This window comes from Aegilops tauschii, chromosome 2, assembly GCF_002575655.3.
Source record: "Aegilops tauschii subsp. strangulata cultivar AL8/78 chromosome 2, Aet v6.0, whole genome shotgun sequence".
Classification (NCBI taxonomy): domain Eukaryota; kingdom Viridiplantae; phylum Streptophyta; class Magnoliopsida; order Poales; family Poaceae; genus Aegilops; species Aegilops tauschii.
In genome coordinates this window covers 14,806,402-14,877,495 of record NC_053036.3, presented here as the reverse complement: position 1 = coordinate 14,877,495, position 71,094 = coordinate 14,806,402, and the positions used below count along the sequence as shown (strand labels likewise).

The following is a 71,094-nucleotide window of genomic DNA, read 5'->3' as shown; positions in this document are numbered from 1 at the left end:
TGGATCACTATTGTACCCCTTGACTAACTCATGGCAAGGCACACTTCAGGTGCGGTACACAACATAGCATATTGTAGAGCCTACGTCTAAAGCATAGGGGACGACCTTCGTCCTTTCTCTTTCTTCTGCCGTGGTCAGGTCTTGAGTCTTACTCAATACTCACACCTTGTAACACAGCCAAGAACTCCTTTGCTGATCTATTTTGAACTCCTTCAAAATCTTGTCATGGTATGTATTCATTTGAAAGTACTATTAAGCGTTTTTGATCCATCCTTATAGATCTTGATGCTCAATGTTCAAGTAGCTTAATCCAGGTTTTCCATTAAAAACACTTTTCAAATAACCCTGGATGCTTTCCAGAAATTCTACATCATTTCTGATCAACAATATGTTAACAACATATACTCATCAAAAATTCTATAGTGCTCCCACTCACTTCTTTGGAAATACAAGTTTCTCATGAACTTTGTATAAACCCAAAATCTTTGATCATCTCATCAAAGCGTTCATTCCAACTCCGAGATGCTTACTCCAATCCTTAGAAGGATTGCTGGTGCTTTGCATACTTGTTAGCATCTTTCAGGATTGACAAAACCTTCTGGTTGTATCACATACAACCTTTCCTCAAGAAAATCGTCGAGGAAACAATGTTTTGACATCCTATCTGCAAGATTTCATAAATAATGCAGTAACTGCTAATATAATTCTAACAGACTCTTAGCATCGCTACGAGTGAAAAAGTCTCATCGCAGTCAACTCCTTGAACTTGCCGGAAAACATCTTAACGACAAGTCGAGCTTTCTTAATGGTGACACTTACCATCATTGTCTGTCTTCCCTTTAAAATCCATCTGTACCCAACAGCCTTACAACCATCAAGTAGTTCTTTCAAAGTCTATACTTTGTTTTCATACATGGATCCTCTCGGATTTTATGGCCTCGAGCCATTCGTCGGAATCCGGGCCCACCATCGCTTCTCCATAGCTCGTAGGTTCATTGTTGTCTAGCAACATGACTTCTAAGACAGGATTACGTACCACTCTGAAGTAGTACGCATCCTTGTCGTCCTATGAGGTTTGGTAGTGACTTGATCTGAAGTTTCATGATCACTATCATAAGCTTCCACTTCCATTGGTGTAGGTGCCACAGGAACAACTTCCTGTGCCCTGCTACACATTAGTTGAAGTGACGGTTCAATGACCTCATCAAGTCTCCACCATCCTCCCACTCAATTCTTTCGAGAGAAACTTTTCCTTAAGAAAGGACCCGTTTCTAGAAACAATCACTTTTGCTTCCAGATCTGAAATAGGAGGTATACCCAACTGTTTTGGGTATTCTATGAAGATGCATTTATCCGCTTTGGGTTCGAGCTTATCAGCCTGAAACTTTTTCACATAAGCGTCGCAGCCCCAAACTTTTAAGAAACGACAGCTTAGGTTTCTCTAAACCATAGTTCATACGGTGTCGTCTCAACGGAATTGCGTGGTGCCCTATTTAAAGTGAATGCGGTTGTCTCTAATGCCTAACCCATAAACGATAGTTGTAATTCGATAAGAGACATCATGGTATGCACCATATCCAATAGGGTGCAGTTATGATGTTCGGACACACCATCACAATATGGTGTTCCAGGCGATATTAGTCGTGAAACAATTTCCACAATTTCTTAATTGTGTGCCAAACTCGTAACTCAGATATTCATCTCTATGATCATATCACAGACATTTTATCCTCTTGTCACGACGATCTTCAACTTCACTCTGAAATTACTTGAACCTTTCAATAATTCAGACTTGTGTCTCATCAAGTAAATCTACTCAAATCATCTGTGAAGTAAGAACATAACGATATCCACTGCGTGCGTCAGCACTCATTGGACTGCACACATCAAATGTATTACTTCCAACAAGTTGCTCTCTTGTTCCAACTTACTGAAAACGAGGCCTTTCAGTCATCTTGCCCATGTGGTATGATTTGCATGTCTCAAGTGATTCAAAATCAAGTGAGTCCAAATGATCCATCTGTATGGACTTTCTTCATGCATATATACTAATAGACATGGTTCGCATGTCTCAATCTTTTCAAAAACGAGTGAGTCCAAAGATCCATCAACATGGAGCTTCTTCATGCGTTTTATACCAATATGACTCAAGTGGCAGTGCCACAAGTATGTGATACTATCATTACTATCTTATATCTTTTGGCATGAACATGTGTATCACTACGATCGAGATTCAATAAACCATTCATTTTAGGTGCAAGACCATTGAAGGTATTATCCAAATAGACAGAGTAACCATTATTCTCCTTTAATGAATAACCGTATTGCGATAAACATAATCCAATCATGTCTATGCTCAACGCAAACACCAAATAATTATTATTCAGGTTTAACCCCAATCTCGATGGTAGAGGGAGCATGCGATGCTTGATCACATCAACCTTGGAAACACTTCCAACACATATCGTCATCTCACCTTTAGCTAGTCTCCGTTTATTCCGCAGCTTTTATTTCAAGTTACTAACACTTAGCAACCGAACCGGTATCTAATACCCTGGTGCTACTAGGAGAACTAGTAAAGTACACATTAATGTAATGTATATCCAATATACTTTTGTCGACCTTGCCAGCCTTCTCATCTACGAAGTATCTAGGGTAGTTCTGCTTCAGTGACCGTTCCCCCATTTCAGAAGCACTTAGTCTCGGGTTTGGGTTCAACCTTGGGTTTCTTCACTAGAGCAGCAACTGATTTGTCGTTTCATGAAGTATCCCTTCTTGCCCTTGCCCTTCTAGAAACTAGTGGTTTTACTAACCATCAACAATTGATGCTCCTTCTTGATTTCTACTTTCGCGGTGTCAAACATCGCGAGTTGCTCAAGGATCATCATGTCTATCCCTGATATGTTATAGTTCATCACGAAGCTCTAATAGCTTGGTGGCAGTGACTATGGAGAACCATCACTATCTCATCTGGAAGATTAACTCCCACTCGATTCAAGTGATTGTAGTACTCAGACAATCTGAGCACATGCTCAACGATTGAGCTTTTCTCCCTTAGTTTGCAGGCTTAAGAAACTTGTCAGAGGTCTCATACCTCTTGACGTGGGCATTAGTCTGAAATCCCAATTTCAGTCTTTGGAACATCTCATATGTTCTGCGACGTTTCAAAACCGTCTTTGGTGCCACAATTTTAAACCGTTAGCATCACACACTGAACTATCACGTAGTCATCAAAACGTGTATGTCAGATGTTTCGTAACATCTACAGACGACGCTCGAGGTTCAGCACACCGAGCGGTGCATTAAGGACATAAGCCATCTGTACAGCAATGAGGACAATCCTCAGTTTACGGACCCAGTCCGCATAATTGCTACTATCAACTTTCAACTAAATTTTCTCTAGGAGCATATCTTAGTAGAACTAAAGCGTAAGCTACGACATTATTTGCAAAGACCTTTTGACTATGTTCATGATAATTAAGTTCATCTGATTATTTAATGAACTCCCACTTAGATAGACATCCCTCTAGTCATCTAAGTGATACATGATCCGAATCGACTAGGCCGTGTCCGATCATCACGTGAGACGGACTAGTCATCATCGGTGAACATCTCCATGTTGATCGTATCTACTATACGACTCATGTTCGACCTTTCGGTCTCTTGTGTTCCGAGGCCATGTCTGTACATGCTAGGCTCGTCAAGTCAACCTAAGTGTTTTGCTTGTGTTCCGAGGCCATGTCTGTACATGCTAGGCTCGTCAACACCCGTTGTATGCGAACGTTAGAATCTATCACACCCGATCATCACGTGGTGCTTCGAAACAACGAACCTTCGCAACGGTGCACAGTTAGGGGGAACACATCTCTTGATATTTTAGTGAGGGATCATCTTATTTATGCTACCGTCGTTCTAAGCAAATAAGATGTAAACATGACAAACATCACATGCAAATCATAAAGTGACATGATATGGCCAATATCATCTTGCGCCTTTTGATCTCCATCTTCGAGGCGCGGCATGATCACCTTCGTCACCGGCATGACACCATGATCTCCATCATCGTGTCTTCATGAAGTTGTCTCGCCAACTATTACTTCTACTACTATGGCTAACAGTTAGCAATAAAGTAAAGTAATTACATGGCGTTTTTCATTGACACGCAGGTCATACAATAAATTAAGACAACTCCTATGGCTCCTGCCGGTTGTCATACTCATCGACATGCAAGTCGTGATTCCTATTACAAGAACATGATCAATCTCATACATCACATATATCATTCATCACATCCTTTTGGCCATATCACATCACATAGCATACCCTGCAAAAACAAGTTAGACGTCCTCTAATTGTTGTTGCATGTTTTACGTGGCTGCTATGGGTTTCTAGCAAGAACGTTTCTTACCTACGCAAAAGCCACAACGGTGATATGCCAATTGCTATTTACCCTTCATAAGGACCCTTTTCATCGAATCCGATCCGACTAAAGTGGGAGAGACAGACACCCGCTAGCCACCTTATGCATCAAGTGCATGTCAGTCGGTGGAACCTGTCACACGTAGGAGTACGTGTAAGGTCGGTCCGGGCCGCTTCATCCCACAATGCCGCCGAATCAAGATAAGACTAGTAACGGTAAGCAAATTGAACAAATTGTCGCCCACAACTACTTTGTGTTCTACTCGTGCATAGAATCTACGCATAAACCTGGCTCATGATGCCACAGTTGGGGAACGTAGCAATAAGTCAAAAATTTCTACGTATCACCAAGATCAATCTATGGAGTCATCTAGCAACGAGAGAGAGGGGAGTGCATCTACATACCCTTGTAGATCACGCGCGGAAGCGTTCAAGAGAACGGGGTTGATGGAGTCGTACTCGTCGTGATCCAAATCACCGATGATCCTAGCGCCGAACGGACGGCACCTCCGCGTTCAACACACGTACGGAGCGGGGACGTCTCCTCCTTCTTGATCCAGCAAGGGGGGAGGAGAAGTTGATGGAGATCCAGCAGCACGACGGCGTGGTGGTGGAAGTAGCGGGATCCCGGCAGGGCTTCGCCAAGCGCAAGCGGGGAGGAAGAGGTGTCACGGGAGGGAGGGAGGCGCCAGGGCTTGGGGTGCTGCTCCCATGCGCCTCCCCACTATATATAGGGGTGGAGGGGGCTGGTTTCTTGCCCTCCAAGTCCATTGGGGCGTTGGCAAAGGTGGGGGGAAGAAATCCCATCATTTCCCTTCCCCACCGATTGTTATCCCCCTTTTTTAGGGATCTTGATCTTATCCCTTCGGGATATGATCTTATTCCTTCTAAGGTGGGATCTTGGTGCGCCTTGACCAGGGGTGTGGGGCCTTGCCCCCACTACCCACCTTCATGTGGGCCCCCCATGCAGGTGGGCCCCACTTCGGAACCTTCTAGAACCTTCCTGGTACAATACCGAAAAATCCCGAACATTTTCCGGTGGCCAAAATAGGACTTCCCATATATAAATCTTTACCTCCGGACCATTCCGGAACTCGTCGTGACGTCCGGGATCTCATCCGGGACTCCGAACAACTTTCGGTTAACCGCATACTAATATCTCTACAACTCTAGCGTCACCGAACCTTAAGTGTGTAGACCCTACGGGTTCGGGAGACATGCAGACATGACCGAGACGACTCTCCGGTCAATAACCAACAGCGGGATCTGGATACCCATGTTGGCTCCCACATATTCCACGATGATCTCATCGGATGAACCACGATGTCGAGGATTCAATCAATCCCGTATACAATTCCCTTTGTCAATCGGTACGTTACTTGCCCGAGATTCATCGTCGGTATCCCAATACCTTGTTCAATCTCGTTACCGGCAAGGCACTTTACTCGTACCGTAACGCATGATCCCGTGGCTAACTCCTTAGTCACATTGAGCTCATTATGATGATGCATTACCGAGTGGGCCCAGAGATACCTCTCCGTCATACGGAGTGACAAATCCCAGTCTCGATTCGTGCCAACCCAACAGACACTTTCGGAGATACCTGTAGTGCACCTTTATAGCCACCCAGTTACGTTGTGACGTTTGGTACACCCAAAGCATTCCTACGGTATCCGGGAGTTGCACAATCTCATGGTCTAAGGAAATGATACTTGACATTAGAAAAGCTCTAGCAAACGAACTACACGATCTTGTGCTATGCTTAGGATTGGGTCTTGTCCATCACTTCATTCTCCTAATGATGTGATCCCGTTATCAATGACATCCAATGTCCATGGTCAGGAAACCATAACCCTCTATTGATCAACGAGCTAGTCAACTAGAGGCTTACTAGGGACATGTTGTGGTCTATGTATTCACACATGTATTACGGTTTCCAGTTAATACAATTATAGCATGAACAACAGACAATTATCATGAACAAGGAAATACAATAATAACCATTTTATTATTGCCTCTAGGGCATATTTCCAACAGGACTCCCTCAGCGGGGTAGCTTCGGGTGTAGCTTCGGCAGGTCGCGTGCAGTGAACTGCGTCTCGTTCCTCTAGCGCTTGTACCCTTGCGTGCAGCGCCTGTAGTTGGGTCAACTCCTTTTTCTTCTTCCTCTCCTGGCGTTTGTAATCGCCTGCGTCGGGAAATCCAGTCTTCCACGAAAGGGAGCCTGGCGTGCCTCGTGTCCGTCCGGGGTGCTCAGGATTCCTGAGGGCCTCTGTGAGCTCGTCGTTCTCTCTGTCCGGAACAAATGTCCCTTGCTGCGCTTTTTCGATATACTCCTGAAGCTTCTCGATGGGTGTGTTCAGCTGCTCGTTGGTCCAAACGCACTTCCCTGTTACAGGGTCCAATTTTCCCCCAACCCCGAAGAACCAACTCCTGCAACGGTCTGGCCAACGTCGCGTCTCTGGTTCGATCCCTTTACCAATGAGGTCATTCTCAGCCTTGTCCCACAACGGCCGGGCTTTTAGGTAGCCACCTGACCCCGTGCGATGGTGATGCTTCTTCTTTGCAGCATTTTTCTTGTTTGTCGCTGACATCTTCGCTGCTCTCTCAGATTTCTTTTTGGTGAAAAATGCGGTCCACTGATCTTTGATCTCCTCAAATCGACCGATGAATTCTGGAGTCTTGTCTTGGTCGACAAACGATGATTTCAGCTCATTTTTCCACCTCCTGAATAGCTCAGCCATCTTGTTAAGAGCATAAGCCTTGATCATTTGCTTTTTAACTGGATTCTCCGGATCCTCCTCTCGCGGGAAGGTGAAATTTTCCTGCAGTGCGGTCCAAAGATCAGCTTTCTGCCTATCGCTGACATAAGACACCTGAGAGTCTTTGTCCTTAGGCTTCAACCATTGCTCGATGCTGATCGGGATCATGTCCCTAACTAGAACCCCGCACTGAGCATTAAATTTTTGCTTGGTCCGGAGGGGTTCAATCGGTTGGCCAGCGCGATCAATTTCGATGATCGTCTACCTTTCATCCGCGCGCAACTTTCTCTTCAGGCCTCGTCTCGTTACCGAAGTGTTGCTAGATCCGGAGGGCTAGAAAAGAAGAAAAAGAAGAGAGTTAATATGTGTACATACCAAAAACAATTAATACATCAATTAGCTATAGTCAGCACATGCTTAATTAATTAATATATATACCTGGCCGGACTCCGTTCGGTCACTGGAGCCGTCATCACGGTGTCCTTCCTCCTCCATTCGGTCACCGGAGCCATCATCACGGTGTCCTTCCTCCTCCATTGTTTGATCATTGTCGTAGCCTGCTTCTTCATCCTGTCTTTCCAGACCATCGGTGCATGTGTCGTTGAGAAACGACAAGACGGCGTCACTTCCATGTGCGATTATCTCCCCCAACACCGCTTCTTTTGCTTCATCTCGGGGGTGCAGATCCATAGTTTCTGCAAATATTTACAACATGGCAATTATTATTCAATCATGACAGATGGATATATTAGTGGCAAACGTAGAACTAGCTAGCTAAGCACAATAAGGAATCATATTAGTGGCCTGGCCTCGACGCTTCTCTAGGGTTTGGGGTGGCCTCGGCAACGCTTCAAGGGTTTAGGGTGGCCTCAACAACGCTTCAAGGGTTCGGGGTGGCCTCGACGACAACGCTCTTTTAACTTGGTAAATTTGGGTGGCCTCAAGAGAGTTTGTCGATCGGGTAGGGGCGTGGCGGGAGGGGGTAGGAGACCGACATCGTTTTTTTCTAGGGTTTGGGTGTCCTCGAGAGTTTTGGTCGAGCGAGAGGGCCGGGGGGGGGGGGGGGGTGCTCCGGACGTCCCCCCTCACTTTAACAAAGAACTACCTTAAAAAAGACTTGCTTCGCCGCGGGTGCTCGATCGGTGCGATGTGGACTCGGTGGAAACACTTCATGAAAATGCGGTGGTGGCCGGGCCGGGCGGTTTCCTTTTCCTTCTTCATTTTTCCTTTGTTTTTTCTTATATGTTTGTTTTCGTTTTCATTCTACATTTTTGTACATATGAAAAAACATAAATTTTCTATACAAAAGTGCACAATTTTTATGAAAAAATTACAACATCTAAATTATCTATACATCTAAATAAATATAACTATACATCTGAAATTTTCCTAATCTTAAAACTAAACTAAACATAAACTAAAATAATCTAAAAACATGAAAAACATCTAGAAATAGCATCTAAAAACATCTAAAAAACATCTAAAAACATGTAAAATCTAATAGCTAGCACGGCGCAGGGGCGGAGGGGCCGGCACTAGCGCCGGCGTCGGCGGGGCAGGGGAGGGGCGCGGGACAGGGGAGGGGCGCGGGAGCAGGCTGGTGCTCACAGGGGGTGGCGGGGCACGGTGGGCGGCGCGTCGGGGCCGGCAGGGGCGGGAGGGTCGACGTTGTCGTCGGGGCAGAGGGCGTCAGCGGCGGCGGCGGCGAGTTGAGCAGCCTAACGGCATCGGTGGCGGCGGCGACGACGACAAGGTGGAGCAGGGGCGTCGGGCGGCGACGGCAAGGAGGAGCAGGGGCGTCGGGGGAAGAAGTGATGGATTTGGTCGAAACTGCTAAGTGTTTTCTTATATACCCAGGGCATTGGCACCGGTTCGTGGCACCAACCGGGACGAATGCGACCTTTAGTCCCGGTTGGTGCCACCAACCGGGACTAAAGGGGGGGCATTGGTCCCGGTTGGTGCCACGAACCGGTACCAATGCACCCCTTTAGTCCCGGTTGGTGCCACCAACCGGGACCAAAGGACTTGCACAGCGGGGTGGTGGTGGGAGTTTAGTCCCACCTCGCTAGTTGAGAGGGGCGCGCAGTGGTTTATAAGCCCCATTGCCGCACCCCTCTCGAGCTCCTCTCCATTGCAAGCTTACGGGCCTAATTGTGACCGCTATGCCTGATGGGCCTACTGGGCCTTCTGCGGGCCTGAATCCTGGCCCATGGATCGGTTTCTAGTCGTATTCAGGCCGTGGTGGCCCAGTAGGTGGCAATTTTTTATTTTTTTCCCAGTTTTTTGTTTTCTTTTTGGCTTTATTTTTTTGTTTTGTTTCTACTTACAACAAAATACTTATTTATTTTATTTTGTTTCTAATTACTTATTTATTTTATTTTATGATAATTCTTTTTGCTATTAAAGTTTCTAACAAAAAAAGTTCTTTATGAAATTTCTTTTTGCTTTTAATGATTTTGAACAGAAAATACTTTGATAATTTTAGTTGCATCAATTTTATATAATTTTAGTTTCATAAATTTTAGAGGTTGCTTATAATGTTTTAAACATAAAATACTTTGATAATTTTAGTTTCATAAATTTTATTTATGTTATTAAAGTTTATTTTATTTTATTTTATTTTGTTTCTACTTATACATTTTATTAAAGTTTATATTTTTTTCAAATTACTTATTTATTTTATTTTATGATAATTCTTTTTGCTATTAAATTTTCATACATTCACTGATTTTTTCACCTATAAGACCCTGAAATTGAAAAGCATTTCAAATGAACTCTGAAAAGGTTAAAAGTTGGCATGCTATCATCATTTCACCCACATAGCATGTGCAAGAAAGTAGAGAGTGTTACGGCAAAAACTGGATGCACTTCATGTACAAAACGGACAATCTCTTTCGAAGTTCAGGGTTCCATACGGAAACTCGTCTGTTATAAAGGGATTTCATTTTTTTGTACTTATTAGAACTCCATAGTTTTCTGTGTTCAAAATGCACCATTCAAAGCCACATCATCAATTTTCAACCCTTTCTGACTTCATTTGTTATTTTTCATGCATTTACTGATTTTTTTCAGCTATAAGACCCTGGAATTAAAAAGCACTACAAATGAACTTTGAAAAGGTTAAAAGTTGGCATGCTATCATCATTTCACCCACATAGCATGTGCAAGAAAGTAGAGAGGGTTACGGCAAAAACTAGATGCACTTCGTGTACAAAAAGGACAATCTCTTTCGAAGTATCAGGGTTTCATACGGAAACTCGTCTGTTACAAAGGGATTTCATTTTTTGTACTTATTAGAACTCCATAGTTTTCTTTGTTCAAAATGCACCATTCAAAGCCACATCATCAATTTTCAACCCTTTCTGACTTCATTTGTTATTTTTCATGCATTTACTGATTTTTTTCAGCTATAAGACCCTGGAATTAAAAAGCACTACAAATGAACTCTGAAAAGGTTAAAAGTTGGCATGCTATCATCATTTCACCCACATAGCATGTGCAAGAAAGTAGAGAGGCTTACGGCAAAAACTAGATGCACTTCGTGTACAAAAAGGACAATCTCTTTCGAAGTATCAGGGTTTCATACGGAAACTCGTCTGTTACAAAGGGATTTCATTTTTTTGAAGTTATTTGAACTCCATAGTTTTTCTGTGTTCAAAATGCACCATTCAAAGCCACATCATCAATTTTCAACCCTTTCTGACTTCATTTGTTATTTTTCATGCATTTACTGATTTTTTCCAGCTATATGACCCTGAAATTGAAAAGCACTACAAATGAACTCTGAAAAGGTTGAAAGTTGGCATGGTATTATCATTTCACTCACATAGCATGTGCAAGAAAGTAGAGAGGCTTACGGCAAAAACTAGATGCACTTCGTGTACAAAACGGACAATCTCTTTCGAAGTATCAGGGTTTCATACGGAAACTCGTCTGTTACAAAGGGATTTCATTTTTTTGAACTTATTCGAACTCCATAGTTTTTATATGTTCAAAATGAACCATTCAAAGCCACATCATCAATTTTCAACCCTTTCTGACTTCATTTGTTATTTTTCATGCATTTACTGATTTTTTCCAGCTATAAGACCCTGAAATTGAAAAGCACTACAAATGAACATGGATAGATAACTGACCAAATTAATAGTAGTTCATCATCACATTAAAACCAAAGTACATACATAGTTCAAATTGAACAACATATAGCTCTCCAGAGCATCTAGTTAAACCATACATTGAAACTATGTAAAACCTTTCAATGCAACAACAAATGCGATCATAATCACAACTAAGGTAACAATTGATCCAACGGCATAATGATACCAAGCCTCGGTATGAATGGCATATTTTCTAATCTTTCTAATCTTCAACCGCATTGCATCCATCTTGATCTTGTGATCATCGACGACATCCGCAACATGCAACTCCAATATAATCTTCTCCTCCTCATTTTTTTTATTTTTTCCTTCAAGTAATTGTTTTCTTCTTCAACTAAATTTAACCTCTTGACAATAGGGTCGGTTGGAATTTCCGGTTCAACCAGCTCCTACATAAATAAAATCTATGTCACGTTGGTCGGCATAATTGTCATAAACAATAAATTAACCAAATAGTTATAAAAATATAATATATACCACATCCGAATCATAGACAGGACGAGGGCCGACGGGGGCGGATACCAGAACCATCGCACTATATAATAACATGGAATAATAAAAGTAAGAAAATTAGACAAGTATCTATCTCAAGTAAGAATTTTTTTTCTTTCAGAAAGAAGATAAGAACAAGAGGCTCACCACGGTGGTGCCGGCGACGAGATCGGCGCGGGCGATCAACGGCGGTGAAGACGGGGACGGGACGTGACAGACCGCTAAACCTAGAAAAATCTCGGGGAAAATGGAGCTCGGAGGTCGAGTTTTGAGAAAAGAAATATTAACTAGTGTGGCTCGGACATTTCATCGAACACCTCATGTGCATAGGAGGTGAGCTAGAGCACCCAAATGCCCTCCCCTCGCCGGCCAGCAAAAAACAGAGCAGTGTGGAGTGCTCTGCTCGCCGGCGATGGGCTATATATAGGCAAATCATTTGTCCCGGTTCGTGGCTGGAATCGGGACCAATGTATGTGTGCCATGAGCGAGGCCCATTGGTCCCGGTTCGTGCCTAGAACTGGGACAAATGGGTCCAGACGAACCAGGATCAAAGCCCACGAGGCCCTGACCGGCCACCTGGGCTCACGAACTGGGACGAATGCACCCATTGGTCCCGGTTCGTATAAGAACCAGGACTAATGGGCTGGCCAGGCCCGAACGAAAGCCCCTTTTTCTACTAGTGCTAGTTGATTCCAACAAAACTAGATGATTTGAACCAACCAAATGAAGGGGGGATGGGGGAGGTACCTTGGGTGATGCAAATGGCCTCGATCCACGGGACAAATCTCAAGCAATGGAGGGGGATCTAGTGGGTGCTTGGGTGGGGAGAAAAGGGGGAGAGAGTGTGAGCTCGGGGAGGAAGAAGATGAGTGGAGTGGTGGGTGGTGAGTGGACCCCACCAAACCTTATCTCCAGGACCCTACCGCCAGAGACCTCGGAGATAGGGTCTTGGAGCCTACCGCCGAGGGTGCGGCGGTAGGTTCCTTTGCCACGTCAGACCCCATTAACGGCCAGACGGCCGTCAAAGCAACCTACCGCCAGGAAGGACGGCGGTAGCCTGTACATATCTACCGCCAAAGGTTCCGGCGGTAGCCAAAAGGGTCAAATGTCAAAAAAAATTCAAACCGGGGTTAGATCCTGATTTTATACGTGAAAAGAGTCAAAACACAAAATTTTGCCACACAGTGGATATTTATTTTTCTCTACCGCGGGAAAGAGAACGTCGCGAGCTATCAATGCGATGGTACCTGCCTGTCCCTAAATGCCAGTCGGCAGGAAAATAGTTTTTCCGAACAGAAAATATCTATGGTGTCGTCTGGGTTTACGGAGACAAGTAACGTTAACATGCAGAGAAAACCACTGATTGTCGGCCCCCACAGCTGCTCTTCCCGTTGTTTTCTTCTCATCCCGCGGAGACATTTCATTGGTGCACATGCATCACGCATACGTGCGCGTATGTAAACAAAATAGTGCATGCATGCATGCCTGGGTAGATCGCGGCATCAAACTGCATGATTGCGTGAATCACGTGAGACTAGCTTGTAGTCTTGTCGGTGTCTATATGCTTATTACTTTCGTACGCTTTCGTTTTGTGTGCTCACCCGTGCTACTGCAATGGTCCACTCCCGATGTGCTATGGTCATGGAGATATGAGTTTTGCTTGGCCGCGCGCCCCCGCCCGTGCCATGGTCCCGATCGACCAGGCTGCGGCCTGCCTGCCTGCCTGCTATAAAAATGCCTACCATATAGCGAGCTGGAAAGCATATTCACACACGCACATAGAGTAGCTAGCTGAGAGAGACGGGCATGGCGTCGATGTATCAGGCTTCTACGGCGCAAGAGCCCGTGGTGTTCCCCCTGTCCGGCCCGCCGGTGTGCGTTTGCTTCGGGCACTCCTTGCAACGAGGGTGCCTGCGCTCCGTGCATGACCAGAAAACGGGTGCCAGTTCCATCCAACTAAGCGACGACGATGTCGTCCGCCGCAACAGAACCCCGGCCGAGAAGTTCTACCTGGAGCCGTCCAAGCAACACCAGGGGCTCGTGCACGTCCGGTGCTCCGACGGAGACAAATACTGGGTCGCCCAGGCCCAGCAGCATGGCGGCGGCGGCGGCAGTACTCCGTGGTTCATCGCCGCCACCGCGGATGAACCAGAGGAAGATCTGACCAAGCCATCATGTACCTTGTTCCAGTTCTACGCCAGTTCTGGCGCCGGTCTCTTCTTCTTCTTCTTCTTCTTCATTTAGAGATATGATTTATTACCTCCGTCTCAAAATATAAGACTCTTGCTTTTTCTCTCTCTGAATGAAATCGGCAGAGCTCCTTCCGCAAAAAAAATAAAAATCGGCAGATCTCCTGCCTTGCTTGTAAAAAAGAAGACATTTTTGTAAGCTAAGGATTTGATTTCCAACCGATAACAACATGTAGTGGTTGCTTCTATGAATGGAAAATTGGAAAACATGGATTATACTCCCTCCATTCCCTTATACAAGACCACAAACTCAAATTACAGGTACCAAGGTAAAATTTAATAACTTCTTTGCCAGCCAACTTTTCTTCTTGTTAACCGGGATTATTAATACACCCGCATGCATACAAAAGAAGAAATGAGAAGGAAGTATTAAACAAGTTGCTAATACGAGAACACATCATTAAATTTTGCCTCGATTATTGTTAGTGGCCTTGTATAGATGCAAAACGTATTCTTCATAGTGACCTTCTATAAGGGAATGGATGGAGTATTTTTTTTTACTTAAGTGGAACATGTGTTACATGTATGAACACGAAAGATTTGTGGCAGGACAGTTAGTGAGGTATTGAAATAACACCCTGATTTCTCAAAAAATATATAAAAAATCATAATACAAAGGAGAAAAACTCATAAATAGTCAATACAAAAAGTACCGAATTAAAGAAACTTCTAGAAAAGGGAAAACCAGAAGTTAGGAACAATTAAAGGGGGAGGTTATTTTTTTCTGAAAAGACGATTGGATAATATCACAAGTAATTAGGAATATTCATGCAGAATCAGAATGTGTTTTTTTCAACAATTATATACTGCTTTGTTATGCCCTGGTCTTCCATTATATTCTAGATGTTTTTGCCCTAGACGATTGGATAATAGCATTACTTTGTATTTCTTTATGATTATTTGTATTGTTTGATTTTCTCGTACGTTTTACGGTTTTTCTGATTGGCCCACCAAAATATAGAGCCCCATTCTAAGGTTCTTAACCAAAGCTGGCATTTTGCTAATGTCGCCGAACATAGCATTCACCCTCGCAAAAAAGAAATTAAATTGATGCATCATACTACCTCTGTCCGAAAATACTTGTCGTTCAAACGGATGTATGTAAACGTGGGAGTATATACCAAGCTAGGCCGAATATCAACGATATCTGACATGCCTAGTCTATGATGATACGTAAGTTTTTTCCTGAAACAACTATGGTGACATATGTCACGCGCAAAAGAAAAAAACACTATGGTGACATATGATATTTGTTTTTCATTGTGTCCCGGAGAAGAATTCCTGTGGCATAACTTTTTTGGTGGTTTGGTCTAGCGTGGCACACTTGTTACACGAAAGCCCGACACATATTACGTGCATGCCTAGATATACCGGGGCACATTTCGTAAGATCCAGGTTAAACTATCCTTGACGCATAAAAAGCGCCACCTTAGCTGATGTGACGCTCGACACGCCTTTTCAGACCATCAAAATGTATCATGGGAAGTGTTTTTTTCTCGAGAATCATGGGAAGTGAATTGGCGACCCATATAACCACACGGCAGGTGTGGTCGGCTACTGAAATGAAATGGTCAAAAAGAATTGCCGACACATATAAGTGCCCCTGAAGCTTAATGTGCTATAGTGTTCGGTGTTTTTTCTTCTAAGTTCCGTTATTCAATCTTTTTTCCTTGCTGGGCTGGAAACCTATGAGAAACCATCGTGCTGCTGTCAGTCATACAGTCAATATAATTGGGTAAGGCCATATTTTTTCAGCACTGAAACATATTAAGATTACAAATTGTCTTTGTTTGGAGCTTATGTGGACCGGAGATTCCCAAAACACACCCCCCCCCCCCCCTCCCGGCCCTCGCGTCGCCCCCCTGGGCGACTCGGGGGCGACTAGGGTTCCGCGGCCGCCGCCACCCCCCTCCTCTCCCTTCATCCCCTCGCCGCTACCGGAGACGGCCGCCGCCACCCCCCTCCTCTCCCTTCATCCCCTCGCCGCTACCGGAGACGGCCGCCGGGAAGCCCGTGCGGGCGCCGGTGAAGGTGGCGGCGGGGATCTCGGCGCTCCATCCCCTCTCGGAGGCCTGCAGTTCCTGGGGCGGCGGCCCCAACCGGAGAGGCGGCACCGTCGGGCGGTGGGCGGCGTTCGCAGGGGTGCTGGCCAGCGTGCCTTGCCGCGCGGGCGGCGAGTGGTTGGTGGAATCCGGCCGCGGCGCGAAGTTTCTTCGTCAGATCTGGAGGTTTGAAATCCCTCTCCCTGCCACCTCTCTCTCGCCGCCCGCGGTGGCTAGTGATTTCCTCTCTGGCCCCGGCGTTGGTGCGTGTTGGTGGCAAGCTAGGGGACCGGGGGAAACCTTGGCCGGTCCGGCCGGTCCGGCGGCGGCAACGCCCAAGGGCGCTGCTTTCCTCCATGGGGGCGCAGCCGAGGTCCCCTGTTTTCCACCCCGACCCACCTTGCCCGGGTGAAAACCTTATATCCTCTCGGATTTGGCGGCGGCGGCGCCTTGCGCGTCGTGACCTTGCTGGAGGCGCTGCTAGGGAGGCGGGATGCGGTCGGGAGGCGCTGCGGGTGAGGGATTGAGCTGCCTCCTTTTCAGCGTCCGATTCCACGAAGCTTATCTCCGCCTAGTTGGACATGGACCGCGGCGGAGCGGCCGGCTAGGGATATCCCAAATCGAAGTGGCCGCACTATGTCCACCTTTCGTTGTGAGGGCGGCATTCTTCTAGCTCTAGGGTGAGCTCCTCGAAATCCCGACGGTGCGGCGCCTACGAGCCATGGCGAGGGGGTAGGGTCCCTCTTCGGTGATAGAGATGGAAGATGTTGTTCCCCTTCTTCTCTAGGTGTTCCTGGAGCATGGCCATCTTCGAAGGTCGGCTATGTCCTGCTCTGCTGCTCTGCTTTACTACATATGATCCTAGTGTGGAGTGCTCGGCCTCTGCAAACTGTAATCTTAATTTCCTTTTCATTAGCTGCTTGTGGAGGTTGTAGTCAGCGTTTCAGTCAAGTGTTCCCCATTGTATCGTTCTGACCGCTGTAATTTGGTTGTTTGTTGTAACTCCTGGCCGGTTGATGGCTTTGTTAATTCAAAGCCGGGCTCTTCGCGAGCCTTCGTTCTAAAAAAAAAACTTATGTGGACAAAAGCAAACTCAACGAAACTTCAGTGGTCGAAATGGATATTTTTCGTTAAATTACTACACTCCCACTTGACAAACACATAAATGCATACTCTATTGATTTCTCTGCCATGCATGCATGCATTTACGTTCAACTTAGGCCTGATCTGATATACACTAATTTTTTTATTTCCGTCCAACAGTCTCAGTCATTCCCACCTGAAGAAATATGCTGGCATGCTTTCTGTGTCTGGAGGAGGCAAAACCTACTTGCAAATAATGGATAGTTGTGATAAGAATATGTTTCGTGTTCGTCACCTGTCGCAGCAGAAGGAATTGCCAAAGTATGTTGCTTTCAAAGGCGACAATGGCAAGTACCTCAGAGAACCGTCTCACTATGAGCAGCCGCAGCAGTTTTCGGCGTCTGACATCAAAGATCAAGATGTGGTCTATGAGACTTTCACGGATGACTATGGTGTCGTTCGTATAAAAAGCAATGGCTCAGGCAGGGTTTTGAAATCTTTCCCCGGCGAAGATGGTATTCCGATTGCTAGTGTGAAGGATGCTGGCTTTCAATTCAACTCAGACATACCAGAAGACACCATCTACAAGGATGTTGACACATTGTTTAAGGTGGTCTTCAAGGATGGGAACAACATTGCACTCCAAAACATTGGCAACGGTAAATTCTGCAAGAATCTAAACTTGCCTGGAGGCTGGATCAGTTTCCTCTCTGCATCTGCCGCCAACAGCAATACGAGAGAAGCAACATTCCAGATTGAAGAACCAGTTAAATCTCGAGAAATCTATGATGTTGAGTACCGGGTCGGTGGAGTTAAGACTAGCTCCAACCAAAAGGTCACTAGGACCGAGGTGCTTGCTACCAATAGAACACACGAAAGCCACACTGCCCAAACTAGCATCGAAATGTTTGACAGAACAGAGAGTAAATGGGATGCAAAGTTAACACTCGACGCAGGTATCAAAACGAAGTTGTCCGCTGGCTTGCCATTCATGATGGAAGGTGAGGTTGAAACTCATCTAGATTTTCATGCAGAATATAACTGGGGGGAAACCAAGGAACAAAACACTAAGCGCACAACATTATACTCCTATCCTGTGCCTTCGATGACCAAAGTGCACTAGTAGAAAAAGAGGCTTCCATACGCCCCTATTAGTCCCTAAAATAATCGAACCGCGACCAAAGGGGTCTTTAGTCGCGGTTCGGGAGCAGACCCGCGACCAACTATCTGGGCCCAGCGCGCTCGGTCGACAGCTGGCGGACGGGAGGGGCTTTAGTCCCGGTTGGCCTGGGTCCTCAGGCTGGCCCGAAGGCCTTTAGTCGCGGTTGGCCAGGCCCATCCCTATATATAGGACTCAGCTCACTTCACTTAGCCACAATTCAGAAGGGGGGTGGTGGGTTTGCTTTTGGTTCCTCCTATGCACACAAGGTGTTCGATGAAATGCCCGAGAGCATGAAACAAACATGATATGAAGTGTCCGAGCCACACTTGAGCTTTCTCATTTATTTTTCCTCCGCGATCGCGGTTAGCAACTTGAACCTTTCATGTGTCATTGATAAAATATGCATGTGTGTAGTTCATTGTTTAATTTGTATTATTTCTAGCTAGTTAGTTTAACAAATGCGTGATGGTTAATTATATACTTTATATAATAATAATGCAGATGAATCGGCAATGGATGTACGGTCCCCGACTCTCCGGCGAGTTCACTACGGGTTTGAAAGATTTCCTCGTAGTGGCAAATGCGAACAAGCAGCGAGGTTTTATTATCTGTCCATGTGCTGTCCGTAAGAATCAGAAGGGTTACTCCTCCTCAAGCGACGTTCACATGCACCTGCTTCGGCACGGTTTCATGCGAAGCTATAATTGTTGGACCAAGCATGGAGAAAGAGGGGTTAGAATGGAAGAAGATGAAGAAGGGGATGATATCGATGACAACTATCATGATCATTTCGGTGATACTTTCATGGAGGATGATGCTGAAGGTGGGGAAGGGTTAGGTGAAGGTGAAGAAGAGGCACATGATGAGCCCGCTGATGATCTTGGTCGGACCATTGCTGATGCACGGAGACGCTGCGAAACTGACAAGGAGAGGGAGAATTTGGATCGCATGTTAGAGGATCACAAATAGTCGTTGTACCCAGGATGCGATAATAGTCTGAAAAAGCTGGGCTGCACACTGGATTTGCTAAAATGGAAGGCACGGGAAGGTGTAGCTGACTCATCATTTGAAAATTTGCTGAAAATGTTGAAGAATATGTTTCCGAAGAATAACGAGTTGCCCGCCAGTACGTACGAAGCAAAGAAGGTTGTCTGCCCTCTAGGTTTAGAGGTTCTGAAGATACATGCATGCATTAACGACTGCATCCTCTACCGCGGTGAATACGAGAATTTGAATGAATGCCCTGTATGCACTGCATTGCATTATAAGATTAGAGGCGATGACCCTGGTGACGATGTTGAGGGCGAGAAACCCAGGAAGAGGGTTCCCGCCAAGGTGATGTGGTATGCTCCTATAATACCATGGTTGAAACGTCTGTTCAGGAACAAAAAGCATGCCAAGTCGTTGCGATGGCACAAAGAGGACCGTAAGTCCGACGGGGAGTTGAGACACCCCGCTGATGGAACGCAATGGAGAAAGATCGACAGAGTGTTCAAAGATTTTGCAGCTGACGCAAGGAACATAAGATTTGGTCTAAGTACTGATGGCATGTATCCTTTTGGCGAGCAGAGCTCCAGCCATAGCACCTGGCCCGTGACTCTATGCATCTACAACCTTCCTCCTTGGTTGTGCATGAAGCGGAAGTTCATTATGATGCCAGTGCTCATCCAAGGTCCAAAGCAACCCGGCAACGACATCGATGTGTACCTAAGGCCATTAGTTGATGAACTTTTACAGTTGTGGGGCAGACCTGGTGTACGTGTCTGGGATGAGCACAAAGAAGAGGAATTTGACCTACGAGCGTTGCTTTTTGTAACCATCAACGATTGGCCTGCTCTCAGTAACCTTTCGGGACAGACAAATAAGGGATACAATGCATGCACGCACTGCTTACATGAGACTGAAAGTGTACGTTTGGGTAATTGTAAGAAGAACGTGTACCTTGGTCATCGTCGATTTCTTCCCCGAAATCATAACGTAAGAAAGAAAGGCAAGCATTTCAACGGCAAGGCAGATCACCGGCCGAAGCCTGCGGAACGTACTGGTGCTGAGATATTTGATATGGTCAAGGATTTGAAAGTCATCTTTGGAAAGGGTCCTGGCGGACAATCAGTTCCGCGGGGAGTTGACGGGCACGCACCCATGTGGAAGAAGAAATCTATATTTTGGGAGCTAGAATATTGGAAAGTCCTAGATGTCCGCTCTGCAATCGACGTGATGCATGTTACGAAGAATATTTGCGTGAACCTGCTAAGCTTCTTGGGCGTGTATGGGAAGACAAATGATATAAAGGAAGCACGGCAGGACCAGCAACTTTTGAAAGACCCAGATGACCGGCATCCGGAATGGTTTTAAGGTCGTGCCAGCTACGCTCTTACCAAAGAAGAGAAGGTCATTTTTTTTGAATGCCTGAGCAGTATGAAGGTCCCGTCTGGCTTCTCGTCGAATATAAAGGGAATAATAAACATGGCGGACAAAAAGTTCCTAAACCTGAAGTCTCACGACTGCCACGTGATTATGACGCAATTGCTTCCGATTGCTTTGAGGGGGCTCCTACCGGAAAATGTTCGAGTAGCCATTGTGAAGCTATGTGCATTCCTCAATGCAATCTCTCACAAGGTAATCAATCCAGAAGATCTACCACGGTTACAGAACGATGTGGTCCAATGCCTTGTCAGTTTCGAGTTGGTGTTCCCACCATCCTTCTTCGATATTATGACGCACCTCCTGCTCCACCTAGTCGAAGAGATTTCCATTCTCGGTCCTGTATTTCTACACAATATGTTCCCCTTTGAGAGGTTCATGGGAGTATTAAAGAAATATGTTCGTAACCGTGCTAGGCCAGAAGGAAGCATCGTCAAGGGCTATGGAAATGAGGAGGTAATTGAGTTCTGTATTGACTATGTTCCTGACCTTAAGCCGATTGGTATTCCTCAATCGCGGCACGAGGGGAGACTAAGTGGAAAAGGCACGATCGGAAGGAAATCAACGATATGTATGGACGGTCATTCTATGACTGAAGCACACCACACAGTTCTGCAAAATTCCAGCTTGGTGGCTCCGTACTTCGAGCAACACAAGAATATTTTACACTCGGACAACCCGGGGAAGCCTGAATCCTGGATTAGAAAGGCCCACATGGAGACTTTCGGCAGTTGGTTGCGAAAACATTTAATGAATGACAATGATGTTGGAGATCAGCTGTACATGTTGGCCAAGACACCATCTTCGACTATAACGACTTTCCAAGGGTACGAGATAAATGGGAATACATTTTACACCATCGCCCAAGATAAAAAGAGCACCAACCAAAACAGTGGTGTCCGCTTTGATGCAGCAACCGAGAATGGGCAAAAGGTCACATATTATGGTTACATAGAGGAGATATGGGAACTTGACTATGGACCCTCCTTTAAGGTCCCTTTGTTCCGGTGCAAATGGTTCAAGCTAACAGGAGGTGGGGTAAAGGTGGACGAGCAATACGGAATGACAATGGTGGATTTCAACAATCTTGGTTACCTTGACGAACCATTCGTCCTTGCCAAAGATGTCGCTCAGGTTTTTTATTTGAAGGACATGAGTAGCAAACCGAGGAAACGGAAAGATAAGAAAACGATCAGTACATCATGCGATGATCCAAAGCGCCACATTGTTCTTTCAGGGAAAAGAAACATCGTGGGAGTGGAGGACAAGACAGACATGTCAGAAGATTATAATATGTTTGGTGAAATTCCGCCCTTCAAAGTGAACACTGACCCAAGCATTAAGTTAAATGATGAGGATGCTCCATGGATACGGCACAATCGTAAGCAAGCAGGGACACAAGGGAAGAATTGATGTGTAATAATTTATTGTACCAAACTTTGTTGAATGGATCATGTGAATTAAAACGTACGATGGCGAATCCGGATGATTTGTATTTGGTCGATGAACTGAATGATGTATCAAACCTTTTGTCAAACCTTCAAGGGATCGAGGATGTAGAACAAAACAATCGGTATCGCCATCATACAGCCCTGCCGTGGCTACTGAGTGCATATATGCATACCAAATGCACTCCAGGACGTATGATGGCGAATCCGGATGATTTGTATTTGGTCGATGAACTGAATGATGTATCAAACCTTTTGTCAAACCTTCAAGGGATCGAGGATGTAGAACAAAACAATCGGTCTGAATTTTTAAAATGAATTAGTTTTATTTTTCTGGATTTTTTGATATATTATTTGTATTTTTAAGATTTTAAAATGAATTAGTTTTATTTTTCTGGATTTTTTGATATATTATTTGTATTTTTAAGATTTTAAAATGAATTAGTTTTTTTTGAATTTTTGATATATTATTTGTATTTTTAAGATTTTCAAATGAATTAGTTTTATTTTTTTGAATTTTTTGATATATTATTTGTATTTTTAAGATTTTCAAATGAATTAGTTTTATTTTTTTGAATTTTTTGATATATTATTTCTATTTTTAAGATTTTAAAATGAATTAGTTTTATTTTTCTAAATTTTTTGATATATTATTTGTATTTTTAAGATTTTAAAATGAATTAGTTTTTTTTTGAATTTTTTGATATATTATTTATATTTTTAAGATTTTAAAATGAATTAGTTTTATTTTTCTGAATTTTTTGATATATTATTTGTATTTTTAAGATTTGAAAATGAATTAGTTTTATTTTTCTGAATTTTTGATATATTATTTGTATTTTTAAGATTTTAAAATGAATTAGTTTTATTTTTCTGAATTTTTTGATATATTATTTGTATTTTTAAGATTTTAAAATGAATTAGTTTTATTTTTCTGAATTTTTTGATATATTATTTGTATTTTTAAGATTTTAAAATGAAAAGTATTTGAAAAAGGACCTTTAGTCGCGGTTCGTGACACGAACCGCGACTAAAGGCTCTTTCCGCGCGGGAACGAAAACGGCGCGAAAGAACCTTTAGTCGCGGGTCGTGACACCAACCGCGACTAAAGGTACCCCTTTAGTCCCGGTTGGGGACACCAACCGCGACTAAAGGGACTAAAGGCTTGCCCTATATATTCTCCGCGGCCCTCGTCTTCTCCGCGCTAACCACCAAACGCATCCGGCCAGGACCTCGTCTTCTCCGCGGCGCCGCCCTCGTCTTCTTTGCGGCGCCGCCCTCGTCTCCGGTAGGTGCCCGCCGCCGCCTGCCGTCCTCCTCGCGTGCCTAGAAGAAGAGGGGACCGCCGCCGTCGTCTTCTCGCCCGCCGCCGCCTGCCGTCCTCCTCGTCGCCGCGTACTGGATGCGCGCCTTGCCGTCCTCCGCCGCCCGCCGCCGCCTGCCTGCCGTCCTCCGCCGCCTGCCGTCCTCAAAAGAAAAGGAAAAAGAGAGCAGAGAGGAAAAAGAAAAGGAAAAAGAAAAGGAAAAAGAAAAGGAAAGAGAGAGCAGAGAGGAAAAAGAAAAGGAAAAAGAAAAGGAAATTTATTTGGGAATAATTGTATAAATCATTAAATTTGAGCAGCGGCGGAGGAAAAAGAAAAGGAAAAAGAAAAGGAAAAACAAAATACTTGGCAGTGCTCAAACAAAAACTTCTATGCAAATTAGTGCTCAATAAAAAACTGAAAAGGAAAAAGAAAAGGAAAGAGAGAGCAGAGAGGAAAAAGAAAAGGAAATTTATTTGGGAATAATTGTATAAATTTGACAAAAAAACATCAATTTTATTTTTTAGTAGCTCTTAATCATTCAACCGTCGCTGCTCCTCCTCTATGTCCCCTTAATTTTATTTTTTAATTCCTTTATACTTTATTAATTTTTACTACATGCAGGAGTGACATATGGCGGACGATAGAGCCGGGCCGCTTAGGGATCCGGAGGCTGAACGTTATTTAATGGGCATCATAAACAACGAGATTCCTTGTGTGCTGGGCTCAGAATATGAGCAAGAAGAGGATGTAGTCTCTTCTTTTCTGAACCTTGACGGTGGAACAGACATTGTCGATGATCAAGAAGGTGAAGGAACGGACATTGTCGACGGAGGTCAACCGTCAACAAACGACGATCTCGAATTGCAAGTAGCAACCACCTCTGGCGAGGTATATATATACATTGAGCCTCTCGTGATACAAACTTACTGAAATGTGAATACATATGTATTAACGCGCGCGACTCTCTTTCTTTTTTTTTTGCCCTCGGCCGGATCGAGTACGACAAAGCGTGGCAAATCCAAGGCGATGAAAATAAGAGAAACATATACCATTGATTTTGTCAGTGAAACCGGCAAGCCTCTACAGCACACCTCAAAGTTTATCAACCAATGCGGAGTCGTTGTTAGAGACAACGTCCCGATCACCGTCCAGGAATGGAAGGAGCCAAAGAAGGCACGTCTTGGTTTCAGTTTTGTCGACAAGAGAACGAAAAAGGATTGCTGGAGAAAGCTTATGGAACATTTCATTCTACCTCCGGAATACAACAAAGTCGATGAATTCGGTAACGAGGTTCCGGGTGGACGTGAGAGGAGGAGGCTAGTTAAAGAGTTCGCTCTTCAGAAGATGGCCGAAGCATTCCGGAACTTCAAGAAAAATTTAACCCGTGACTATGTCAACAAGGGCAAGACTCCGGATTTTAATGGACAACATGAGAAACTGAAAGATGATTGGCCAGAATTTGTGAGGCAAAAGAAATCGGAGCATTTCAAGGAAATATATAAAAAAAAGGATAATGCGAGTAAGAAAAAGTTCCATCATATTATGGGGCCAGGAGGATACCGCCTTTCGGAGCCTAAGTGGCAGAAGATGGAGGGGGACCTGAGGGTGCGAGGAATCCCTCTAGGTACAGAGGGATGGGACCCAAGGGCCAAAAGCTAGTGGTACAGGCATGGGGGATCGCTAGACCCGGAGACAGGGGTGTGTGTTCACCGGAAGAAAAAGTTTGCTCCCACCCAAGCCCTTATTGACGCAATGACCCAAGCTCAAGAGGGCTTGATCAAGTTCAACAGAGAGAAAGACGCACTGACAACAGCCCTCGGGAATGATGAACACGGAGGACGTGTACGAGGCAAAGGCAGAATTCCGTGGAAAGTAGGGTTTTCCCAGGACAATGACCCGTACTGTTACAGAAGCCGTAAGAGAAAGACGGACCGGGATGCAGATCTTTTGGCGAAGTTTGCATCGGACCTCCATGAGTTGAAGCAGACCGTGCATGAAATAGTAAAAGAAAAATCGGCTGCAGGGCCGCATGAAGATCATGAAGCGGATCGCGGAAGCCAGCAGCGGAGAAGCAGCGTGGCTTCCACGGATGCCCCGCCTGGTGCTAATGCACCGACGATCGAGATTCGTGCACCGGAGCCTCACTACCCCGTGGATGATGTAAAGGAGATGAAAGAATGTGATCTGCATTATCCCGTGGGGAACGTTTTCACGAAGGTAGCTACAGGCAGTGCTTTACCCTGTACACCTGGAGCACTCCACCACAACAACCCCATTGCATATGGCTATGCTCGTGTCATGGTGGAAGACATAGTCCAAGAGTTTGAGGACCTGGAGATTGACAAAGCTACACCCGAAGGGGAGAGAAGACTTGGAGATGTCAAGCGCCAGATCATTCTATGGAAAAAGAAGTACATAGTGTTTCCAGGCGAGGCGCCAAGGCTAACAAGTCCACCCCCCTCCGATGGTGGTGGTGGTGGTGGCGGTGGTGGTGGTCGTGGTGGTTCACCTACACCTCCTTCACGCCATTCGACGCCGTCCCCCGATCCACAACCTCTGGCGGGTAAGCAGCCGCCGCCCCCCAATCCTCCTCCGGCGGGTACGACGCCCCCCAATCCACCTCCGGCGAAGAAGCAGAAGCAGGCGGACAGCAAGGAAACCCGCTCCTGGACTATTAACCCGGACCCTTATGTACCTAAGACCACAAGGGTACCGGAGCCATCACTGAAGCCTCTCCTCCCAAGGCCTTGGGAACTTAGTGAAGCTGAAACCAAATTGGACGCGTCTGCTCATTATGAGAAATGGAAGGCGGATACGAAGGCGATAAAAGAGCCTGAGCCCAAGCAAGTATTCACTGAGAAGCAAAAGAAGTGGGCTAAGGATTTTTTGACGACACCGTCCCAAGCCGAGCTGAATATGCCTGACGACTATGGACATGAACTTCGTAGGCAAGCAAAAATATTGAAGGAGGAGAAAAAAGAAAGTAAAAAAAGCGGGAAACAAGTTGACCAGCTCGGGATGCAGAATAAACAATCGATCCCCCCGCTCATAGTGAAAGCCGGTCCGGAAGAGGACCCCGAGATCATAGCAGCTGCGGCAGCACTTGGATTGACTGTAGCGAGTGCCATGAAACAAGCGTCCGAGATGGGTTTGATTCTTCGTGCCTCGTTAGGCCTTGAGGATGCGCCAGTATGTGAGATAGCATTACAATATGTGCGGAATGGGCCTCTCGTCGAGCCTGCGCGGGAAAAGAGTCTACCACCACAAATGCGAAATCTGCTACGTTGGTACAAGCATTTCATAACATGGGCCGACAAAGAATATGTTTATGCGGATGTTACAGAGGAGCATCACACCAAACGGTACTCTGTACAAGTTCATATGAGTGAATTGTTCCAGCTGTTCAATCTGTGCGAGCTCGACAAATCTATCCTGAGTTGCTACGTTCTGTAAGTGATTTATTTCTACCTCATCTCGTTCTTCATTGCCTGCACTATATATATATATATATATATATATATATATATATATATATATATATATATATATATATATATATATATATATATATATATATATTGTCCTAACTATATTGTTGCGTACGCTATTATGTAGATTGAAGATTTGGGAATGAAAAATAAGAAACATCCATGATGTTGGGTTCATTGACCCACATATCGTTAATGGACATGTGTTACAAAATCACCCCGAAGACGTGGAGAAAGACTTGTACAAGTTTCTTAGAAAGCATCAACTCAAAAGTCATATTCTATTTCCTTACCATTTTGGGTGAGTGTTTCTCTCTTGTGCCCATTCTCTTTTGTTTACTCCATGCATGGTATGTCTAATCGATGAGTTATGCATGACTGTGCATGTAACGTGTCCGCAGGTTCCACTGGATTCTGCTAAATATTGAACTTCACACCTCCAGAGTTCTAATCATGGACTCTATGGATTCGGATTCAAAGCGTTGGGCCGACATGAGAAAAATGCTGCAAAAGTAATTATTTTCAATCATTTGAGCTCTATATCGATCGGTCTCTTTCGTTCATTTCCTAATATCAAGTAACTAATAACTCCCTTGTTCATTTAATTTTCTTTGCCCTGTAGGGTTTGGAGACGGTTCTCAGAAGAAATTGTCGGTGAATTCAAACATGAGCTAGATTTTAAAAGGTTAGTTAATGTGGATAAGCAGCCACCGGGGACCAATCTATGTGGATACTATATTTGTGAGAACATCCGGAGACACACCTCTGAGCGGAAGGCATCGGATAGCGTGCGGAAGGCGACGGATAACTTGCGGAGGAGGCTTAGTCCAGAAGCTCGCTTCCGACCAATTCAAGATGAATTAGCAGGATTTTTCATGAGGGAAGTCATCAATCCTAAAGGAGAACACTATACCGAGGACGAAGAAATTTATATGCATACCCGAGATTGAAACTTGTTCGAAGTTGTATATGGTCATCCATCCTAATTGTGTATGGAAACTTGTTCGAAGTTGTATATGGTCACCCGAGATTGAATATATATTATATATTCCTCTTGAATTCTTCTTGTTTGAAATTTCATATGCATGTATATAGTAGCGTAGAATATGTGTACTGAAACTTCATCAAAATTAAAATAAAACACAAAATAAAATATAAAAGAAATAAAACACTACAAATTAAAAAGAAACCAGGTTTAGGGGGGCTAAAACCCTAAACCTGCGGAGAGGCCTTTAGTCCCGGTTAGCCACGAGAATCGGGACTAAAGGTCCTCCGCCCCGACGGACTCCTGACGCCCACGTGGACGGGCCTTTAGTCGCGGTTCGTAAGAGGCGCGACTAAAGGGGAGGGGGGGCTTTAGTCGCGCATATTTAGTCCCGGTTGCACAGCCGGGATTAATGGCCTTTGCGAACCGGGACTAAAGGCATATTTTCTACAAGTGGTGATTTGGAGCATATTTTCAAGAGAAGATGTCATTGATGTTCCCTTCTCATACAAGCAGAGAGACGTTCTGTTCACTGGACAAGTACTTCCCCTGCGGCAAATGCACGATGGCATCTATCATGGTGCCCACTCCACTGATATCGACATCGACACCATTGAAGAAAAGGTCGCATAATTAGTTAATGCATGCATGGGCCGATATATATATGTACTAAATAAATAAAGTCCATCATTTGTGTTATCATTCTATGTTACATATGTAATCGATGTACCAACCTTTTATTGTCACCTATATATATCTGAATTAATATATGTATTTCGTCATTTTCTCTACTTGTAGTGGAATGGACGGCCATATTCTAGATTGAACCGGAATTCTGTTATTCTGTTGACACAATGATATCGTTAGTGAAAGTCAGACGGAAGCATAACTCCTTTTTTTGGCAAATAGATGGAACCGTAACTCAAGATGGCATCTTACTTAAGCAGAGCGGTAAAGTAAGACATGTTCTGATGTCCTCCAACTCCAAACTTCACAAAATTTAAACCAAAAACCAACTCTAACGCTACAACTTCAAGAAGCTAAAATTATTGAATCCATCTTGGGCTATATAGTGTATTTTTGTGAAGCAAGGGAAACCCAACTTATCATTAATAGGAATCTGGAATTGACTTATTTACGGTCGTAATGCCACCGCCAAGAAAACGATTCGATCTCCCAGTGCTCCTCCTCGCTCGGTTTCGCTCGCTCACATCTCCCCTGTCCCTCATGTTCTCCTCTCGAAACCTCACGGCCGCCACGCCTGGCTGCCCCGTCGTCGGGCGGACCTTCTCCTCTGCCTACAGATCCAACCTTCCTTGCTTATTCCCTATTGGATCCCGTCCTCAGCGCCGCCAGTCCCGTTGTCAACAATGAGCTGCAACCCCATGGGAATGAGGACATAACCCAAACACCATTGATACCCCCCCCTCTCCCAAGCCAGGAGTGGCATGTGTGCAGTTTGGCCTGAAGTGGGCTCCTTCCAGCCGGTCCAAGGTGGCAACAACAGACCTGCAGCGCCTCCCAGCTGGGCTGCCAGCTCAACAGGGCGCCACCAGAAGCGAAAAACCAAGCGAGACGTGGGATTTGGGAAGTTTTGGAGAAGCTAGGAAGTTTCAGAAGAGGCCCTTAGTCTGTTTTACATAGCTCTTCCATGATATCGTGCCGAACCAAGACCGACGGCCTTCTAGTTTTCAATTCTAGAAAGATTCAACATGTAATGACCGACAGAGATTTGTCATGCGCTGGTGGCTTGGATCCGACGCGTGTGGTTGGCGGCATTAGGGAATTAACCCCAGGATCCGCGTCTGCAGCAGGGGACCCGCCTGCACCAGATCTCTCGTGTTCAGTGCCCTGATTTGTGTCAGCCAAATCTTCCTCTTGTCTGGCGCCTGTACAACTTCGATTATGCATAAAATCACGGATCGGAACATCAATTTTTTCGTTGTTTCCATTAGTAGTATATAAGGATGACTATTAGACAAGGGAAACACGGTTTCATCGAAAACCACATCTCTAGAGATATAAACCCGCCCGGTAGAAATATCTAGACACTTAAAACCTTTGTGAAGGTTACTGTAGCCTAAGAAGGCACATTGCTTAGAATGGAATTGAAGTTTGTTCGTGTTTTATGGACGTAGATTCGGCCAGCAGGCGCACCCAAAGATGCGGAGGGACGAGTAATTGGGTTTTTCATGACACAATTTCTCAAGAGGTGTTTCAAAATTGATGACTTTGTTTGCAAGCCTATTAATAAGATAGGTGGCCGCAATGAACGTCTCATCCCAAAATTTTAGTGGCATGGATGCTTGGGCTAGAAGAGAGAGTCCAACTTCGCCAATGTGTCGATGTTTACGTTCGGTTGACCAATTTTGCTGATGTGCATGGGACAGGAGACATGATGAGATATGCTAATCTTAGTAAAAAAAGAAATTTAACTTCACGTATTCTCCTCCCCAATCAGTTTGGAGAGCAAGAATTTTCCGATCAAATTGACGTTCAACATGGTTTTGGAAGTCATGAAATTTTTGAAAGACTTCTAACTTATGTTTGATTAGGTAGATCCATGTGAACTTACTGAAATCATCTATGAAGCTCACATAGTAAAAAAAAATCTATCTACGGATTCAACAGCTCGACCCCACACATCAAAAAAATAAGTTCCAAAGGGAACTTTGATTCACTTATTGATTTTGGATAAGGCAATTGATGACTTTTGCCTTTTTGACGGGAATCACAAACAAATTCATTGTTGAACAACTTAACACATGGGAGTTTATTCTGACTAATTATTCTGCTAACGATGGTGGATGAAGGATGCCCTAGGCGTCGACGACACCTATCCATGGAGGGTGTGACACTGAGCACTTGCTTCTTGGGGCCTTCTCCCATGTGTTTGACAGGGTATAGAGCTCTCCTACCCTTGCCTTGCAGAAGGACCCTCCTCGTTCCCGATCCTTTACAAAAAAAGAATAGGGATGAATTTCAACGAATGAATTGTTGTCAATAGCAAGTTGGCTTGCAGAGACTAAACCCTTGTCAGCCTCGGGCACATGAAGGACATTTTAAAGAAGAAGATCATGTTCACGGGTACAAATATGAGATTGACCAATATGTGCTATAGCCATACCTGATCCACTCGCCGTGTGGATTTGTTCATCTCCAATGTACCGATCTCGGACCGTGAGCTTCTCGACATCTCCTGTGATGTGGTTCGTCACACCACCAGTTGATATCGACTCCTTACTGTGGAGCCACCATGTTTGCCAAGCGCTCCTCTCCACCTTGGTACGAGGAGTCGTACCGCTTCCAGCATTTCCATGCCGGATGCCCAAGTTTGTCATAGATCTGGCAGATCGGCTTGGCGGAGGGATTGTTGGCATAGTTCCTGGCGCTGCCGCTATTGCCACCGTTGCCCCCGTTCCCGCGATTAGGCGAGTTGGCAGCTTGGAGAAGTTGTCGCGGGCACGGTCACCACCACCGCCAGACTGCTTGTTGGGGAAGTTGCCACGGGCGTGCCTCCGCCATTGTTTTTGTTGAAGTGGAGGTGAATTGCGACGTTGGCACACGACTGGGAAGATCCGCCGCACAGACTCATGCGAACCTCGAAGCTCAGCAGCTGTGAGTACGGCTCCGGAACCGTGACCGGTTCGACCCTGGAGCACATGGCCGAGACCACTGGGTCGAACTCCTCATCCAATCCGGCAAAGATGTGAGAGACGACATCTTCTTCATCAACCTTCTTCCCTGAAGCCATTAGTTCATCACACAAAGCTCAGATACCATGAAAGATTTAGTGTAAGTGTATGCCTCTTGGCAGGGACGCGTGCGTGTTATATAGCAACACAAGATACATGGTTCGGCAGGTTGTAACTAGCCTTGCCCTCTACTCCAAGCTATACACAAGATAAGGAGATAGAGATCCTATCTAGCCTAACAACCTGTCATGTACAACAACCTACACGCACACAACACTAAGTTACAAGTTGACACGATACACACAAGCCTATCATTTAACATTGTTCAGGTACCGGCAGTTTGTTGGGGAAGGATAGAGAATTCGAAAACCCGGGCCGATATCGGGTGGGAGCCCCAATACCCAAGCTTCACAGAGATCCTCGGCATCGACGGTTAGTACTCGGTCGCACACGTTGAACAATTCTTCTTGTTACCCTGAGTGAATAGCAGCATCAAGGGGATCATACGGATGTGTTGTCGTAACACCGGGTTTTGTTGCCCCAGCACAGCAGTTTTAGAAACTTTGCAAACACTGCACAATTGTGTTGTAGAGGTGTATATTCGTTCTGCTAGGTGGTCATCCTCTGTTCGATTTTCTGATACACTTTTCGCGTTCGTCTGTCCGTCTCGTTTCCTTTCGGTCTGATGCTTGTTTTTTATCCAGGTTTCCGAGCACGTTTGTTCTGAAAGTTTTTTTTTTTACCGATTTTGGTTTCCTGGTACATCATGGCCGGAACTTTATATTGAGGTGCATTTTATAGGTTTTCATTGGATGAAATAAAATCATTTGGTTGATACGAGTTGTCCACTGAAGTTTTGTCCGAAACCACGTCTGAAGTGGAATTCCAATGCTTCCAGACAGTGACATCCCACCAACAACACAGTAAAAGAAAACCTGAAAAAAAAGGAAATTATTTATACATGGGCACTTGCAAATTGCAACAGGAATGTGGTGACAACCTTCCTTTTTTTTCCCCAACACCTGCAAGTTGCAACATGGAGTGTGGTGAAACTCTGTTTTTTCCCTTCTACATCTAGTGCCTGACATGCAGGCCCCAGGAATGAAAGTATTCACGCATGAACCTTTGCAAGTCGCAACAGGAATGTAGTGGCAGTCTTCCTCCTTTGTTTTTCAACTCTTGCAAGTTGCAACTGGAGTGTAGCGAAACTCCCAACTTTTTTGCTGTTATTTGTTGAGCAATGTTTTCTTGCTGTTAACCATCATCTGACATGTGGGCCCCGGTGTCCATACGCCTGCCGACTGCCGTCCGCGGACCGGCCTAGCCGCCCACCCAGCTAGATAGCCGTGTTGGACCCGTGCGCCTGGATGTCAGTGCTGCTGCTAGTAAACAAGTGCTCTGCCTCTTTCTCCACAGTCGAAGCAACAGAACATCACAAGATTCAGAAAAGCACCTCCATCTCCCAGTCCCAGCCTCTCTGGTGAAGAGGGTCGCCGCCATGGGGTCGGGATCTTGCTGCTGCATCGGGTGCGGCAGCAACGACGACGACGGCGGCGACGGGGGCGGCATGGGGCTGGACCCCAAGGGGTTCCTGCTTGCCATGATGATCGCCCTGGTGCTCGTCATGCTCTGCCACATGCCCAAGCCCCGCCGCAACAACTACGTCGTCTACCGCTGCTAGCCATCCACCCAGATGAACCAGCACCGGCCGTGGACGGACGGATGGTGGCTCGCCCGCCGGCGGCCGGCCGATGGCCGAGGTTTGACCGTCGATGGCCGTGGATCGATGATGCCCAAGTAAAAAGGTCCTGTTTCCTCTCCCTCACCCTGCTCTGGTTCCATCGTTGCTCAATCTTTTGTAATAATAAATAGAAACGTACTGTAATTAGCTGAGATTTACTGCTGCTCTGAAGTTTGGCCATCGCCATGTCACACGAGTGTGCATGTACTAGCACGAGAAGCAAGCGACCACTGCTGGTCGACGATATAAATGCAGAAAGATTTTAGATTCATGTCCGTCTTTTTTCTACAGTTGCACTTGTTGTGCACAAGAAAGAACCTTGTTCTGAATTCGTGGTTGCACCTGCTTCCCGATTGTTTCTTCGGAAACCATGGTGTGGTTTGATTCAGTCTACAACTTTTCAATATTTTGATCTGATGATACACCCAACCTAGGAACGGACGAATGAATGAATCAACCAAGCAAGCAAGAAAAAGAAGAAGATGTTAATTAAAATGGGCCAAAGCGCACTTACCCCCCTATTTTATAGCGCTCCTGACCAGAGAAATGGATGTTGATGTTTTTGTTGTACGCTGATATGGCTTGGCTTGGGAATTGCCTGGGAATTTGTTTTGTTCGGCAAATGAATTTTTGGTTTCGCGATGGAACCAAAATACACATTCCTCGCCGCTTTCACGCGCCTGAAGAAAAAAAGAGAATGGAGGCTGTGAAACGGCGACGCCGACGTGTGTTACTCTGTCCACACACGGACACACCACACCATATGGCCATTGTCAATAATTTTCTTTTAGAAATGCAATTTATCGATTCAGCCGCCATTTCTGACATGTTAGTTCATTGTTGCGTATGCACCATCCTTTTTCTAAAGATTTTTTTTCTAAGTGGCACGATGCATACGTCAGGTGGACGGAAAACTGCATATGCACCTCGCTGTCGAGGGGAAGTCACCTTTCGCTAAAACAACATTTCATCTCGATGATAAGACTGCAGCAGGCAGCAATCAGCGCGCGGAGACAGACATTTCACAGTTGTGGCCGGAAAGCCGCGCGCCTCCGGACGGCCGGACGGACGGCATGTTGCTTTCCGATGCGAACTTGCCCTCATCATCACGATCGGACGCATCTCCGGATGCCGCGTGCACACGAGCTAAAGCAAGCTGGGTGACACGCAGGGGACGCCGATGATTCATGGCGCCTCGCCGTGCACGTTCAGCTGTTGGATATAGACAGGCGCCGTGCCGACCTGCCGCCGGAGAGATCGAGCGCGTGCTCGGCAGTGCAGCTGTGCAGGCAGGGCAGCGGAGGAAACCGGCCGCCGCTTTTGCGCCTCCGGGAACCGGGAAAGATCTCGTCGTCGACCGCCGGCCCACGAGGAGGAGCCTCGGGATTCGGTTCGCTGGGGCCGATCCCGTGAAAACAACAGAATTTTGGACGCTCCTGAGCTGAACCGGGTGTTCTCTGCATCTGGGGTCCGGTCAGTAGACAGAAGCATTATAAAAAGAGAAAATTAGATCGCCTGCATGTGCATGGCATGCATCACAAAATCACCAGCAAAATATATGTGCATGGCATATATATTTTGCTATATGTATACTTGGTCAAAATTACAAAATTTGACTTACAGCAACAATATATTTTCAAGTATTCACGATCCAAAATGCTTTGCAAGGAAGAGTGAAAACCGAGAGACTCCCGAAGATCAGAAAACACAACAACAATACATTTTGGAACATGGCAAGTATTCACGATCCAAAATGCCTTGCAAGGAAGAGTGAAACCTGAGAGACTCTCGATCAGTTGAATTCATTGCAACGAGGGCTTCAATGCGAGAACCTGTTTAAATAAACTTACATGAAATGTTTGAAAGTGTAACACTTTGCAACCCCAACCAACCAACCAACCAACAAAAAAAGTCAGTTGAAACCCAAACAAATTTATATGAAATGTTTGAAAGCGTTTCACCCTACAATTCCAACCAACGCAGCCTGAAATGACAACAATAAACTGGAGAAACGCACACCAAATTACCTCATCATCCACAAAAGATAACCATGATGAGTTCACGTAGCATAACACAAGCAAAAGTTGTCTGGATTGGACAATGACTGCATGTTTTACGCACGTACTAAACATCTTATTCGCGTTAGTCGTCGTGACTCGAGACAATATACACCTCAGGTTCAGATGTGGTGATGGCTCTGATATAGATCACAGGAAACGAGCCATCCATGTAGCAAAGCGGGACCATGCCAGGTCAATGGCTCCCTGATTCTTGAGAGCCTCAGGTGATGTGTTCATGAAGGCATGGGAGCATCCAGGGTATATGTGCACTTCATGTGGTACCCCACAAGACTTGAGCTTCTCCTCCAACGACTTGGCTGCCTGAAACATCACCATGGCAATGCTATCTATTTTTATTTTTATTATCTGAATTAACAAACTATTTTCTAGTTTCTAACTCCCTATGGAAACAAATAAGCATCGATATTGTTTTATTAAATAATACCGAGAACTAAGGTCAAGGAAGGTCTTACGGTCACATCGGCAAACCCGACATAAGTGTCGAGCTCCCCAAAATGAGCCTGGATTGGAGCCAGAGCCCTGGAAGGATCAACAAGCTTCGACGATGGTGTCCCGTAGAAAGCAACAACAGCATCAACCTCCGGTACCAAAACTCCACTCGCGATTGCCAGTGCACCTCCCATGCAATAACCAGTAACACCAACCTAAGAACAATAGAAAAAAATATGTCAACCATTACTTACGCGCTGTATTTCAACGGAACATAAACATGACATTATGTGTTAGGATTGCGTTACCTCCATGAACCTAAATCGATTCTTTCATAACAAGATCTTAGATTTCACTAATGGGCATAGTTTACAAATCTGGTTAACCAACAAAATCACGCAACAAGGTTTGCGCAGCAAACAAACAAAATGATTACTTACATAACATATTTTCATTGATGCATGCAAGGGAGGTAGCACAACAAATCTACCAAAAGATAAATGATCTGCGTGTCACCCACCAAGAATATATAATACAATTCAAATAAGGAAAACATATATACAAAATCTTGAAACCTTAACAAAGGTAAAAGCTACCTTGGGTGATCCATTTTCCTTGAGCCATTTCACCGAGGCTTGAATGTCCTTGATTGCGCCCTGCCAGTCTAGCCCTTCCATCAGATGCCGAGCCTCGGCAGCATCCAGAGCGACCTTCCCACGGTACAAACTGAAAAAGAAAAACGTAAACGCACAAAGCATTTGAGATTTGACCGAGCAATGATATTCCGAGCGGATCGGATAGCACTTTTTGAAGCATCCGCGTTTGCCAGTACTGTGTCTTGAACAAATTGGTGCAAAGAAGCACAAGACAGGATAGACCGCCGTACTCTGGAACAAGCGCTCTGTATCCATGGCCGATTTGGGAGATGTGGGTGGCATGGTTCTTCACCTGGTTGTTGACGCCCCACCACTCTTGCAACACTACAACTCCGGGGGCATCCTGTTTGCCGACAACATAGGCATCGAAGGTCTGCAGATGTACAGCATCAGATCTGTTTATATAGCAGTAATCTAAGTTGCAATAAGGCACAGAGCAAAAGCACCAGGACTGTGTGACTGTGTCACTACGAGTGGCACAATGAAGTCATACTAGCACAAGCGTATAAATCTGCGTAATGACATCAATTTTATTTCTTTGCAAACAACAAATAAATAAAGCATCCCGTATTACAGCACACACAGCAGGTCACTGGATGGAGTGTATTAAATTCATGCTTCAGCCAACTCATCTAAATATACGAACTGATGAAGAGAGACGGGGCAATATATTTCAACACTCTCTTCAGTCAATTCATTCAAAAGTCTAAACCGAAGAATAGAGGCGGGGAATATATTTTGACAGAGTGAACTTTGTAGCTGGATGAGCCATCACAGCGGGCGACGGATGGTCTTTCGAAGCTGGAGGGAGGGAACGAGGGAGGAAGGGAGAGACGAGTCGCTCACCGTGTCCTCTCGCTGGATCCGCACCTTCTGGAAATGGGCGGCGTCGCTGGCAACGGCCATGGCGGCTCGGGGACGGAAGCGGGCGCAGTGCACGGGGCGGGGAGGCGCTCCGGAGCAGTAGCCGCGCTAGCTGTGGTCTGTGGACATGGCCACGCCCAACATGGCGTCTCCCTTTTCTGGCAAGCTAGGTGACTCGATCGGCGCAACTCGATCCTGGACCACGAGCAGAGCACGACATAGCAGGCTTCTTGTTGGTTGGCCATCAAGAAAAGCAGCTACCAGCGTAACGTTGAAGGGAAGGACAAGATATGGACGTGACAACAGCGGCCTTTCCCAACAAAAAGGGGTTGAAAAGACCTAAAGGTGCAAGGAAGTGGGCAAGATTCTTCTATCCATCCACTTCTCTTTTCCTCGTCTTACTCATTTCGAGGGCAAAAATCCTACACTTACGGGAATCTGACACTGTTACGTAATCTATACACACACTCACTTGCACTGGCTAACACTTCTCTTTTGTTTCTGAGATTGATAAGTTCCACACTGGCTAAGAGCGACTTCAACGCGCGCAGACTCAAACGGACGGTGCTTTTATCCGTCTTTTGTCCATTTAGGTTGGCCTGACGGACAACCATGTCCGCTTTCACGTTTGGGTCAATGCTTGCGCCTGACACTGACCCGACCCATTTTTCGGGTCACGCGAAGAAACATAACGCAAGCATTTTGGGTAAAATAAAAACATTAATGTCGGCCACAAAGGCCGACGAGAGTCCACGAGTCCACTTACATTAACTAAAACATAATTAAAACTAAAACTACGAGGAGGCGCGCTGCCCTACGCGTCCTCGTCCTCGTCGTCGGGGCCGGTGAGGTCGATGAGCGTCGGCCGCTCACGTGGAGCCACATATGTCCCGGTTGGTATAAGAACCGAGACTAAAGGTATTGGGCTTTAGTACCGACCCATTAGTCCCAGTTCCCTAACCAGGACAAATGGGCCTTATAAACCGGAACAATTGGGCCTTTTTCTACTAGTGCAGGCTCGAGCGACGTCGTCCGTCGCGAGTTGTACCGCCGCCGCCGGCTGGGCTGGCCCAACGCCGGAAAGGCGCGCCTCCTCCTCCACCTCGTGATGCTCCTCTCCGTGTCGCACTCGAGCATCTCGAGGTACTCTCCCTGGCGTCGCTCCTCGGCCAGACGCTGTTGTCGTCACTGCTTGAGGTAGGCCTGCTCCTGCGCCGACTTCGCCCGATACCAGACCGATGGCGCGCTGACCCACTCACGCACATGCCCGGTCCAGGAGTAGCGCTCGATGGGGGTCGGCTCGGGCGCTGGTTCCGGCTCCGGCTCGGCCTTGACAGGGGACGACGGTGCCAATGGCGGCACGACACAGTCGCCGGACGCAGAGAGCGCCATGACCTCCGCCATGCACCCCTGGTATGCCTCCTCCTCCTCCTGCTCCTCCTCCTTGCGCCCCTCCTCGTTTTCATGGAGGACGGCGGCCAGCGCTGCCAGGTAGGCGGCCTCCTGTCGGTGTCAAAACCGGCGGATCTCGGGTAGGGGTCCCGAGCTGTGGATCTAGGATCGATGGGGAACAAGGGACGATGAACACGGTATTTACCCAGGTTTGGGCCCTCTCGAAGAGGTAAAACCCTATGTCCTGCTTGATTGTATTTGATGTATGGTATGGTTACAAAGTAGATCTACCTCGAGATTAAACGAGCTAAACCCTAAGGTAATGAGGTGATGAATGTAGCTCTCGCCCTAAACCCCCTGGTTTATATAGACACCAGTAGGGTTAGGGTTACATTTGATCGGTTACAATGAAGGAAAGATCATGCTAATCCCGACTTGGAGGGCACACCACGACTCCGAAGATCTCCTGTCCGGTCACGGGTCCGCACTCTAGCTTGGCCCCATAGTGGCCCATCAGTCCGGCCTATATGTAATAGGTCGACAGCCCGGGTACCCCTTAGTCGAGGACTCCCTCAGTAGCCCCCGAACTAGCCTCCAATGCCAGGGCATGTATTCGGCGTCCGCACATATCATGGTCTTCGTCTTGCGAGGCGAGTTCTTGTTTTATCCTATGCATATTCGGAGCTTGAGTGGTGTTCGGAATCTGAAGCGTCCACTTTACTTAGCCTTGAAGGCCAAAGTGCTCGAGTGTGAACAGTGCCCATGTCTGACAACTTTTAGCGAAGGGTCGCGGCCGGTCATAACGTCAAACGGCTGGCAGTTCTTGATGCGCGGCTCGAGGCCACCCCTCCATTGGCACATCTCATCAAGGCAGAGATCATGCTCCGTTTTTAGGGGACATGATCAATGATTTCGATTCCCCATCCGCGCATGACGTTGCGAGTATATCAGGAAGTGGAGAAGCCCACAACGTGAAAAGAGGAACCCTTGGCTCCTCCATAGCCCATAAAAGGGGAACGACCATAGTTATCATTTTACGCCTTCTTCCTCCTCCGCTGCTGCCTTTCCAATCTCCAGAGCTCCATCGCCCTTTCACAGCGATTCCCTTTCCCGCTTCCTCCTAACCTCGACCATGGCCAGATCCGGAGTTAATGGAAAGTGGGAAGCCTTTGTCGTCACCAATAACGACATCGAGGAGCTAAAGCGGCTACCTGTCGGCCGATATCGCTCACCGGGCCCCCGAGAAGGGCCAGGTCATCCCCACGCTCAAGCCAGGCGAGAGGGTGGTCCCCCCCCATTTCATTTGGGGGTTAGGATTCCCGCTGCACCCCTTCGTGCGGGGATTGTTGTTCTTCAATGGGCTAGATTTTCACGAAGCCCCTAATTCTCTCCTCCACATTTCCACCTTCATCATTGTATGCGAGGCCCTTCTGCGGGTCCAGCCGCACTTCGGCCCGTGGCTGAAGATGTTCAATGTAAGCCGAAGGTGGTCGGCAGCGCCCAGATGGACTACGGCGGGGCCATGATTAGCAAGCTCACCCGAGTCCAATGGCCGCAGGGCACATTCATCGACACCGTCAAGGTGTGGCAAAAGAAGTGATTTTACATAACAGAGCCTCGGGAAGTGACCTGGTCAGCAGCCCCTGAGTTTAGATCCGGACCCCCGGCGAGGCTAACCTCGTGGACCAAGAAAGGTCTTGATTGGGCATCCGCCGATGACGGACGGCATGCAGCTTTTGAATTCGAACTTGCCCTCCTCATCACGACCGAGACTCTGTCTGTCTGTTGATGCATACACCAATCAATCACGTACGTCGTCACAATCAATCTTTATTTGTGTCCCTAATTCACATGCAAGGAAAACTAATTCATATTAGAGTGAGAAAGTAGCATGCAATCGGGAAGAAAATACAAAAGCATATAGTGAGAAAGTAGCGGACGCAGCGATTCGGAGCTCGAGCTCAGATGCTCCCGAAATCGCCAGCATCCGCCCATGACTTGGGATCTGAACAATTGGGCCTAACACGTCGGAAACGAAACAATGGAAAAGGATCGTACGACGGCTATACAGTATGGAATAGTGCCGATTTCGCGGTGCCTTCAAGAAGGGCACGACACCGAAAGTCGCCACCGCCCGATCTCGGAGATCAAGTTTTCACCCGGAGCAACATGGAGAGAAGAGAACACCACGACGGAGCCTTCATGAAGGAAACGACGCCCGTGGCCGTCGCCACCGTCGGCCGGAGAAGACCGGGCAAGTTATGCACTCTGATGTTAACCCTCTACCAAACCACCATGCTTCGCCAAACATCGCCAGCCATGCCACCCACGTGGCCATGGCTGCCCGACCGCACCCAAGACGCGCGCTCCGCCCACGAACGCCACGTCTCCCACCGCCAGGGCCGCCGCCCAGCATCCAAGCAACTCCGTGAACACCCAAAGGCCTTGGCTTTGGCCTGACTGGCAGCCGCCGCCTATGGAGATGCCAGCAACCGCCCTGCCTCGAACATCGCCAGAACCCCAACAAAGAGCACACAACCGAGGAAAGGGGGAGGAGGAGCGGTCGCATCCGGACCGGTGCACCCCTGCACCGGCGACAGGTGGCCATCGGGGCCTCCCATCCCTCCTGAGAACTCCCCACCGGACACACCCCCTTGTCGCCTCACCATGGCGCCCGCCGCAGCTCGACGCGAGGCCACCAACGGCAGCCCGCCCAACCATCGACAAGGAGCGCGAAGCCAACCCGCACCCGCAGCCAAGAGCACTCATCGGGAGAGCCACCCCGCGCCGCTCGCCGTCGTCCAGGGGCCGGAACAGGGGAGCCCTGACTGGAGGTCGGCCAGCACGCACCACCAGCTCGCGCGCCCGCCCGAGCCCGTCCACCGCGCCACATGCCACAGCAGACGTGTCCACCCTGCCGGAGAGGCGCCGCGCGCCGCCCCCGTCCGCCGGCCCGCCAGATCTGGCCGAGCCCTGACCAAGCCGCCGCCGCATCCGCGAGCGAGAACCACCTCGTGAAGCCCACCGCGCCGCCACCAGGCCCTCACTACCCCGTCGCCAGGGCCCGCCGCCACGCCTCCGCGCCCCTCACCAGCGCGAAGCTCCGCCGGACGCCGTCGACCCGCGCCAACAACCTCCGAGCGGGATGGAGATGGAGCCCCGCCGCCACCGGCGCCGGCGGGCTTTGCCCGACAGCAAGGTCGGCGGCGGCGAGGGAGGGAAGGGAGGAGGGGAGGCTCGAAGCCGGCGGCTAGGGTCCCCCCCCCCCCCCCCCCCCCCCGCCGGTTCGCCACACGGGAGCGACGCGGGGAGGGGAGGGGGAGCTCTGGAATATGTTTTTCCCTTTGCATTTTTTTGCTGGGACAATAACAAATACTGGGTTGCTTAGCAACGCGTCCACGACGGCAGCGCTGCCTGGTTCGTCTGCGGTGAGGCAGATGAACCGGAGGACGACCTGGGCAAGCCGTCATGCACCTTCTTCGACTTGAGGCCTGTGGCTGCGTCTCCAGACGCTGAAGTCAGGTACCTTCTTTTGTTTGTTGTAGTCAGCATGTTAGTACTACTCATTGACCCGTCCATCTATGGGCTAGCAATAAAAAAATGCAAAAACATGGTAAAAATATCGGTGCTTCAAAATGCTTTCAAAAATACATTTTTGGAGCATTGATTTTTTTTGGTCATGCCTTTCATAAATGTGATATCATGATGAACATTTACAAGCACTTCGAAAATTTATCAAAGTTTACCAAAAAAAAATCAGAACTATTTGGTTTTCTTTTATTGTTGATCCGAGCTCATTTGAGCTTGAGCTCAGATACTCCCTGTCCGTTCACCTCTATCTTTCTATCAAAAGATACTACATTATCTCGAGATGAACCTTATGCAGCGTATAATTCTCAGTATACAACTCAAGTTTGGTGGTATAGCAAAAGGTCATTATAAATCCTCTCTCACTTATTCCGTAGTGTCACTAAGGTATTCCCCACCCCCCGCCCCCCTTTTTAATTTGGTACACACACCGATGACAATCAAAACATGTTGTACAATAGAAAACTTTATGTTTCAATTTGACCTTTCTAATTCTCATCTAGATGAGAACTGACAAAGTCTTATCTAATTCCGACACCTTTCAATTTATGTGTATATTGATGCAATTTTTCTTCTTTTTTTTTGTTCGATTGATTTATGCTTCTTCTTTTTTAGATTTTTTAACTTTAGGTGTATATTCATGCATCGTTTACGTAGTTGCATGAGTTTGTATGGTTTTGTGGCATGCTAAATTGCTAATTGAGGTGTCCAATTGTGAGAAGGAAAATTTGAGACGTGACCAATCAGTGCCCGCGGATGCACCCGGGCAATGTCTACGGGTGTTTGAGGGCCGGAATTGCCAAGTCCGGTTGTAGATGCTCTTACGCATGCACTACAAAATTTTCAATGCCAATTGGCAAGCCCGCGCATTGTTCTGGAAGACTATGTAGGAATATCTGAAAGGGCAGTGTACTTGGTCCGCGGCCTGTTCCAGTCGATGCTGACAAACTTCAAAGTATATAAATCAGTTTAATTACCTAGTCCAAGATTCTCGTATCACTTCCGAAAGAGAGTTTGTTTTATTTTACCGTAAAGCCAAAAGAAAGTTCGTCCTTATGACCGCACACCGGGAGACGATTTCTTCATGGATACATTAATTAGGAGTTTCAAGTAGATAAATTAACTTGGACCGAGATCTTCCGACGACTAGGTCATCTAGTCCTGGAGCCATTGTTAATTTTGTACACCAGTTTCAGGTACATCTATCAAAGTGCTTGCTAGATCGTGCAGCTAGCTTGCATATGTATTAAGTTGGCACCGTACACAGACATACAAATTCCTACCATAGCGAGCTGCTCCTGCTCTGCGACCAGTCATGGAGATGTCGCCTCTCCTGAAGCTCGTCTCAATCACTCTACTACTAATACCGTGGTTTCCTCATGCCATGGCAGCGACATCCCTCCTGGAAGAACAAGCAGAGGTCCTCCTTGCCTGGAAAGCCACACTCCAAAGCCATCCAAGCCAGCTACAATCCTGGGGAAGTGCAAACAACACTGCGCGGCCGTGCAGCTGGCATGGCATCAGGTGCAGCAAGCATCGAGCAAGGCGCCAGGAGGTGATCACCGAGATCTCGCTACCCGGGTTGGGGCTCGGAGGGGAGCTCAACAACCTCAACTTCACTGTGCTGCGTACTCTGATGAGCATCCAACTCTCCAACAATAAGATAAGGGGCTCCTTTCCACCTGCTTTAGCATCATCCTTACCAAACCTGAGACACCTAATGCTCCAAGAGAATGAGCTTTCCGGTGAAATACCAAGCCAAATAAAACTACTAGAGAGTCTGGTTGTGTTGGATTTCTCAGCCAACCACTTGTCTGGCCCCATCCCCACTGAACTAGGCTACCTAAAGAAGCTGGCTAGGATAGATTTTTCCAACAACAGCCTCACTGGTCCTATTCCAAGAAATCTAGGGAAATCAACTAGTATCACAATCTTGTACCTTGGTGGTAATCGGTTATCCGGATACATCCCTCAAGAACTAGGTTACCTGTTGTGTTTAAATCAGTTGTCTCTTTGGAAAAACAAATTAATTGGTTCCATCCCCAATTCCTTTGGGAGATTGATTAACCTCAAAGGCTTGTACCTATGGGGTAACCAACTTTCCGGACGTATTCCTCAAGAACTTGGTTTCCTAGTAAATTTAGAAGAGTTGGATCTTAGCAGCAACCAACTGACGGGTTCCATCCCCAGTACATTTGGAAGTTTGTCAAAGCTCACTATGTTGCACCTTTTTGGTAATAAATTATCTGGATATCTTCCTCGAGAACTAAGAAACCTGTCAAATCTTGAATATTTGGAACTTAACAACAACCAACTCATGGGTTTCATCCCCCATATCTTTGTAAATTTGACAAAGCTCTCTATCTTGCGCCTTGATGCTAACCACTTCTATGGATATCTTCCTCGAGAACTAGGTTACATGGTGAATCTTGATAACTTGGATCTAAGCGAGAACAAACTCATTGGTTCCATCCCCAATACATTTGGAAGTTTAACTAAGCTCACTCGCTTGTACCTATGGGGTAACCAACTTTCCGGAAGTATTCCTCAAGAACTTGGTTTCCTAGTAAATTTAGAAGAGTTGGATCTTAGCAACAACCAACTCACGGGTTCCATCCCCAGTACATTTGGAAGTTTGTCAAAGCTCACTATGTTGCACCTTTTTGGTAATAAATTATCTGGATATCTTCCTCAAGAACTAGGCAACCTGTCAAATCTTGAATATTTGGATCTTAACAACAACCAACTCATGGGTTCCATCCCCCATATCTTTGTAAATTTGACAAAGCTCTCTATCTTGCACCTTGATGCTAACCACTTCTATGGATATATTCCTCGAGAACTAGGTTACATGGTGAATCTTGATAACTTGGGTCTAAGCGACAACAATCTCATGGGATCCATTCCCAATACCTTTGGAAGTTTGGCTAAGCTCACTGGCTTGCACCTTGATGGTAATCAGTTAACCGGACATATTCCTCGAGAACTAGGTTACCTGGTGGATTTAGAAGAATTGGCTCTTAGCAATAACAAGCTCACTGGTTCCATCCCTGATGTCATTGGAAAGTTGACTAAGCTCAGAAAATTGCGTCTCGGTGAAAATAATTTCTCCGGACAAATTCCTCAAGAAATCGGTACCTTTATGAATCTTGTGGTCCTGCAACTTGGCGCAAACAATTTCTCTGGTCCCTTGCCACCTGAGTTGTGTGCTGGAGGCCTTCTCCAGAATTTAACTGCATTTGATAACAATCTGAATGGACAATTGCCATCAAGTTTGGGAAACTGCAAAAGCCTAGTTCGAGTTCGTCTTGAAAGGAATCAAATAGAAGGTGATATCTCTGAGTTGGGAGTTCATCCTAATCTTGTTTATATGGACATGAATTCAAATAAACTATTTGGTCAATTGTCTTATCACTGGGGAGGATGTCATAATCTTACCAAGCTGGGCATATCAAACAACAACATCACAGGGAAAATACCTGCAAGTATGGGGAGGCTATCTCAGCTAAATGTACTTGATCTCTCCTCAAACAGTCTCGAAGGAGAGCTTCCTAGAGAACTAGGCAATTTAGAACGATTATTCCAGCTGCATCTTGCAGATAATTTGTTCCATGGAAGCATACCACAAGAATTTGGAGCATTGTCCAATCTAGAGTCGTTGGATTTATCATCAAATAACCTTAGTGGTTTGGTACAAGGATCAATTGAGAATTGTTTGAAGCTCCGCTCATTGAATTTGAGTCACAATAATTTTAAAGGAAACATCCCTGTAGTGCTTGGGGTGTTGAAAAACTTACATGACATGTTGGATTTAAGTGATAATTCATTTACTGGGAAAATACCTAGCCAACTTAGTGGTCTGATAATGCTGGATAATTTGAATCTTTCACACAATGAACTTTATGGTGTAATCCCATCACCATTTCAGAGTATGAAAAGCTTGACATCCATTGATTTGTCTTACAATGAATTGGAAGGACCAGTCCCAGAGAGTAAGCTCTTCAAAGGAGCTCCAGTTCAGTGGTTCATCCATAATAAGATGCTATGTGGCATAGTGGAAGGATTGCCTCCTTGCAATAACACAACTTGGAGTGGAGGGAAAAGGAAACGGTACAAAACACTTGTACTAGCCATGATTACTCCTCTAGTATCTCTTATTCTTGTTGCGGTGACGTTGATGTTCACAAATGCAAGGAAGAAATCCATGAAAATTAAAGAGGATATAGTAACACCCAAAAAAGTATTCTCTATTTGGAATTTTGATGGGGAGGATGTATTCAAACAGATAGTTGAAGCAACCAATGATTTTAGTGAAACACATTGCATAGGGACTGGGGGATATGGATCTGTCTATAAAGCCAAACTTGCAACATCTGAAATATTTGCAGTGAAGAAGATACACATGATTGAAGATAACTATTGTGTGAACGAGTTGGTATTCAATAGTGAAATCGAGGCATTGGTGCAGACTCGGCATAGAAACATCGTAAAACTATATGGATATTGTTCCTCTAGCCAAGGCAAATATCTTATCTATGAATATATGGAGAGGGGAAACTTGGCAGAAACACTAAGGAACAATGAAAGGGCAATTGAATTGGACTGGAGAAGGCGGATAAATATTGCACTAGATGTTGTTCATGCTTTGGCATACATGCATCATGATTGTTCATTACCAATAGTCCACAGAGATATAACAAGCAACAACATTTTACTTGATCTGGAATTTAGGGCTTGCATCTCCGACTTCGGTATGGCTAAAATTCTCAATATTGATGGTCGAAATCTCACAAGTCTTGTTGGGACGAAAGGCTATATTGCCCCAGGTAAAGAAAATAAACCTCATCAAATACTTCTATAGTTTTGACACTACATATGCACATACATGTAAAATGTGATGTCAATGGACTTGAATTGTTTAGTTGCAACAGATACACTAATTAATTGGTATTAATTGCAGAGCTATCATATACAGAGAATGTGACGGAGAAATGTGATGTATACAGCTTCGGAGTTCTTGTTCTAGAGCTATTTATGGGATGCCATCCAGGAGATTTTCTCTTTTCTCTCTTGTCATCCACCAAAAATAATGATGTGTGCTTGCAAGATGTGTTAGACTCAAGGCTCATTGTCCCTAATGCTGAAACTGCTAGGGAAATATACTACATCCTCAGTGTTGCAGCTCGGTGTCTTGAGCCTAACCCATCAAGCAGACAAACATCACGACGTGCTAGTGACGAGCTATCTGTGATTAAAGTATGTGAAGATCATGTTGATTATATGCATATTGGCCTCAGAATTCCTGCAAAACAGTGCCTATGATTATGGGCGATGAACTCACGTCTTGTAGTTTCTTCTTTGCTACCTATGTACTTACTCAAAAAGTGTCATTTCCTCGGTAACTAGCACGACAAAGGAATTCTAATGGTATGTATGGAACTAGCAAACATGTACTAACATAAGGATCGTATCATTATAAACCAGTTTGATTTGATTTTAACATTGTAAGATGTAGCAATTACGTATAAATTGACCACGACCACTAGTTCATTAGCCTCGATGCATTAGTTATGTCGTTATAATGGGACTTTGAAAGATGGACTAGTTCTTGCCTGACGCCTGGACACGTTTATATAGCGGGTGGATGCGGCGATCCAGCCGGAGAGGTGTTTAATGCTCGTCACCGCAGGAACGAACGTGTGGCACTCAGGGCGCCGGAGTAGGTTCCTTGGCGCACGTGCCAGTTTAATGGAGGTAGGCTGGCAAACGAATGCCTGCACAGCGGGCGGTGCTCTCTGCCGTCGAGCCGCTTCGATGTTGGCTCCAGTGAGCGGCGTCCGCTCTGAGGCAACATGAATGTGGGCAGCTGACTTCGGGTGGGAACCAGGGCGGACCCAGAACAAAAATGTCTCGGTGTCCACATATACACTATACTAGCCACATGTACACTATGCAAGGGATGGATGACAAGCAATGATATACATAAAAGTAATACGCTACAATTTAAAATATTTGGTAGTAAAATTTCTTACCAAAATTGATTTCTTCTAGAGCTTGAGATGAACCCACTGTAATAGTGTCTAAATGTTGTTCATATGTGGAGGCATTGTTTGTTTGTGCGATAGTCGTCATCTGGTTCATGTGCCGGAGATGTGGCATCATGAGGTTCACGTGATGGACCAGCATTATAATCTTGTGTCGATGCCTTCATCTGTTTAAGAAACCTTTCCATAAGTTCCCATGTAATTCGCCGGTAAATATGTAATCGTAAGTGCACAACGAGTTACATTATCTATTTTAAATATGCAAGAAATATGAAACAACAAGTAAAGCATATTGATCAAACTACTAGACAAATTTTCATATTGTTGTCGCGCGGTCAACAAATAATCCAAAGAGATATGAATCAGTAGGAGACATTATCAAATCACAGCAATCCAATTCCCAATCATAATATATACCCTTGATTCTGAAACCCTAACCATACAATTTAGAGCAACTCCAATGGGGCGACCCAAACGGACGCGCGCTTTGTCCGTTTTTTATCCGTTTGGACCGGCCAGGCGGACGTGCGTGTCCGCATTTTAAAATGGGTCGGCTTGACCGCCCAACGGGGAGGCCGACCCAAATGAGTCGCCGTGGAAAAAATAACAAGTTGCACGAAATAAATATAATTAAGCATAAAGTGGCCGGTAAAACGCCGGCCAAAGTCCACCTAAATCTAATAAACATTAAAAAAAGTCTGCGCCCGCCTGCTGCCTCCCCGCATGCTGCCCTAGACGTCGTCGGCCTTGCTCTTGCCCTTGCCGTCGACACTGCCATCGTCGGTGAGGGTTGATGAAGACCTGAGCAGGGCCAACCACCCGAACGCCGCCTGGTACGCTGCCAGGCCAGCCTCCTCCGGCGTCTGCTGGGGCGGCGGCATTGCGGCAAGCCGCGCGCGCTCCTCCTCCTCCTCCTCCTCGAGCCGGAGCGCCTCCGCGTCGCGTTGGAGCATGGCCTCGTAGCGCATCTGCTTCTCCGCCGTCGGCCTGCTCCTGGCCGAGCCAGTGCTCCTTCCATCGCTTGAGGTGGGCCGCCTCCTCCTCCGGCGTCGCAGCAAAGTGGACGGGAGGCGCGCTCACCCACTCGCGGTACTGGCCCGTCCACGAGTAGGCCTCCTCCGGCCAAGTGGGTGGAGGCGGGGAGCGCATACGTGTCGGCTCCGGCTTGGGCTGGACGGGCGGCGACGGTGGCGGTGGCGGCACGAAGAGCGGGGTATGGACGGAGTCCCCCGCCGCAGACGGGGCAAGGGCTTGCTCCAGCCCATCCCAGTGCGCGTCCTCCTCGAGGCGGCTAGCCTCCAGCGCGTGCTGCAGGGCCTCCTCGAGGGCGGTTTGGTACTCTGCCTCCGCCTCCATGTCCTCCAGCTCTACCTGCGGGGGCGGCGGTGGGAACGGCGGCGGGACGGCGTCGACACCCGAGCGCCGTTGCTCCTCGTGTTCGAGGGCGAACCATGCCTCCCAGTTGGGGGAGTCGGCGGCGTACTCTGGCAACCGACGCTGCTCCGGCATGAGCTGCGCGCGGCACCTGTGCACCTCGTCGTCGTGCGCCCGCTGGGTACGCGGAACAGCCGGCACCGGGATCCGCTGCGGATCCAGATGCCAACGGTGTGGCAGCATGACATCGGGGTACGGCAGTGGCTGCCTGTACTCCCAGTGCCACCGCGCTTGGTGCACCGGGATGTGCAGGCGCCGGCGACCAGGGCGGAAACGCGTCGCCGCCGGAGGAGGAGGGGGAAAGGGAGCACGGGAGGACGAGGCGCCGGGGGTGCCCTTGCCCTTGCCCTTGCCATTGCTGCTGCCGAAGAGGCCCATGGGCGCGCTAGGGTTTGCGGTCGCAGGCGAGGAAGCAAAGGGAGTGATGGGGGCCAGATGTGGATGGGAGAAGTGGATGAGGCCGACCCCGTCGCATGCGTGGTTAAAAAAGGACGCTTCCACTGGCTGACGCGTGGGCCCGCTGTCGGTGGTCGTCATAAATAAGACGACAGGGGACGGTTGGGTAGCCGCCAGGTGGGGACGCAGCGGACGGCGAGGAGACGCGCGGCGCGTCCGCTTCGCGTCCGCGCCGACGCATTCCAGGCGCAATTTTGGGCCGGAAATGGGTCGGCGCGGACGCCAGGCGGACACGATTTGAATTTGTGTCGGCGCGTTGGGGCGTCACTTTTGTCCGCACCGACCCAAACAGACGTGGACGGACGAAATGAGTCGCCTCATTGAAGTTGCTCTTAGGCATAAGAAAATAGACAAAACTAAGATGAGTTCGCGTACTTGAGCGAGATTGACGGCAGCACCAATTTCCTTCACTTATTTGCAGTCGGCAACAGGTAAGGGCCGGAGTGCGCAGCCGACTCTGGCTTCCAAAGCACTGAAGCAGGCGACGGCGGACACCCTCACACCGTATCGCTGCGCGCAAAAGAACAGAGGAATAGACAGACACATGTACGTACAGAGATGAGAGATAGCTAACCAGGCGGAGTGCCCATTCCAAATATCGAAGGATGTCCTGCGCGAAGAAAGACGGGCTGCTATAGATAGATGGGCCGTGCCTGCCGCCCGATGTCCACCTCAAAATTCTACATGACGTAAGCATCTCTAAGGGCATATGAACAATGGTTGATAAGATAGTCTTATCTTAAGCCTTTCATGTAATTTAGAAATGACAAAAAAAAATATCTACAATGAGTCATCTCTTAAGCTTATCTTCAATAACTAGCCATTTCTAAAAACATAGTAAGACATATTATGCTAAGAGATCATCTTTTGTAATATCTTAAATAAGAGAAGACAAACCTTTTTTTAAGAGTTCTCTCCCCCTCCACCTAATCATTTATCCTACGTGACACCCATAGCCCCATTGTACATGCCCTAAAAAACATAATGTAAGCATAAATTTCTACCGGTGTCCTATGACACCGGCTAGCCTATTGTGTGTCCGCCCCTGGGCAGGAACGCGCGCGGGCATGGGAAGGAGTTTTGGGTGGGCCAGATTAGTCAGATGCGGGCGTGGTAGCGGTCCAGATACCCGCAAAGCCCCCCCCCCCCCCCCCCCCCCCCCCCAGTTTGTTGGTAGGAACACGCCTGTACAAGCCTGTAGACCGATACATACCCGCGTTGGACGGCAAAACACATCCGGACCACGCAGTTGTGAGTGGTTTGAGGGTCGGCGTAACGGCGTTGGAGATGCCCTTAGCAGCATGTTGGCTCGCATCTGCTCATGTTGTATCTTATTGTTGTTTGTGTTGTTTTACTCTAAACCCTCTTGAACTTTGCATTTTTGCACTCCTTCATAATGATCACATGCAGGAGCTCGGCTGTATGGTTCAAAAAATAAATAAACGAAGATACATATGTGCCGTGAATCACGCACCACGTACTTGTCCTTTTTCATTAGAACCCGATCTAGCCGTCAAAGATATTCTTTCTTGGGATGGGGTAATCAACTTCTACCATGGTAAGCAATTCAAACCAATTCAAAAGGGGTAATCAACTTCTGGCGAGTCACCTCCCTTAGTAAAACAAAAAAATGATGTCTGTGGTGCTTGGACGACGAGAGAAACAAGTACATACGTGCCACGATGTGGCAGTGGAGATATCACTAACAATTATTGGCTGCGTGCATGTGCAGATCGTAACATCAAATGGCGTGAATCACGCAAGCCTTGGAACTGCAGCGGTTGTATATGCGGATAGTTCCATTCGCAGTCCCCATCACCACCGTTGGTGGTGGAAGGTGTATATGGTAGATTTTGTTTCTTTGGGAGTGGCGGTTCCGGCATGTTCTATGGTAATGTGGAACATCGTTGATGCAAAGGTGTGGGGTTACACCTCCATTATGCACCAAAAAAGTTACTCCTATGTTGCAATGCATGGCACGATGTGCTATGTTGCAGCTAAACCGCTAGCTACGTACTACAAATAGAGTTCTACAAAAGATGCTACAAAGAGAGCCTTTCTTCTATAATTGCTGAGCTTGAGGTGCTTAGTCCTTGCCACCTTGTGGTCTTGGCTCTGTTCTGTACTAAGAGCATCTCCAGCCGCGCCCCCAACAGGCCCTCCCTAAGCGTTTTTGCCGCGCCGGCGTCTAAAAATCGGTCCAGTCACACCAAGCGTGGAAAGTCGTCTGCCTCGACCCGACCATCGGCACGAACCAGAGCATCGAGACGTACTGGGAGCGCATCAAGGCCGAGTTCGACGAGCGCAACCTCGTCGACCCCTACTTTAAAGGCGTCTACATGCAACGCGGGGCCAAGGCAATGGCGAACCATTGGAGGCACATCTAGGCGGCGTGCAACAAATGGCATGGGATCGTCGAGGAGATCGCGGCTCGCCCGGAGAGCGGCGCCAACGTTGAGGATCAGGTATGGCACGCCGGTATCCCGCTTCTCTTCGCCGTGTGCGCCCACCAACTGTTTGTTCCTCGGCGCATGTGATGCGCATGTTCGCCATGTATCGCCAGGGCAACAGCAACCAAAAATTCAAGTACCTCCACATCTACAAGCGCATTGAAAAGTGCGAGAAGTGGGTGGATGTCCGGCGCACCCTCGACACGGCCAAGGAGACGTACAAGCCGGACGCGCCGACGCCGAGCGCGTCAGAAGGGCGGCCGGACGGCAACAACGGGGTCAAGAAGGGGAAACACGCCGACGCGGCTACCGCGCGAGTGCAGGAGTCCATCGAGCATTGCCTCGCCGACGCACAGGCCCGGGCCGCCCTGCGTGAAGAGAAGACCGAGGCGCGGTGGTCGGCGTTGATGACGAACAGCTCCGTCAAGCTCGACCTGCTCCGGACCAACGTCGCTGCGAAGAAGAGGAACACCGACCTAGCTTTTCTGATGGGCGGGGCGGACATGCTCCAGAGCAACGACGAGAAGCTCAAGGCGTGGTACATGGCGGAGCGCGGCCTCATCCTGAACCAGCTGACGACGACGGCGCCGCCAACTCTCACGCCCACGCCGACACCGCCGCCAAAGCCCGAGTGATGATGCCTCCACAACGCCCAGCAGCACCGACGCTGCCCAGCACAGAAGTAGCTCCGACACCGCCAAGCCCGCGCACGCCAACTCCGCCGACGCCGGATGCCGGCCCCGCCGAGTCATGCGTTCCGCACGCGTCCAGACTTGTGGCGCTCTTTTTTTATACGCCGGACTATTTATCCGATCGCCGAACTGTGGCCTGTGATGATGATCGCCGGACTTGTGGCGTCTTTTGTGATGAGTGGGAACGACCAAGTTCGAAATTGCCGTGTCCTAGGGCCGGCACCTGGAGGCGTGACTGGGAGCTAGGTCGCCCCAGGGGCCAATCTAGCGCCGGTTCGCCCCCAGGCCGCTCTTTTTAGGCGCCCTGGGGGCGAACGGCTGGAGATGCTCTAAACCCGGAGACTTTGGTCTTTCTCTTCTATAATGAATTGGCAGAACTCCTGCCGTTGCCCCTCAAAAAAGAAAAAGAAAAAAAAGACTCTCCAGCACAGCACTGTAGCTTGAAAATTCACATAAGCACATAGGGGGAGAGGGATAGATGGCAACAAGCTATGAAGCATCAAGGGCGAACCCCACCTCGTGTTTCCTCTTTCTGGCCCGCCGGTCTGCGTCGACTTTGAGTTTGAGTCGAACCCCGGGTGCCTACGCTCCGTATATAACGAGAGAATGGGTGCCAACTTCATCAAGATAAGCGACGTCACCGGCGACTCCAAGACCCCGGCGGGGAAGTTCACCCTGGAGCCGTCCAAGCCGTCATGCACCTTGTTTGACTTGAGGCCTGCGGCTGCGAATCCAGACGTCGAAGTCAGGTACCTTCTTCTGTTTGCTCTAGTCAGCATGTTACCGGTCATCAACATGGGCTAGCAATCCAAAATTGCAAAACTTGATAAAATATACTATGAATTATGGTACAGAATTCATCGCCGTGGCCGTTTGATTCATTTTTCGGTGCTACATCAGACAAAACCGTTTTGGAACAGTGCAAGTCACATTCAGAAATAAAAGACATGTAAAATTAAATATCCAGTCCTAAATTTGATGGACCAATATATACCCGGCACTTCATTCGGGAGAACTGGGCAGTTTACCTCTTTCTTTCCGTCTATCAAAAGATAGTGCTACATTATCTGGAGATGAACCTTATGCAGCGTATAATTCTCAGTATAAATCCTCTATCACTTATTCTGTAGTATTATATTATTAGAGTATTACAATACTAAGGTATTTTCCCCCTTTTGGATTGTTTAATTTGGTACGCACACCGATGTCGAGGAGTAAATCAAAACCTGTTGTACAATAGAAAACTTTATATTTCAATCTGAACCTTCTAATTCTCATCTAGATGAGAATTGACAAAGTCTTATTCAATTCCTACACCGTTTAATTTCCGTTTAATTTTATGTGCATATTACAATTTTTCTTCTTTTTCTTTTTACCTTCAATTGATTTAAGTTTTTTTTAGATTTTACGTTTGTCTTTTCTCACGCTACGCATAACTCCGCACCCAACTGCATGGCCGCTTGTCTTACCCAACTATAGTGCATGGCCGCTATGTCGCTGGCCTGGATTTTTGGTTTGTTGGTGTTCCATCTCTTCCTCCAGTGTGTGTCTCGGCGTCGCTGGTGGTTGAAGGCGGTTTCAAATCTGGTTGTTTGCAGGCACCCCAGGGGACTTATCTGTGATATTTTTATATTTGGGGTTCTTAAAAAAATTCCTGTCATGTCCTGGTTTTTTGGTAGTTTCCGAATGTATGTACAATTGTACTCCGTTTATTGATTACTATAACGTGCATTGATTTTTTAATTTTTAATTTTTGTCTTTTTTAAAAGTGTAGTATCACACAACAGTAGTTGTATCTCCACCGGTCCGTGTAACTGCAGTTGCATACACATCGACTGTGCGTAACCGCATGAAATGATCTCATGTTATTTTTTATTTCTGTACAACAGGTTTTTTCATTGCCAACAAAAGAAATATGCTTCCGTCATTTCAGGCAGTGACAAGACCTACATGAAACTACGAGATGATCTAGAAGGAGAAAATTTTCTGGTTGATTATATTTTTAACGGCTTTCGTGTTCGTCGTTTGTCGCTCATGGATGACGCCGTCTCCCGGGGAGCGTCCATCAACCAATACAAGGCGCCCCGCTGCGTCAAGCTCGCGCGCACCGTCGAGCTGATGGACTCGCGTGTGGTGTCCGCCCCACTTCAGCCCCGCCCAGCCGCACTCGACCCCGGCCCGACCCTACGAGGCTACGACTAGAAGGAAACAGCTCCTCGCGGGCAATCAATGTTTGTCGAGGTTTTCATTTTGTTTTTTTTTTGCGAATAAGGTTTTCATTTTGTTTTTGCGAATAAGTAAAGGTTTTTATTTAACTAAGAGCATCCAACCTGTGGTTGGATGGTTAGAGAGACAGTGATATCCCCAGCCCATCAGGGTTCAAGTCTTGATTCTCGCATTATTTCTGAATTTATTTCAGAATTTCCAGCGATGCTCTTTCAGTGAAAGGAGTCGTTCCCGTCGACGACGAGACGCCTACGGTGACTTCGTAAATCTCAAGATAATATGCCGGTTCAGTCTCTCGAATGTGCTCATAAGGTAGGGTGTGCGCGTGTGCGTTCATAGAGATAAATGTGTGCGCGTATGTATAAGCGCTTGCGTTTGTATCGTGTTAAAGAAAAAGCATCTCTAGCGTTCATTCATTACTTTCGTTCAAAAAATAGGGATCAACCATATGTGAGCTCTCTGGAAATTATTTTGAATAAGTTAATTTATCGGGCCATTAGATTAAAGATCCTACGGCCGTTCCTCTTTCTCCTTCCTGTAGCTTTCTTCCTCCTCCATCTGTTTATTCTTCCACAAAATCAATTTACACAAATTGTAAATCCAAACAACTTTTTTTTTTCTGCAATCGGATCTTGAGATCTTCCATTTCCACCTAAATGTCTAGCAGACAGCCCGGACAGCGCCTAGACAAAATAAAAGGCTACCCAACCAGACCCCTCGAAGCCAATCCAGATGTCCACACTGTCCGGCACCCTCCAAACACAACCCATATGTGGGGAGGACTTGGGACTTCCCGGACACGCCCGGGCCCGTCAGCCGCATGCGACCGGCCTACCCCGACCCCACTAATATCCCCTCCTTATTTGTACCCTAGATCAAACCCTAGCCATTTGCTACTCCACTCCATTTTCAGTCTGCTCCGCCATACTCCTCTCCCGTTGATGTCCGGCCACTTCCGGCATGGCGGGCAGTGGAGCTGAGTCTGACAACTGCGGATCCGTCGACTGAGACCTCACCCCCAGGGGCAGAACTAGGCCCCGGGCACCCCGGGCCCAGGCCTGGGGCGTGGAAATTCAAACAAGCTCTTATACATATATGTTTTTGGTAGGTCCTGGGTGCAGCCTTATAAAAAGAAGAAGGCCCAAAGCCTGATTGGTTGTCTACTTTGAATCATTCTTTTATGTTTGTACAGAAAACACCATGTATTTTATACTAATTAACCCACAGTCTACATAAACAAATGTTTTTTTAATATCCATATCTTTTAAACCATAACGTTAATTTTAATATGTTATATATAAAATTTGATTAAAAAAATCTAGAATCTGAATATGATGTTAGTTTTACCTCTTAGCCATTTTTAAAACGCTATTAGAGTGCAACCTTAATCAATAGCGGAAAAACAATTTGGAGACAAAATAAATGTAGCAAGAGAAAAATCTCATCCTATGCCACGAGAGAGACGGCTTACGATTGACCACATTCAAGCGCGTTGTGGTTCTGTAAACACTAGTCGAACCGTCCCCCGTCCCCTGTGTCGCCCCTCGCTAGGGCGGCTCGGGCGGAACCCTACCCCCATCCGCCGCCGGGCTCCTAACCTCTCCCTCCCCTCCCCTCCGCCACCGTTGGAGGAGGTCGTCGGGCAAAGCCCCGGGCGGCTGACGGCGGCGGCAGAGGCCCCCTTCCCTCCCGCGTTCCTTTGGGTGAGGCGGGTCACCCGGGGCGCAGGGGCCCTCCTCCCCGATCTGAGCCGTCTTCGCGGCGGCGCGGATCTGAGTCCACCGACGGCGCCTTGGCGGCGTGGTGATGGGAGGAGGCGGCGGAGCGGCGGGCTTCGTGGAAGATCTGGTGGTGCCGGCTGCTAGGTGGGCGTGCTTGGTCATGGCGGCGGCGGAACATGGCCGGTGGCAGCGGCGATGTTCTGTCTGGATCCCGGGGCGGCGGCCCTGGAGGGTGGCGGTTGGTGAAGCTAGGGCCTCCCGCGGCGGCATGGCGTGGTGCAATCCCTGTCAAGGCGGATCTGTGACTGCGATCTGCTATGGATTGGTTCGGATCAGAGACGGTGACGAGTGCGCGGGATCCATCTCGGCGGCTCTCGCGGCTTGGCGAGGCGGGGTGGGAGCCCTCCTCCTAGGCTCCAGTGGTGGCACACTCAGGCAGTGGCCGGTGCGCCAGGGCTCTTACGGTGGCACTGTTGTTGTGGTTGGTCGCCAGATCTGGGCGGTTGGATCTGGGGCTTTGAAGACGGTCGAGACGGTGCACAGGTTGTCGGGTGGATTTCTTGGGACGGATCCGGGTGAAAACCTGGTTTTCGGTCGATTGCCGGAGCCGGTGATGACGATGCCCCTATCATCGTTTCCTTCATGAAGGCATCATCGAGGTGAAGCTCCCAACTCCACTCACTACCTCCGGGGGAAACCCTAGATCAGCTGATCGGATGTTGGCGGCAAGCATGTGTCGTTACCCCCTTGGGGGCGGCATTCTTGGAGGTGCACTCGGCTTCGCGGGACCAGCGGACGACATCTTTGGTGGAGTGGTGCTTCATCCTAGACATTGATGGCGACGGATCTCGATGGCGTGGCGTAGTGCAGATTCAAAGTTCGATGTGCGAGGATGGACTCGCGCAGGAGGACGACGCTGTCTGGCGTCGTGGTGGCGTCGATGGCAGAGAGACCTGGCACGGTAGATGCAACGGTACAGCTCTGAAGATGGATTGGTGGCAGGTGGCTGTGGCGGCCTCATACCCGGCAGACGTCCTGGTTGAGGAGTGCGCCAGACTGGTAGGTGCCCCATACCCGGCAGGCGTCCTGGTTGGGACCTCAGGTCTTAGATGTTTAGGTTTGGCTGCGATGTCTGTTTGGTATTAGGCCCAGGCTATCAGCGCCCCTTCATCAATTGGATAGGAGTAGCGACGGCTGTTGCTTATACAGTGGCTTTAGTCTTAGTGTTGTATGACTTTGTAAGGTCTTATGAGAACAATTAATAAGTGGTCGCATGCATCGCCCAGATGCAGAGGCCGGGGGTCCTCCTCCTTTTCTAAAAAAAATGATCATCGTATGCGAGAATGCGACGACAGACAAATGGCAACAAGATGGGATGTCATGACAAATGGCAACAAGATGGGATGTCATGTTGAAATAAAGAACATAGACCTATTAGTTTGTTGGCTCATGATTATTTGAGTTACGGGCATTTGGTATCTTTTTGCTAAAAAGCAAAAAAAAAAAACTTTGAACGGTCGATCATTTTGGAAGGAACTGCAAGATGCCAAGATTACACCCGATGCATCTGCCTGCATAACTAATAATCTCATGGATCTCGATGCAACACATTTCTTCAAATGCACTCCTTACTTTCTCGAAACGAATACCGTACCATTCCTTTCAATAAAATATGTACTGTACTACTTCTTACACTAAGAGAAAATTAATCCCAGAACATATATCAATCGCGCACTGTAAAAGTGAAAAAAGGAGACTGTAAACAAAGGCAGAGAAGAGTTAGGTGGGTGGGCAAGCGGGTGAGCGGTCGCGGTCACGGCAGGTAGTTGTAGAGCGCGTATCCGACGGTGTACCCGTAGAAGAGCAGGCCGGAGACGGCGAGCACGGAGAGCGCGAAGGTGGCGCCGACGGCGAGCGGGATGTTGCAGGACAGGATCCCGAACTTGAGCTGGATGGCGTCGATCATGGAGAGCAGCAGGAAGAAGGTGCCCATGATGGAGCACGCGGCGGCCAGCAGCATCATGGGCCGCGCGTACCGCAGCACGGCGCGGCGCCGCTCCCGGGGAGCCGCCGCGCGCCACGCCGGCATCTCCTCGCAGTCGTCGGTCATGACCGGCTTCTGCTCGCCGTCGCCGTAGAAGTCGTCGCCGGCGGCCAGCAGCGTGACGGACAGCTTCATGCCCTGCGCCACCAGGCTGGACAGCAGGTAGAAGCCGAAGGAGAGGATCTCGAAGAGGAAGAAGTTGCGGGCGATGTCGTCCCCGGCGACGCAGTTGGTCGGCACGGTGGAGGAGGCCGTGATGGTCCCCGTGATGCCGATGAAGACGGCCACCGTGAGGAACGTGTTGGCCGACACGATGCCCTCCAGCGCCTTCACGTGCACGTCCGGGTTCCGCCGCCGCACCGTCGGCATCTCCTCCGATATGCTTCTCTTCTCCTTCCGGCACGCCGCCGGTGCTTAGCTTAGCTAGCTGTTCCCCAGGTCCTGCTATCTGCCTAGCTATACAGTGGACGCGTGTAGAAGATGAGGTGAGAGAGACTAGCTATAGCGGTGCGCGTACGAGTGTGGGAGTGAGTGAGTGAGTGAGCTGGACAAGCCTCTTCAGATCATGGGTGGTTCAACTACTCTGAATTAATTAATCAACTATATAGTTCATTGTGAGTGAGTACATTACATTGAATTAACACTGCCAATTGCTGCCTCTACTTTTGAGGGTCGCACATCTTGCGTAAATTGAACGGAAATGCCACTACACCTAGTATAATACACTTATTTAAGCTCCACAGAACGTGCAACTGCTACTACTGGTGGGTGATCATCATGCCTCGCTTTGGGCAAACCTGAAAGGCGCAAACGATCGATTTAGACCAGCACGCATGCACGAGCGGACATCCAATCGAGTCGAGTTGATAGCGGCGTTCTACCCACCCAGCACTAGTAGCTCCAGCTAGCTAGCTAGCTGCTTGTCCTCAACTCCAGAGGATTGTTCCTGCATGCATGATTGCTCCGGAGTCCAGACACGCCTCACCCTGTAGCATTCTTTGCTAAGGCATCTTCAACGTACTTTAAACCGCATGCATACGTTCCGACCGCGTGGTCTAGACGTGTCCTGTCATCTAACGCGGACCTGTATCGATCCGCCGAGCGATTCAAATGTATTTTTTTCATAGCCGGAGATGAACCAAGGGGCTTTACAAGCGTGCCCGCTCCTGATCGCCCTGGCCACCCCAATCACCTCACTCGCCCGAGCGCGCTTCCCGCCCTAAACGGTGAGCATCTCTCCAGAGTGTCAGCACCACATTCATGACCGGCTAGAGTGGACGCGGCCTCTCATTGGAGCTAGCATTGAAGCGGTGCGCCGCCCACGCTGCTTCCCGATGCACGTGACTGCTCCGCGTTTAAACGACACCACGGCCGTCCGACAGTCCGTCTGTCATCCACATTAATGATAAGCGGTTGTGGGAACCTACTCCGACGCCACCCGTTCGCCCGTCTGCCCCCCACCATTGCCATTCATCCGCTATATAAACTGTAGCCCCGGCCGTAGCTGCAGTCATCCTCCTTCGGTCGATTTATCCTCACCGCATCACTCCCATAATGGCCTTCTCGCGCTCCAAAGCTCTTTGGGACGGACTGTCGCTGGAGCAGAAAGAAGGAGATGGCCGCCATTGCTGCCGGCTGGCAGACAGGAGGTTGACGGCATCTGATACGTCTCCAATGTATGTATAATTTTTATTGTTTCATGATATTATATTATCAATCGTATATGCTTTATATGCTATTTCATATCATTTTTGTCGGCTGATCTATTTACTTAGTGACCAATGTCAGTTCCTGTTTTTTGCCTATTTCTTTGTTTCGCGGAGAAACCATACAAAACAAAGTCCAAACACGATGTAACTTTATGATGATTTTTTCTGGATCAAGGGAGACCCTAGAAGCTTCGGAGAGGCACCAGACAATGACCGAGGGGCCCACAGGCTTAGGTGGCACGCACCCATTGTGGCTCTATTTGCCCTAATTGCATACCTATAAATTCACAAATATTCGAAACCCTCGGATCAAGAGCCGAAACAATTCTTCCGCCGTCGCAAGCCTCTGTTCTTCTGTGATCCCATCTAGACTACGTCGGTGCTCTGCCGGAGGGGGAAACCATTGGCGAGGCAATCTTCATCGATTTTGTTGCCTCCTTGATTATGTGTGAGTAGTTCCCACCGGAGCTACGGGTCCATAGCAATAGCTAGATGGCTTTCTCTCTCTCTCTCTCTCTCTCTCTCTCTCTCTCTCTCTCTCTCTCTTCAATACAATGATCTCATATGAGATCTATTCAAAGTAAACTTTTGCGGTGCATTTGTTGGGATCCAATGAATTGCGGGTTTATGATCAGATTATTGATTGAAAGTATTTGAATCTTCAGAGGGAGTGGTGCATAGTAGTGGGTTCAGTCTTGCGGTGTCTTTACTCAGTGACATGAACGTTTTTCTTATAATCACGAAAAATAAAAAATATGAACTCTTTTAAAATTCCTGAATTTTTTTTAAATCTGAACTCTCAAATTCATGAACATTTTCTTCAAATTGACGAACTTTTTTCAAGTTTCTGGACATTTTTTTGAATCGATGAACTCTTCTATCAGATTCATACAACATTGGGGACGTTGTATGAATCTCAAACTCTTACCTCGGGAATCACGTGTGCGATAGGTTCTGGCATCACATACGATTGTTCTTTTTTTCTTGCCAAAATGTGTGCGTCCTCGCAGCTTACCGCACAAGGTTATCCTGTAGTGTGTGCCATGCACCTCCCCCTATTGCACAACATTACAAGACGGTTCGCATCTGCGTGTGCGAAAAAGGGTTTTAACCGTGTTCGATGGACTTGACAGCACTAGTGTTGGTATCCTACTCTGAATCCAACTTGGACTCTGATTCAAGATCTTACTCTAACTCCGAGAGAGCGAAGATGATGGCGTTGCCGGAATTGCGCTGATTTCATTTAAACCGTGGAAGTCTTTCTTCGACTCCCTTGATGTTGATGATGACTCTTGGTCATGATTCATGGTTAAAGGCCACGAGGTGATCCACCCCGAATATTTTGACAGTGATACAGGTTATCTCCAAGGTCAAGAACAAGATCATTTGCTTAATTATGGGGGTATATTCTTAGTTCCCACCTGGATTTGTTCTAATTAAATTAGCATTTTCAGATGTGTAGCATAAAAAGGTCCACATGTGCTTAGCATAAATAGGTCCTTGGTTACAGAGAGCCAAACCAGTGTAATATAACTAGTACACAAAGTATAGAGCTGCATCTGCCATGATTGACTAACTATTGTCCTCCAAGAAAAGAAAAAGGTAAAATGATAAATAAGTTGGTGCTATTTATGATATAGGGCATGCATCTGCCAAAAATCCGATTCGGCTCTTGGGAGCTTATGCTCCTGCCCACCAAAAATATTTTTTACAAACGTCATTTTTTCTTTTTTGAAAAATTAGATGTGTTCATTGTCACATTCAAATGACCCCTGCAATTTTTTAGTGGAAAAACTTAAGCTATTTGACCCGTGTGAGAAAAACAAATCGAATGCCGATGTTACCTCCAAATCTTACAGTTAATTTTATTTTTTCACCAACGAACCACTACTATCCTGTTTCACATGAAAATTGTCAAGCACGGTTGTTAGACTTACATCAACATCCACACACACAAAATCAGAATTTTAGAATATTTCTACTCTTTATTTTGAATTTACTTTTCATTCAGGAGCATATGCTCCGCAGAGCCAAAACAACCCTTGTGCATCTGCCATGTTCAAGATTCTACAAATAATGAACAGTACAATGATACGAGAAGTCAGTGAGACACTTGAAGCACCTTCACGGTGTGGTACGCTTAAATAGATGTATCTAGACGTATTTCAGGTCTAGATATATCTATTTCAGCCTCAAGTAATTTCGGGTCGAGGGAGTAGAATATTAGAGGCGGCGAAAAAAGTCCGTTATAAGAATGCACGACAAGTTATGAGTTATGACAGGTGGGTGAGACAAGGAAATGATGGTGGAGATGAGAGGCAGTTCGTTGGAATAAAGTTATCACGTGCGAACGCTGCTCGGTCATGGTTATCACGTGTGAGATGTGTGATTTTTTGAAGGTCCTCTCGGCATTTTATTTATTCAGTGGCAACGCATCTGAGAGCAAATTGCAGCTTAGAAAACCAGAGATTATATATTATACTCCTTCCGTCCCAAAATAAATGACTCAACTTTGTACTAACATTGTACTAAAGTTAGTGCAAAGTCGAGTCACTTAATTTAGGACGGAGGGAATAGTACTTTACAACTCTCTCTAGTTGAAGAGCTGCTTAATGTGCAACAGAATTAATAGTACGCCTATTATGATTGATCTGTTGCATGTAGATATATGATGATTATCGTTATGTACGTGCAGCCGGAGGAGGCAAAGGAGCAGATCAATGCATGGGTGGCGGCGTTGACGAACGACCTCATCCCCACCCTGATTGGCCGTGACGCGTTGTCCCACCTCACCGACCTGGTGCTCGCCAACGCCATCTACTTCAAGGCCAAGTGGAACAAGCCATTCGACGAGGAACGCCATCTGTTTCACCGCCTTGACAGCACCGCCATCGACACGCCCTTCATGCGTGGCTTCGGTAGGCAAAGAATCGCGCGGCACAATGGCTTCAAGGTGCTCCAGCTCCGCTACAAGCAAGGTCGCCCCTTGCCCGCACAGTCGAAGCAAGAGCCGATCTACTCGATGTGTATCTTCCTCCCCGACGCGCACGACGGCTTGTGTTGGTTGGCCAACTAGATCTCGTGCGACCCTGACTTTTGGCGCAAGCACCTGCCGAGGAGCGACGTCGAGGTCGACGACTTCCGGCTGCCTACATTCAAGGTCAGCTTTGACATGACTATGAACGACATTCTCCGCGACATGGGGCTCAAGGAGGCTCTACAGACGGGGAAGGCCGACCTATCTGATGTGGCCGAGGACGGGACGGGGGGAAGGAGGAGGCTGGCCCTACAGGAAGTGATCCACCGAGCCGTCATCGAGGTGAACGAGGAAGGCACCGAGGCCGCGGCTGCCACTGTGATGATTACGTGTAGCACGACTAGTACCCTACCTCCGATGTCGCGGCGTGTGGCCTTTGTTGCTGACCATCCTTTTGCTTTCTTTGTCATCGAGGAGGTGTCAGGTGCGATCATGTTCGCGGGGCACGTTGTTGACCCCACTATCAATTGAGGGGAAGGGAGGACCGAACATGCATCCTTCGGTTTATGTATGGATTTTTTTCTTTGAAAATGCCAAATGCTATATAATAGTAACATGAACCCTTAGAATAGCAACTTTACAGAAATATCTAAAAAAACAACTTTATAGAAATATACAAATACAACTAATTTTGGGGGGTGTCGAAGTATTCTTCCTCCTGCATCCATAGACAGTGCGTAGTACTCAATACTCGTCGTCACATCTGGGTTTCCTTCTTAGCGTAGTAAACTTGTTTAATCCCAATAGCTTGTAAAAGTTACGCCTAGAATTAGTCATTGATATAGACCATAAGATGCTTGCAACATCAATCTGCATAGAAAATCGCCGCTCCGGATAAGAAAATGTTGAAGATGGCTTGTATAACGCACCTGGCTCGGCTAGACGGAGTCAGGGAACACGACTCTCACACTCTCCCGATTGAGACTGAAACTGGCCAACCTTCGTCGGTCGGAACTAGAGCTAGAGAAACACATGTGCCCCATCCATTTCGTAGAACAGAGGCACTAAGACAAATCTGCAAAAGAAAAAAAAACAAATCTGCTAACTACAGCTCCATCACCTCACTACTGACAACTGGGGACTAAAAACACAACTAAAAACCTTACCCTATGATCACCAGTTCGAAACAACATGATCCCGCCAAAGAGGCCAAGGGAGGGAGAGGGCACGCGTCGGCGATGGTGATCTGGCTTTCGTGCTCCAACTCCGGCCATGTCGGCCTGTGGGGCGACGGGCCTGGATAGGGCTCTTATTCGGCAAGGTGATAGTCAGCGGTGATGTGCTCTGCCATTGGTATTCGTACTTGTGGTGATCATTCCAACTTGCGGTGGCGGGTTCAATGTGCATTGTGGTGGCCACCGGAAGATCTTCGTGAGCGTTCCTCTCTCTAGATCGTGTCTGAGGTGACGAACCTATTTTTGTCACGAAACAACATTTCCTGTGACGGTCGAAATTGTCTCGTATGATAGGCAAATTTGTCACCTAAGATCATTTTGACGATAATCCATCAACATTAATCGGTTCGTCAGTTTGACCGTCAAAGATTCTGACAATGGGCCCAGCAGATGCTGACGCGGTTGCTTCCATGTGGGTTCGGCTATGGTTTTATCACCAATGATGGCCCTCAGTAGTAACTACAGCATCAGGCTTGACCGGCCAACAATGCTAACATATGGGCCCAATCGATGCTAACATGGCTGCTTACATGTGGGTTCAGACATGGGTGACATGGCTCCTTACATGTGGGTACATATGTTGGTGACGGCATGCCTAACCGTCACAGTTTGTCGCCAAAGATACAATCATAAAGTTCACGAGAGTCTTTGCTGAAACTGTGATGAGAGTTTATGGAGAGCAGTATCTGCGCACCCAATGTCAAGGACATGACAAAGCTTCAAGAGATGCATGGAGCAAAAGACTGGCCTAGGATGCTAGGGAGTGCTGATTGTATGGCCGGAGGCGAAAGAATTGTTGTGCAGCTTCCCACAACCAGTTCACTAGACATCGCAAGGATCTAGCAATAATTTTGAAGTTGTTGCCTTTGAAGATTTTTGGATCTAGCACTGCTAGTTTGGGTTGTCTAGGTATCACAATGACATCAATATCTTGCAGAGATTTCATCTATTTGCAAAGGTTAGCTTGTGGTACTTCTCCACCTTGCAACTTCATGCTGAATGGTCATAAGTATGGCCAAGGCTACTATCTAGCCGAAGACATCTATCCATCTTGGTCAACATCTGTGAATTCAATTTCTAATCCCGAGAGCAAGAAACATATGCATTTCACCAAGGCACAAGAAGCTTAGATGAAAGACAATGAGAGAGTATTTGGAGTGTTGCAAGCAAGGTTTTCCAATGTCTCGAGGCCTGCTTATTCCTGGAACAAGGATGTCTTGGCAAATATCATGAGTTGTTGTGTGATCCTACAAAAGATGATCATAGTGGATGATAGGTATATGCCAAACCCCATTGACTATGAAGATACTAGCACAATCGTGACGCATTGAAGGCACACAACGCACATTCAATCTTGTTTTTAGGCATACCAAAAGATTGAAGACCGGACCTCTCATCATCAACTGAAGGAGTATCACATCGAGCATCATTGGCAGCTAGCTGGAAGTGGTGTGTTTAAATTTATTTAAAAATCATTTTTTAGTTAAAAAATTTATTTGATCTGATTATTTGGTTCATATAATATTTGTTGAATTATTGAATTGTTTCATCTAAATTGTTGTAAATATGGTACTTAGGAAGAAGAAAATAGAAACAAAAAATATGGAGCTTGCATTATGGTAATTTTGTTATTCCGCACAGCCTTTGCAGTGTACAAAACATTACATAATGCTTTTTATATCGAATATACATTTCTGAGTCCAGGCTCATTTGCACCCGCGCTGAAAAAAAAACAAAACAAATACTCGAAAAATTAGAAATATTCCAAAAAAATTGCATGGTAGATAATTTGATGCGTGGGTCCGCTCTAATTTTCAGGTCATTTGGACATCTGAGCAGCTCTCGGCAAAAAAGACAAATTTGGGTCTGTGAAAAAATTGTTGTTCAGACCTGATTTGTCTTTTTGGCTGAGAGCTACTCAGATGTCCAAATGATCTGAAAATTGGAGCGGCTGCACGTAATAAATTATCTACCATGAAAAAATATTTTGAATTATTTTTAAAAAAATTGTGAATTATTTTCTGACTGGATGCAGATGAGTCTAGGCACCGAATCGCTGCACTCTTTTTATATCCGTTATTATAGAGACTGCCAATGTGACCAGGCATTGAGAAGACCGTTAGAAGTATACACAATACTATTTGCTAAAAAGAAAGAAATATGCACAATAGTTATGACAGGTGGGTGAGGCAAGAAATGATGATGGAGACCGGAGACGGAGAGGGTGGTACACAGTTGGAACAGAGCTGTCTTGTGCGAACGAACGCTGCTTGCTCCTCCCGTGTGATTGTGAAGCAAGCCGCCTTCATAAATTCCCGTGTGAACGTCCAAGGCAAACTGGCTCTGGTGTCACGCTACAAAGTGAGAGATCAAAACGCGAATGATGTATCGCCAAACGAACGCGCCAACGCAATAACAAGATGGAGTTCGCCCACCGCTGCTTCGCGATGCTAGCCCGATGGCTCTGCCCGGGGGCCGACGACGATCACGCCGCCATAGCCCGGAGGCTCGGCATGCTGCCCGAGCTCGATCACGACGACACCCTACCCCTATGGGCCGAGGCGCAGAAGGCCATGAAAGCCCGGGCCGAGGCCCGCAACAGCCTGGAGCCGTTCGCGCTCCGCCTGAACAAGCGCCTCGCTGACCACGCCGGCAGGAGCGGCAACCTGCTCTTCTCGCCGCTGTCGGTCTACGTGGCGTTCTCAATGGCGGCCGCCGGCGCGCGCGAGCAGACCCTCGGCGAGCTGCTCGACGCCCTCGGCGCGCCCTCGCAGCACGACCTCACCTGGTACGCCTGCACTCTGGCCGAGCAGGCCCTCGCCGACCAGTCCCGGACGGGCGGCCCGTGCGTCAGCTTCGCGTGCGGCGTGTGGCACCACACCACCATGCGCCTCCGCCGACGCTACCGCGTCGCCACCGTGTGGGACTACAAGGCCGTCACCCGCGCCGTGAACTTCCACCAAGAGGTCAGTGCACATGGGCCCCTACGTGATCGATCTGTTCCGTGGCATGAACAAGGTTTTCACTTTCAGCTTGAGAAAAATTCAGCACCAACCAAAATCATCACCTAAATTCAGTTCAGTGCTTTGGGCTTGCATTTCGGCCAAAAGGCCGAAATATTCACTTGAATTCAATTAAATATTTGAAATTTTGAAATTACTTTGGTAAAATATATTTGAATTCACGTGTGCGGCTGAAATTGATGAAATATATTGGCCGAAAGGTAAATGATTACTGAAATTAATGATGCTCGTCAATCTCACTAAAAGTGAAAACCATGGGTATGAAGACATATGATTGTCATTATGTACATGCAGCCAAAGGAGTCAATGGAGCAGATCAACGCTTGGGTGGTGGCGTTGACGAACGGCCTCATCCCCTCCATCGTCGACGGAGAGGCGCCGTCCCACCCCACCGACCTGGTGCTCGTCAACGCCATGTATTTCAAGGGACAGTGGAACAAGACATTCTTCGATAAGGCACGCCATCTGTTTCACCGCCTCGACCGCACCGCCGTCGACGCGCCCTTCATGCGCGGCTTCGGCGCACAAAGAATCGCGTGCCATGACGGCTTCAAGGTGCTCCAGCTGCGTTACAAGCAAGGCACCAAGCACCGGCTTCAAGGAGGCTGCCCCTTGCCCGCCCTGCTGCAGCCGCCGGCACCGATCTACTCCATGTGCGTCTTCCTTCCTGACGCGCCGGACGGGCTGTGGCGGCTCATCGACATGATCGTTCGCGACCCTGAATTTCTGCGCAAGCACCTGCCCAGGAGCGACGTCGAGGTCGGCGAGTTCCGGCTGCCTAAACTCAAGGTCAGCTTCGGCATGACGATGAACGGCATACTCAGGGGCATGGGGCTCAAGGAGGCTTTTGAGCCGGGAAAGGCCGATTTGTCCGACATGACGGAGGACGGCGCAAGAGAAAGCAGGAGGCTGGAGCAGGTGGTCCACAGGGCCATCATTGAGGTGAACGAGGAAGGCACCGAGGCCACGGCTGCCACCATGGTGGACACTTGCTTGTGTACTAGTCAAGAAGCAGCTCCACCACCACCTCCGCCACCGCTGCGTGCGGACTTCGTCGCTGACCATCCTTTTGCCTTCTTTGTCATCGAGGAGGTGTCTGGTGCGATCCTGTTTGCGGGTCATGTTCTTGACCCCACGATCAAATGACGCGCGCGGGGGGAGGACAGAACGTGCATGCATATGCTTGGATTCATGTATGCACCTAGTGGCGAGCTTTATTTCCGTTTCTTTTGATCACGTAAGTCATAGTTCTAATGAGGTGGCTCATTTGCGTATGTTGGTTCACTAGAGTCTAGAGATATAGTGAGTTCAGTTCTGAGACTCATTTAGACTGAGAAAAACACTAGTTCTAAAATGTTGACAGATAGAGAGTTCAGATATTCATTTAGACTTAGAGAAACACTAGTGCTAAATTGTTCAGAGATTCATTTAAGCTTAGACAAAGCACTAGTTCTAAAATGTTCGGAGATAGAGAGTTCAGATATTCATTGTTGCTGTCGAATATGCTAAAATAAATTCAGTTTTTGCGTATGCATTTTTTTTTTGTTTTCACAGTTTTCTCCTACACAGTTTTTGTCAAGAGATTCACACATTAGATTGGGATCAAAGAGATGATTCACAAGTACTAGTTTGAGTTCAGAGTTTTTACAAGATTTTTTTTTTCAAGAGTTGAGAGTAGACTCGTGATTTTTCCTTTTCTTTAGCAGAGTTTTGTGATTCCGCGAGGAAGGCCACGTGCACGGCAACTGCTTCTCCAGCCCCTTCAAATTGGTTATTGGTCCTGGTCCGCACCAAATCTTATCTCAGCACCGATTGCAATCATATTTTAGCAGAGTTTTTTTTTTGCGGGTGATATTTTAGCAGAGTTGAGAGATTGCGTCCTGGTTGGGAGTGCATTGCTCTGGCCGATTGATGCAACCTGCATCTTCTCATTTGATCTTGAAAACAGAGCCTTGTCCTGATCTAGAAGCCAGCACACGCCCATTTTACCAGGTATTCCCCGAAAGATGTCGTTCGGATTAAAAGTGGACATAATACTCTAGATGCATGCTGGATAGCGGTCGATGTGTGGAGTAATAGTAGTAGATGCAGAATCGTTTCGGTCTACTTGTCGTGGACGTAATGCCTATATACATGATCATGCCTAGATATTCTCATAATTATGCACTTTTCTATTAATTGCTCGACAGTAATTTGTGATAGATTGCTTTGGATCGGAGTAGGCTAGATCTTCCGGTGAACCTACCTTCTCCAGCAGTTGATGAACTCGAGCCGGAGGCCATCGTGGTGCTGGGGCGCACGGCGATGGCGGAGAGTGGGCGAGGTCGTGGAGATTTCCGTGAGCACCGCGCTAACCCTAGATCGGTAGGGATTGTAGGTGGGGATTGTGGCAGCGATTAACCTCGTAAGTCGTGCCCCGGCCCCCACCTCTGTTTATATAGCGCGGGTCACAGGGGCCCACCAACCATGGTTTGGTTAGGCGCCCCTGATCAGGGCGCGAGTCAGGGGCCCGTTCGACCCGTTGGGTTCGAACGGGAGAGAGATCAACCTAACATTCTCCCCCTTGATCTCAACTTTACTTTTAACTTTATAATTTCTAGTTTATTTGTTTCATCACATATT

General features: G+C 47.3%; 5 protein-coding genes and 1 non-coding gene across 6 annotated transcripts; 3 read left to right on the top strand and 3 right to left on the bottom strand.

Moving 5' to 3' along the window:
• Positions 1-31,615: 31,615 nt before the first annotated feature.
• On the bottom strand, positions 31,616-31,754 carry LOC120975116 (small nucleolar RNA Z247). Its single transcript, XR_005770953.1, has one exon. It is a non-coding gene; the product is annotated as a small nucleolar RNA Z247 (small nucleolar RNA).
• Positions 31,755-35,362: 3,608 nt separating this feature from the next.
• On the bottom strand, positions 35,363-37,724 carry LOC109771238 (uncharacterized). Its single transcript, XM_020329930.4, has 5 exons — positions 37,464-37,724; positions 36,848-36,990; positions 36,558-36,687; positions 35,985-36,176; positions 35,363-35,832 (listed from the first exon to the last, which is right to left on the bottom strand). Exons 1-5 carry the CDS (start codon positions 37,521-37,523, stop codon positions 35,659-35,661), a joined length of 699 nt encoding a protein of 232 aa, XP_020185519.1. The 5' UTR covers positions 37,524-37,724; the 3' UTR covers positions 35,363-35,658.
• A 6,052-nt stretch (positions 37,725-43,776) lies between these two features.
• On the top strand, positions 43,777-47,783 carry LOC109771245 (uncharacterized). Its single transcript, XM_020329936.1, has 2 exons — positions 43,777-47,287; positions 47,422-47,783. Exons 1-2 carry the CDS (start codon positions 43,777-43,779, stop codon positions 47,781-47,783), a joined length of 3,873 nt encoding a protein of 1,290 aa, XP_020185525.1.
• An 11,333-nt stretch (positions 47,784-59,116) lies between these two features.
• On the bottom strand, positions 59,117-60,132 carry LOC109771247 (uncharacterized). Its single transcript, XM_020329938.4, has one exon. It carries the CDS (start codon positions 59,895-59,897, stop codon positions 59,298-59,300), a length of 600 nt encoding a protein of 199 aa, XP_020185527.1. The 5' UTR covers positions 59,898-60,132; the 3' UTR covers positions 59,117-59,297.
• Positions 60,133-61,082: 950 nt separating this feature from the next.
• Positions 61,083-65,345, top strand: LOC109771244 (serpin-Z6B-like). The gene is made up of 5 exons (XM_073509490.1): positions 61,083-61,204; positions 63,249-63,341; positions 63,520-63,613; positions 63,933-64,190; positions 64,314-65,345. The coding sequence occupies exons 1-5, from the start codon at positions 61,083-61,085 to the stop codon at positions 64,743-64,745; spliced, it is 999 nt and encodes a 332-aa protein (XP_073365591.1). The 3' UTR covers positions 64,746-65,345.
• A 2,517-nt stretch (positions 65,346-67,862) lies between these two features.
• Positions 67,863-70,158, top strand: LOC109771243 (serpin-Z2A-like). Its single transcript, XM_020329934.3, has 2 exons — positions 67,863-68,415; positions 68,767-70,158. The coding sequence occupies exons 1-2, from the start codon at positions 67,870-67,872 to the stop codon at positions 69,616-69,618; spliced, it is 1,398 nt and encodes a 465-aa protein (XP_020185523.1). The 5' UTR covers positions 67,863-67,869; the 3' UTR covers positions 69,619-70,158.
• The last annotated feature ends 936 nt before the right edge of the window (positions 70,159-71,094 follow it).

Excerpts from the sequence above, each read along its gene's own strand:
- LOC109771238 (XM_020329930.4), bottom strand. The coding sequence starts at position 37,523 with ATGGCCGTTGCCAGCGACGCCGCCCATTTCCAGAAGGTGCGGATCCAG. Across the intron at positions 36,177-36,557 it reads AGGAAAATGGATCACCCAAG|GTTGGTGTTACTGGTTATTG; the intron begins GTAGCTTTTACC and ends TATTGTTCTTAG. Across the intron at positions 35,833-35,984 it reads TCGGGTTTGCCGATGTGACC|GCAGCCAAGTCGTTGGAGGA; the intron begins GTAAGACCTTCC and ends GTGATGTTTCAG.
- LOC109771245 (XM_020329936.1), top strand. The coding sequence starts at position 43,777 with ATGGAGATGTCGCCTCTCCTGAAGCTCGTCTCAATCACTCTACTACTA. Across the intron at positions 47,288-47,421 it reads GAAAGGCTATATTGCCCCAG|AGCTATCATATACAGAGAAT; the intron begins GTAAAGAAAATA and ends TATTAATTGCAG.
- LOC109771247 (XM_020329938.4), bottom strand. The coding sequence starts at position 59,897 with ATGCCGACGGTGCGGCGGCGGAACCCGGACGTGCACGTGAAGGCGCTG.
- LOC109771244 (XM_073509490.1), top strand. The coding sequence starts at position 61,083 with ATGGCCTTCTCGCGCTCCAAAGCTCTTTGGGACGGACTGTCGCTGGAG. Across the intron at positions 61,205-63,248 it reads GCATCTGATACGTCTCCAAT|GAGCATATGCTCCGCAGAGC; the intron begins GTATGTATAATT and ends CTTTTCATTCAG. Across the intron at positions 63,614-63,932 it reads CTCGGTCATGGTTATCACGT|CCGGAGGAGGCAAAGGAGCA; the intron begins GTGAGATGTGTG and ends ATGTACGTGCAG.
- LOC109771243 (XM_020329934.3), top strand. The coding sequence starts at position 67,870 with ATGGAGTTCGCCCACCGCTGCTTCGCGATGCTAGCCCGATGGCTCTGC. Across the intron at positions 68,416-68,766 it reads CCGTGAACTTCCACCAAGAG|CCAAAGGAGTCAATGGAGCA; the intron begins GTCAGTGCACAT and ends ATGTACATGCAG.